General features: G+C 35.4%; 3 protein-coding genes across 31 annotated transcripts; all 3 read left to right on the forward strand.

Annotated features, from left to right (window-relative positions):
• Positions 1-2750: 2750 nt before the first annotated feature.
• LOC131167789 (E3 ubiquitin-protein ligase At4g11680-like) lies at positions 2751-6850 on the forward strand. Of its 24 annotated transcripts, none has more exons than XM_058126878.1 (7): positions 2751-2890; positions 3074-3158; positions 3273-3346; positions 3487-3808; positions 3931-4554; positions 5741-6119; positions 6297-6850. In XM_058126878.1, the coding sequence occupies exons 5-7, from the start codon at positions 4052-4054 to the stop codon at positions 6441-6443; spliced, it is 1029 nt and encodes a 342-aa protein (XP_057982861.1). In that variant the 5' UTR covers positions 2751-2890; positions 3074-3158; positions 3273-3346; positions 3487-3808; positions 3931-4051; the 3' UTR covers positions 6444-6850. The 24 variants fall into 24 exon arrangements, with proteins under 24 accessions (XP_057982861.1, XP_057982802.1, XP_057982725.1 ...); XM_058126887.1 differs by having other exon boundaries at positions 2770-2929; XM_058126819.1 differs by having other exon boundaries at positions 2754-3158; positions 3440-3808.
• A 28288-nt stretch (positions 6851-35138) lies between these two features.
• Positions 35139-38596, forward strand: LOC131167874 (farnesyl pyrophosphate synthase-like). 2 transcript variants are annotated; one of them, XM_058126902.1, is made up of 12 exons: positions 35139-35408; positions 36024-36048; positions 36141-36256; positions 36366-36452; positions 36601-36717; positions 36805-36893; positions 37007-37058; positions 37458-37553; positions 37745-37789; positions 37902-37991; positions 38071-38142; positions 38258-38596. In XM_058126902.1, the coding sequence occupies exons 1-12, from the start codon at positions 35298-35300 to the stop codon at positions 38384-38386; spliced, it is 1029 nt and encodes a 342-aa protein (XP_057982885.1). In that variant the 5' UTR covers positions 35139-35297; the 3' UTR covers positions 38387-38596. The 2 variants fall into 2 exon arrangements, with proteins under 2 accessions (XP_057982885.1, XP_057982892.1); XM_058126909.1 differs by lacking the exon at positions 36024-36048 and having other exon boundaries at positions 36117-36256.
• A 22473-nt stretch (positions 38597-61069) lies between these two features.
• On the forward strand, positions 61070-64980 carry LOC131167883 (protein phosphatase 1 regulatory inhibitor subunit PPP1R8 homolog). 5 transcript variants are annotated; one of them, XM_058126956.1, is made up of 3 exons: positions 61070-61246; positions 62280-62855; positions 63781-64980. In XM_058126956.1, the coding sequence occupies exons 2-3, from the start codon at positions 62422-62424 to the stop codon at positions 64622-64624; spliced, it is 1278 nt and encodes a 425-aa protein (XP_057982939.1). In that variant the 5' UTR covers positions 61070-61246; positions 62280-62421; the 3' UTR covers positions 64625-64980. The 5 variants fall into 5 exon arrangements, with proteins under 5 accessions (XP_057982939.1, XP_057982912.1, XP_057982933.1 ...); XM_058126929.1 differs by having other exon boundaries at positions 61072-61246; positions 62071-62855; XM_058126950.1 differs by having other exon boundaries at positions 61072-61246; positions 62392-62855.
• Positions 64981-69013: the final 4033 nt, after the last annotated feature.

The following is a 69013-nucleotide window of genomic DNA, read 5'->3' on the forward strand; positions in this document are numbered from 1 at the left end:
ACTTTTATTGTTTTCAAAAAATATTCTTTATAATTTATATTTATATTTTTATTTAAAAAATATTAGTTGAAGTTGATGTATTTCTTGTACTAGTGTGTAGCTATTTTATTATTTCACTTAGCTTATTTTATTTTATTAAAAGAAAATAGAATTTATTTGCTTGGAAAAGTAACTTTAGTCTTAAGTGCACAATACATAAAATATGCTATCTCACTTAATGCAAGCTAACAAACTAGTGTACTACTAAAACATATGCTCTCACGTGGTAACCCGGTGCGTAATAAAAAAAAAAAAAAAAACTTATGCTCTCTATCCCATGTGCACTAGGTTCAAGTCAAGCCTCTATCATTATCATTATCTAAATATTTGTTTTTCTTTTCAAAGCAAATGACCAATTTGATCGGGTCAATTTGGGTTCAATGCATTTCTGGTTCTAGTGAGTTGAGAGAATTGACTTGGTGACCGATTTCAATTGAATCAAATTGAACCGACTAGTCTTATCTAAGTTTTCAAACCATGCTCAAAATTATATTTTTTTCTTTCTAAAAGCTCATTTTCACGTTACCACACAATTCACCCATTCCCATTAATGGTTTTTCTTTTTCTAACAAATTATTCCACTCCATGGCATCCTTAGTTTTCACAAGTATTACAAAATTATCTACATATTACTTATATTTTTTTTAAATGACATCTCTATTTTAGTTATTAAGTCACATAATAATAAGAATAATTTGTCATACGTCTAATGTATAAAATACGTGCACAGGAACAAGTAGAGGGAGGAGTCTCTTTTATAAATTCCCCATAATATATGGTTTGTTTCATATTTATTACTTAAAATTTTATTTCTCTCTTTCATCGGCATCTTGAGATATAGTTAGTTATTTTGCTACCTCCAGTTATTAGGTCTCTCACATTCTCATTTTTTCTAATATACCCTTTTGCATAAGAAGGAAATACATTCTTTTTCGTATTTTTTCTCTCGATATTAAATATCATTTAAAATAAAATATATTTCAACATAATTAAAAGTTAAAAATCAAATACTAATTATGCATAAAATTAAAATTTTATTTGTTATTTTCCTATATATTTGATTTTCTTTCCACTTTTGTAATAATTAAACATGAAAAAAAATGTATTTTCATTTTTTAAAAAAATATTTTTTAGATTTCAAACGAGATTGTAACTTCTTGCTATTTTTAACAATCGATAATTCAGCATTTGCATTTTTTTTTTAAAAGGATAAACATAGAGAAAGTATAACATGAGTAAAGATTAGGGGTGATCATTCGGTAAGTACAGTAAATTCGGCTAATTAATCGAATTAACCGAAAAAAATCAGTTAAAAAATTTCATTAACCGAACGGACAGAAATTTCATATTTAATAGAACTCAAAATAGATCGAATCCAAAAATCGAATAAAAAATCAAAAATTAAAATTCAATAAAAGTAAAAATCGAATCAAATTGAATAAATTTTTAATCTAACAGAATCGTTCCATCGATTAATTTGATTTTACTCTTAGGGTATGCAAACTGCAAATGTGCAGAGGCCCAAACCAATGTGAATCATGCCCAAATTCCAGTCCTTCTGCGTGTCCCACCTACCATGCCTCATAGGGCCGACCATATCTCCCCTGTTTCTTCATTAATAAAAATATTTTATTTTGTTTTGACACAAATTATCTTGTCAATGTTCCAGACTTCCTTGTCATGCATCTTTCACCGTATGATTCATCCACGTGGCATGCCACGTAGATCCCAGCCTTACACGTTGTTGCAAATTGCGTGCTAGCTTCCCTAACATTCTTGCCTAGTCACGATTGAGACATCTGGAGGCCCGCCAGAAGTTTATTACTTAGATTTTTCTTTTTTTTCTGGAAGGATGTGCTTTCAAACGTTGAAGGAGAAACATGACTTGGCACCTGTGGGATTGCACCACGTGGCGTTTTCCTTGGTTAGCAAAGTGGCATTCCCAAATTGACTAAAAACTTATTCATTAAGTTCAGCGATTTGACTAAAAAATAAAGTTAAGGATAAATAAAAAATAATATAAGATTTTTCTAGAAGTTTTTCACAAAATATTAATTATTAATTAAAAATATAAGTATACAATAGTAGAAAAAATATATACAAAAATGTGCTACTTTGAAAAGTTAGTTTTCGTTCAAAATATTTGAATCGTTACTGATGAATCAACGAGTTAATGCTATATCGTTTTGAAAATTATAACTATTATAGACAAATCCTAATAAATGCGTAATCAAATAAAATGAAAAAGATGAAACAATAGAAAAATAAAAAATTAAAATCTTTTGAAAGTTTAAATGATGATTTAAAATATACGATAGCTTCATGTGATAAAAAAATATTTTTAAATTTTATAAATGTAATTGACATTAAAACAAAATGTTCAAATTTCATCTACTAATTGAAATTCATTATATTTTGACAAAATAATATATTTAAAATTACTCTTTATAATTTTTATGATATCCAAGAGAATAAAATTCAAGAAAAAAATCATGAGAGAATTTAAAATGAAAATAGATTTTTTTAATAGATAGCAATTAGATGGGTTCACAATAACAATAAAAAATTAAGTCTTAAGTTTTATGAATTAGGTTCATTAATTTTTTTTAAAAAAAAAAGATAAATTTTGAATAAAATTGAATGTGACTTGGTTAGGAAATGGGATGTGACATGTGAGATCAAATTTTTGCACTAGCTCCTAAAATATGGAAGGAAGATGTGGCGAGGATAGAAGGTGAGTAGAGGAGGGGGCCGTGCCTGGTGCTTCCCCAACATAATAGAATTAACAGATGGGTTGGATTAGGTGGCCAATCTCAGAATCTCACAACCACTGTACCCGCCAGCTTTCAAAGTTATATTTTAATTTTTTCATACAACGAAATTGGCAAATGTAAATATCAAAATATCTGCTTGCACACTTCAAAAAACAATAATAAAAAATCAAATCAAAGTGATGACACCTCAACGTTTATCCCAATACTACAAGTACCCGTCTTTGCTTTTTTCTGAATTCTCTCATGTTTCATATTTGCAGTTGAAGCCGCGGTTGCTCTCATTATCTCATCGTTGCTTATTACACAAACAAGAACAGCCAGAGGGGAGTTCAAGTTAGGCCAACGGTTAGTTTCTTTCCCTCCGATTCCCTTGGAACCAAAGCAAAGCCGTTCGATTCTTGGTCACCATCTCAAACCCACCTTCTCTGCTGCTGTTGCCCAATCCCTTTTTATTTGCAGTTGCTGCGACATGGGTTGGATCGTGATCGTATTGGGATCCATCTGAGGCTACCCATTAGAGTTCTCCCCCTCAGGTTCATGCTTTGGTATTTATTTATGTGGTTTGATTTCAAAATTGGTGCCTTTGAGGTTTGATGTTGCTTAACCATTAGAGTTATTTGCCGTAGGTTCATGACTTGGTACCTTTTTCTTTTTGCTATGATTTGATTTGAAGATATTTGAGAATTGGGGCCTTCGAAGTTTATAGTTGTGGGGCTTTGAGGATTTGAAGTTGTTCAGCTGGAGGATCATGCTTAACAACAAACCCATCTCATGGTTTTTGCTGGAAGCTTAAGATTTGGACAAAATGAGCACTGGGTGTTTGAAGATTTGTGTCTGCTAGAAGTTGGTCTTGGTTCAGAATTGGAGAGTCTGGCTTGCTTAATCATATGTGTAGGAACTGGAAGCTTTACATCAGCTGCTGCTGCCTGACCGCTCTGGTATTCTCAAAATCTCTGTTCTTTCATGGGACATGAGGGGAGAATTCTTGAAATATTGTGAGTGAAAAAGGATCTTAATTACAACCCATATGTGTTTGGCTTATGTGATTTCTATTATTATTATCTTTTTGAGTACAAGTTCTATAGAATTCATGCTGATAAGCCAATTTCAATCGAAGCTTAATGCTGAAAATGACGCGTCGCCAGTCTTCTACAACTCAATCTGTGATACGTGCTTCTTCATGATCAACTGAGCTTTGTCTGCTGTATCTAGAATAAGCTCATATTTATTGCTTCCCCATGAATACCCGTTACTTTTTTCCGCCTGAGTCGTTGTGTAGTTCTGCTACTCCTGTTTCATTTTCGTCGATTTCTCCAGCTGGAGAAGATCGTATCGCTGCAGGTGTCCGGAACAGGTCACCTCGCGTCGCCCCCTCCTCGCTCTTGATAAGAATAGCAATGAGGATATCTAGAGCAAGGTGGTTCAGCTTCCTAAGAAGAGTATTCCACTACCAGAATGGGTCAAGATCAAACCTTGGGTCCAATCCTTTCAATTCTGGCACCTGGATGGTGCTGGAGTTCTTAGCTTTAGCTGTTCAAATAAGCATCACATCACTAACTTTGGCAATTTCTAGAGCGGAGAAGCCGGTCTGGCCTATGAGATTATGGATTATTGGGTATGATTTTGGCTGCCTTCTCAGTTTGCTACTGCTTTATTGGCGCTATTGGCATACGTGTATAAATCAAGCAGACGGTGTGAGCCACTCCGACATAGAGCAGCAGAGGGGAGATGAAGAATTCAGGTATCCTTTATACTTTCAAGCCCCTCCTTTTCTTTTCTTTTATTTTTCCTCCTCCTGTGAATTAGTCTCATGGTGTTTAAATCTTCTGTGCAAATTGGGATTAGTATGATAATTATGTTGACAAATATTTGGGGAATAATTCAACTGTGAATCTTGAGTTGTGCAAAGAGGTTTATTAATAGAAAGAGGGTTATCTGCCAACAAGAACTTGGCCTGGTGGTAGCTGGTAGAGTGGGGTGTGGTTAGGTTTTAGGTCTGCAGTTTGAGACTTCTAATGTACCTTTAAAAAAAAATCTGTACGTTGTCAGCATGCCATATTAGAACTTAGAAGTAACCAATAAGTTTAAAAGCACTTTATGAATTATTTGGGAAATTCACCAGAGTAGTTAATGAACTACTATCTTCGCAATTTCAAAATTATTAGTAACACAACAACAAAAAGGTTATGTTGACTTATTAAAGGTACTTGAGTCGAAATTTTTCTCGTATTTGGAGACCCTCAAGAAATCCATCATCTCATCGGTGGTGAAAGGCAGACATTTTAAAAAAACTGTGAATGATGCATCCTGGTCATCATGGTTTAAAAGCAAGCTTAGACAAATATTCTTCGAGTTTATGGGAGCCATACACAAAATCTTGCTTGTTTTTTCATGCTTTTGAACCTCAAGAAATCCATCATCTCATCAGTGGTGAAAGGCAGACATTTTTAAAAAACTGTGAATGATGCATCCTGGTCATCATGATTTAAAAGCAAGCTTAGACAAATATTCTTCGAGTTTATGGGAGCCATACACAAAATCTTGCTTGTTTTTTCATGCTTTTGATTGATATGTGCCACGCATACAGAAGATTTTTTTCTTCAATGGAAATAAAAAGTTATGATAATTTATAAAGGGCGCTTGAGTGTAACTGCACTCATTTGGAGGACCATAAGAAATCCATCATAGCAGACATAATTAAAAACTATGCATTATTGATCCTGGCCCTCATGGTTTAAAGACATGTTTAGGCAAATATTCTTATGGTGTGTATAAACAATTCACCTAATCTTGCTTCTTTTTCATGCCTTTGATTGCGATATGCTTCTTATACAGAAAGTTCTCTCTTCAATTTTTGAAAGTAGTGCACATATGTTTACTTGATATTTGCAGTTTTGTGCTTTTTAACTGATGTATGATACACGCAGGAGCTCGCATTTAATGAACAGGTTTCGGACCTCCATTGAGCTCTTCTTTGCAATATGGTTTGTGATGGGTAATGTTTGGGTCTTCGATTCTCGCTTGGGATCTTTCCATCGTGCTCCGAAGCTTCATGTGCTCTGCATCTCTCTGCTTGCTTGGAACGCTGTCAGCTACTCCTTTCCTTTCCTCCTTTTCTTGTTGCTATGTTGCTGTGTGCCTTTGGTCAGCAACCTACTCGGATACAACATGAACATGGGGTCCATCGATCGTGGGGCATCTGATGATCAAATCTCCAAGATACCCAGTTGGAGATACAAAGCAATCGACTCATTAGAGCTCAGCAACGGCAGTGATTGTGACACGGCCCTCGCAAATGAAAGTCTAGTAAGTTTCACAGGCTTGAAAGTTGGAACCCACAACTATATGCAGCTAAACCCAGTCGGGAAACTGTCCATTAGATTGTTGTTTAGCCTGATTAAACTGGGAAAGTTGTCAAACTTGTCTCTTAATTTGATCCTTGTGGAACCTAATGAGTTTCTTCTATTCTGCTTTGTTAAATAGGAATGCTGCATCTGCCTAGCCAAATATAGAGACAAGGAAGAGGTGAGGCAGCTGCCTTGTTCCCATATGTTTCACCTCAAGTGTGTGGATCAATGGCTCAGAATTATATCTTGCTGTCCTCTTTGTAAACAAGAAATAGTCAGGTGAAAAGGCAAGCTGAAAATGGCCATCTGAACTGAAGGGGGGTTTGTTTTAAAAATTTTTAAAAACAAATTTTTTTTTTTGCATACTTTCTTTTCCTTTCTCTTTCTTGTGTTTTGTTCTATGTGAATCTGCATGGTTACTTGAGTGAGTTTATTCATTGTACAGTGGAGCTCACCAGTGACCGAGACTACATTGAAATTTCTATTTTATCTTGGAGAAGATACTTTTGCAGGAATTGATGATGTTGTAACCCTGCTTCCATTGGGTAGCACATTCCATTGCTCCCAGAGGATACCCCAATACTTGTATATGCATTTTTGTTTTTTGTTTTTTTGAATTATTAATAATGATGAATGGAATACATTTACCTGTACTAAATAATGGTTAATGGAGTGACTATAATTTTATTACATTGTCATCCTCCTTTTATTGCAGTGAAATGAATGAAGGATTTTCGGGTAAATGTAATGAATGTGGTTTCAATAAAAAATAAAAATAAAAATAGAATGAGAGAAAAAATATGTGTTAGGAATATAGTACAAATATAATAAAAAAAAAAAATTAAATACAAATACGATTTAGAAGTTGGCCGAACCCACGAACTAGTACAATAGATTGGGTTTCTTTGGAAGGAAAGGGCCTTTGAGACTAGGAAAACATAAAGAAAAGCAATGAAATGAAAGATACAAGGTAATTGACTTATGTATATATATATTAGATTGTCAAGCAAAATAAGAAGAAATTAAAAATAAATATTTTTTTAAAATAATATTTGGTATACAAAAATATAATTAAAAAGTTTATGTTTTTATTTTTTTATTTTCTTAAATAAAATCTTTAATTTAAACTAATGCTAAGGCCAATTACTTTGTTAGGAATATAGTACAAATATAATAAAAAGAAAATTAAATACAAATTAAATAAAAACACAAGTAGGCCGAACCCACAAACCAGTACAATAGAGTGGGTTCCTTTAGGTTTGTTGGAGATTGGGTTTCTTTGGAAGGAAAGGGCCTTTGAGACTAGGAAAATATAAAGAAACGCAATGAAATGAAAGATACGAGGTAATTGACTTATGTATATATATATATATTAGATTGTCAAGCAAAATAAGAAGAAATTAAAAATGTATTAAATAAATAAAAATTTTAATTTTAAGTATGATTAACATTTGATTTTTTTATAATTTTTAATCATGTAAAAATATTTTTTAAAAATAATATTTGGTATACAAAAATATAATTAAAAAGTTTATGTTTTTATTTTCTTAAATAAAATCCTTAATTTAAACTGATGCTAAGGCCAATTACTCTGTTTAAAATGTTTTTGTGGACACTAAACATCTTGAATCAATTAACGTCTCTATATCTGAGCGAGAATGGAAAATTCATGCCTACGTCGTTCCTACGACAAATCCGCTCTAGTAGGATTGTCGATGGCGGTGATAGGAACCCAATGGTATCTTTGGGTTTCCAATTGGCCGAATATTGGAGACGAGATTGAGGAAAGTGGGAGAGAGGGGACGAGGGGAACGGAGGACCTGCGCCTCTGCTTCTCCTTCCTCAGGAATTCCTTCCTAGAAGGTTATATATATAATATATATTTTATTATAATATTATATTATATTATTTAATTAATAATAATAATTTAAAATTAAAATTTAATTTAATTTAATTTAATTTTTTTATTTTTTATTTTTTTTAAGATCACTACGACCATGGTTTTCCAAAATACTGAAACCAGAACACTATGTTACTATAGTTTATACAACTCATATAATATAATATTTTCAAATCAGTTTCCGGTGTTATGTTTATTTTCCATAACACTATGGTATTACAGTTTACATAGTACATGTAGTGACTCAGAGGAGTTATAATATTTTGATAATAAAAGGAAGGGAGAAAAGGAAATTAAAAAGGGGGTAAACAGAAGCGTTCGTCGACGACGCGACGTATTGGGCTCGTTGATGAGTGTACTCTTCGTCGATGAGAAAATAACGAGAGGGGTTTTGGGTGATTCTAAATTTCGTCAACGAGGGGAGAGTTCATCGACGAGTTGTCTTCATGACCTCGTCGATGACAACTCGTCGATGAGGTGACGTGGCTCATCGACGAAGGCCAGTGTATAAAATAGTGATTAACGCAATTTTTTAGCTTAATTTGGCCGCAGAATCTCTCTCTCTCTCTCTCTCTCTCTCTCTCTCTCTCTCTCTCTCTCTCTCTCTCTCTCTCTCTCTCTCTCACTACACACACACACTCTCTTCGGTTCCCCTCACTTCTCTCTAGCTTTTTGGGTCCGTTCTTCGCCGGTTCGATGATCCGAAGCCACCACGACACTCCTGGGGAAGTTCTCAACATATTTGCTGGAGTGGATCGTTGGTGGGGCTAGTTTGGAATTCATCCCAAATCTAGGATAAGACTTTCTACTCAATATTTTACCTCTTGACATTTGTAGAAAGCGTAGTACGCGTAGAAATACTGAAGTTTAGTTTTGGGAAATGTCGTTTTCAAGGTGTTGAACGGGGAACCCTGCGGGTGTGGGACTGCTTATTTTAGGGGCTTTTTTTAGGAATAAGGTAAGGGGATAAACTAAACTAGTTATTTTATGAAAATGTATGTATGTTATTACAACATTTGATTTCAGTAAAATAAATATATTTATATATGTTTATGTTTGGGAAATACTGCTGTAAAAGATGATATGTTTAAATATGTATGAAACTTATTTCGTGTGGCATGAGTAGAATTTATAATGAAATACTGTTTTTTGAAAATATGATAAAGATATGAATTTTTATAATGGAAAACCGGTGTACAGGTCGAGAATTTTATATGATTTGTCGGCGTACGGGTCGTGCTATGTATATGATTTTTTGGTGTACGGGTCGTGCTATGGATATGATTTGCCGGCGTACGGGCCGATGATTTTCATGATGTATATAAATATGCAAAACAATATGATGATATTGATTTGGTAATTAATGGTATGAAATATCCATGTATCACAATTTCAATATATGTTATATGTTATCAGAATCTGGTTGGTTTGGTTTATGTTAGCACTTGCACAGTATCGATGCTATGTGTTCATGATTCATCATGATATTTGTGTTAACGCTACTGTACGGAGTGGCGTGAGGTTGGATGGTCGATGTGGGTTTAAGAAGTGTAAGCGCCCCTAGTGTACGAACTAGCTCTGGCAGACCGATCGAACTTACAGACTGTACTTTTGACTTGGCAGTGGTCGGCCAACTACTGTCAGGTCCCGCCTTCAGGTCACACAACCCAATTATGTGGGGGTAATACATGACAACAACCAGCTAAATACTCGGCATCTTTTTAGCCGTGGTTGGCTAGCTTCGACATCCTTTCATCTGTGGTCGGCATCTTTTCAGCCGTGGTTGGTTAACTTTGGCATCCTTTCAGCCATGGTCAGCATCTTTTCAGCCGTGATTGGTTAGCTTCGACATCCTTTCAGCCATGGTCAGCATCTTTTCAGCCGTGATTAGTTAGTTTCGGCATCCTTTCAGCCGTGGTCGGCATCTTTTCAGCCGTGATTGGTTAGTTTCGGCATCCTTTCAGCCGTGGTCGACATCTTTTCAGCCGTGGTTGTTTCCATGATTGTATTAACACTCACATGCAGCATATTTCATATATTATTTTCATACTCATTTCATTTCCTGTATATCTCGCATCGCGTATGTATAACATAATTCCACACAAAATTCTATTTTACTCATGCCACACAATTTAGCAGTAAAATTCATACACATATATTTCTTATAAAATAAGCCAACCTACATTTAACATTTATATTCTGAAAATATATATTTCATTTCTTACATAATTATCCTGAAAATATTTTTTCACTTTCATCAGTTCATTTTCACATATACGTATCTAACAAACAGCCCTAAACTCGAAAAAACATAATTTAAACACTTGACATTTTAAACCCATACCGAAACGTATACACGTACTTATAATACAATTTATTTTTCATTAAATTTATAAAAATTCTGATTTAATATATATTTTTTCCCTTACCTGATTTCTTGCACTACGCCAACAGGGACCCCGAAAAGATGCCTGTGGCTCTCATCCGGATCCTGAAATTAAATTCCTAATTCCATTAAATTAACCCTAAATAAAATACTATTTAAATATTCTCTAGGGTCATAATTTTCATATTAACAGTTATACTCGCAAATATAATCAATTTGCTAATTTTCCCAAATCCCACTCTCGCTTTGGAGTGAGACCTAGAAAACCCCAATTAGAAGTTTACCTATGTCAAAATGATGACAGTCACGACTAGGACCACGTGGTGGTACCCAATCGTCGATATAAGCCGTTCTCACGACAAATCTGCTCCAGTAGAAATGTTGGTAAGGCACAGTTAGGAATATAACGGTACCTTCCGTTTTCCAATCCGTCGAGAAATTGAGAGGTAGAGAGAGATGGAGATAGAGACGACTGCAACGCACAGAAGAAATTTCAGGAGGGAGGGGTGCGTGAGTCTTTTCTGCAAATCTTTTTCCTAAAGCTTTTGCTTCAGGAAGTTTACCTTATATATATATATATATGTATATATCTTATTTTAATTAGTTTTTTTTAAATCCAATGCAATAATATTTAATTTAACAATTAGTTATTTAATTATTTAATTTAATTTAATTTAATTTAATTTTTTTAATTTTTAATTTTTTTAAATTTTAATTTTTTTTAAAAATTTTCCCACGTCATTCCTTTATTTATTTATTTGTTATTTTATCTATTTTATATTTTTTGTTTCAATCGTTTTAATTTTTCAGGTATTTACATTCTCCCCTCCTTAAGAAATTTCGTCCCGAAATTTGTTACCCGATCTTTCATTTCCATAATTTTACGATTTATCATATCTCACATCATAATCTCAACCACAATTATATACTTTAAATCCAATACACATCCAAGTTCTCCATATAAGGACCATTCCCACGGTTAAGAAACATCACCATCGATGGATTTACCGTGGTTTTCTGAGATCGTCGACTGAACTAGAAAATCATAGAAGTCCGCCAAGGGATTTCCACCTCCGAGGTATAAGAAAAAATCCTATACTTCCCTACACTAAACCTACTCCTCAACACCTAACCTGACCTATCCATCTAGCATCCTTATCCTAACTTTTCCTATACTCTGGTATAAATCATCTCTAACCTAATACTCTAACATTTCCATATCCAAGCGATGTGAAATTAATCACATTTGCGGCTGAACATTGCTCTGATACCATCTATAATGCCCCGACCCCCTAAGTGGGCCCGGAGTGCTACTAATCAATTCATTTACCTAATAATACACATTCTAATATCATTTATGTAGCGGAAAACATAACTAAAATCTTTTAACAAATACAACACCAGAGTTTTCTACATCCATCTATGTTCTAACATACATCATACATCCACCTGTATTCACATAAATACATATCTCCAAAACATAATCCCCAAATTTCAGTATGTTTCACAAACATCTATCACTAAGAAGACTTAAACATAATACATAAAATATTTACATTCCCAAAAACATCAAAATTATACCCTTTTCCTCAAAGGTGCTATAACAGCTCGAGCTCTCTAAGCTCGATCTCGTGGAGGTCGTGAAAAAGATTAGTTCATATTCGGGTGAGACACATCTCAGTAAGGGAAGAAACAATATATTAAAATAGTGTGTGGCTAACATGAGTTTATAATCAACATAATATTTAACATTTGCAAATCTTTAACATAATTTCTAAAATCATTTTCTGATCATATTCAAACACATGCAGAGATTTAACTCACGAGATTACCCAAGAATAGGGGTGATTACCCGCCCATACAAGTAGTACCCCTCTGCTCTGATACATTTGGAAACCCAAAGGTCACAGCGAAAGCATACCAGGGCACCCACCTTACTCAGTAAGCTCTCAAGTGATAAATTGATTTTGTACTCACATAGTTCATACAAAAGTTTACCGGCGAAGGCTCCCAAGAATAGGGAAATCTACCCGCCCATACAAGTAGTTTCCTTTTGCCCTAACATGTTATGCAGCCTATTGCTACACCTGATACAACCAGTGCACTCGCCTTTCTCAGCAAGCCCTCGGGCAAAGAGTTGGCCTCGCCCAAATGTAACATGTTCTACTAGCATAAATACTGTTAATACCATAATACATTATTTTGTTTGCCATTATTCCGCATCTCTCAACTATTCATGTTCTCATCTTTTACTTTTCATTTCATTTCACTTTACGTGACTCTTTCCCATTTTACATTATTCACATTTCACATTTCATTTCCATTTCATTCATTTTCCATTTCATTTTCATTTCATACTCATTTTTATTTTAATTCATAAATACTCGTCATCATTTCAGCCATGGTTGGTTAGCTTCGGCATCCTTTTAGTCGTGGTCGACATCTTTTCAGCCATGTTTGGTTAGTTTCGGCATTCTTTCAGCCGTGGTCGGCATCCTTTCAGCCGTGGTTAGTTAGCTTCGACATTCTTTCAGCCGTGGTCGGTATCCTTTCAGCCGTGGTCGGTATCTTTTCAATCATGATTGGTTAGCTTCGACATCCTTTCAGCCGTGGTCGGCATCTTTTCAGCCATGGTTGTTTCCATGATTGTATTAACACTCACATGTAGCATATTTCATATATCATTTTCATACTCATTTCATTTTCTGCATATCTTGCATCTCGTATATATAACATAATTTCACACAAAATTCTATTTTACTTATGCCACACAATTTAGCAGTAAAATTCATACACATATATTTCTTATAAAATAAGTTAACCTACATTTAACATTTATATTATGAAAATATACCTTTCATTTTTTACATAATTATCTTGAAAATATTTTTTCACTTTCATCGGTTCATTTTCACATATACGTATCTAATAAACAACCTTAAACTTAAAAAAACATAATTTAAACAGTTGGCATTTTAAACCCATACCGAAACATATACACGTACTTATAACACAATTTATTTTTCATTAAATTTATAAAAAATTTGATTCCCTTATCTGATTTCTTGCACTACGCCAACAGGGACCCCAAAAAGATGCCTGCGGCGCTCACCTGGACCTTGAAATTTAATTCATAATTCCATTAAATTAACCCTAAATAAAATACTATTTAAATATTTTTTGGGGTCATAATTTTCAAATTAACAGTTATACCTGCAAATATAATCAATTTGCTAATTTTCCAAAATTTCACTCTCGCTTTGGAGTGGGGTCTAGAAAACCCCAATTGGAAGTTTACCTACGTTAAAATGACGACAATCGCAACTAGGACCACATGGTAGTACCCGATCGTCGATTTAACAACAAATTTAAAGAGAAATTGAAAAAATGAGGAAAAATTACCTTTCCCAAGAGCAGTGCCTAAGCCGTTCTCATGACAAATTTACTCCAGTAGAAATGTCGGTGGCGGAGTTAGGAATCTAACGATACCTTCCATTTTCCGATCCGCCATGAAATTGAGAGGTAGAGAGAGACGGAGATAGAGACGGTTGTGGCGCATAGAAGAAATCTCAGGGGGGAAGGGTGCGTGAGTCTCTTCTGCAAATCTTCTTCCTGAAGCTTTTGCTTCAGGAAGTTTACCTTATATATATATATATATATATATATATATATATTATATATATATTATTTTAATTAGTTTTTTTTTAAAATCCAATGCAATAATATTTAATTTAACAACTAGTTATTTAATTATTTAATTTATCTTAATTTAATTTAGTTTTTTTAATTTTTAATTTTTTTTCTTTTTCCCACGTCATTCCTTTTTTTTTTTTTTTGTTATTTTATCTATTTTATATATATTTTTTATTTTAATTTTTCGGGTCTTTACACTTTCAACTCCATTAATGTAGCTTTTTCAACTTCTTACATTGGAGTATCTTTCAACCCCTATTACTGGAGTATCTTTCAACTCCATATAGTAGTAAGCTGTGGTTTCATTTATCATATATTCAATTTATAACAAAATATAATAACTTGTGCAATTTTAGAGTATTTTCACAAATTCAGATAATCACATCGGGTTCAAACCGGCCTCTATCCACCCGATTTATCCTTTTTACATATATACAGCTCGATGTATAACCGACCTCTGTTTTCCACATTTCCAGTATAACAAATTAGAACTCCGTTCCCATAATCTTTATCAATAGTATAGAAAATTCATACATTTCCATTTCAACATATATCACATGAGTTTAGTCCTAAAATTCGCTAAATGACAAAAATCCAGTAAACATCATTTAAATGAAAAAGTAAATATAAATGTAAAAAAGTAGTTTTCATAAGGTTTGGAGATCATATGCCAAAATCTTAGTTTTTACCAAAAATCGTAAAATCGACATTTTTACTCGGTAGAATTTAGCAAATAAGCAGTTAAATCATACATATAAATATAAACTAGTTTTTTAGAAGTTTAATTTTCCAAAACTGCAGTTGTAATCAATTTCCCTTTACCTAAACTCGAAACGAAACTTCGTATGAAAATGATCCAAACCGATAACCCGAGATCCTGGAAACCTAAAACCACAGAACATAACCTTACTATATTTTCGACTACTATCCAAATATCCAATCAAAATTGAAATCTGATCCTTACCTCGATTTTTGGGAAAAACCCAAAAATATCTGAAACGACGATTCGATTCACTAAAATTGTAGAGTTTCCTCTTCTGATCCACGCACTACCGTCCGTTTTTGGAAATCGATGACTAACGACGAAGAATCTTAGAGAGAGAGATATTTCGTTGGTAGAGAGAGAGAGAGAGAGAGAGAGAGAGAGAGAGTTTGGAAGCAAACTTAGCTTCTAAGCAACTAAAATGGATATTTATAGGGTCTTTGACCAAGTCCAACTCGTCGACGAGGCGGCATCTTCGTCGACGAATCCACCACACAGCTCATCGACGAGGCCATCCCTTCGTCGCCAAGTCCAAGTTCTAGATATTCTCTGATCCGCTCAGTATTTGCTCGTCAATGAGGCTTTCAATTTCGTCGACGATGCTCTGAAGGTCTTTGTCGACAAACGTGACCCTTCGTTGATGAATCCAGCTTATACAAATTTGGGTCTCTACATATATGTTCATGATTCATCATGATATTTGTGTTAACACTGCTGTATGGAGTGGCGTGAGGTTTGATGGTCGATGTGGTATTAAGAAGTGTGAGGGCCCATGGTGTACAGACCAAGTCTGACAGACCCATTAGACTTACAGACTATACTTTTGACTTGGCAGTGGTTGGCCAACCATTGTCAGGTCCCGCTTTCGAGCCACACAACCCAGCCATGTGGGGGTAATACATGACAACAACCAGCTAACCTACCAGGGTTGTTTTTGGTATTATATTATATGAGATGAATTATGTTAATGAAAATCATGTATGTTCTGTCATGATATGAGAATATATGTTTCCCAGTTATGATACAGACAATTATACTGATATGTTTATGTATAATTATATATAGAACACGAAAATACTTGTGTTGCCATATACTAGTATTAGTTTATTTTCCTTACTGAGATGTGTCTCACCCCAAAATTTTATAAACATTTCAGGAACCCCTGATAGGAAAGCGGGTAAAGCTCCGTTGATTTAGTACTGTTGATCTGCGCTCTCTGAAGGGTAAGTTTTGGTAGAGATAGATGAATTTTGTGGGAAATGTCCCTAGGACTTTCTTTTTGGGATGTATATACCTAAATACAATGAATGTAGTAACTCTGGTATTGAGATAGATGGTTTTGTGTATATGATATTATGATTTTATGTTTCCTACTGCTTAGGCTTCCGTTTATGTTTCTGTTATATCCCTGGTACCCACGGATTCAGGTTGATTATGATATGCTGGATTTATTATACATATTTTGTATTATTTTTAAGGGAAAGGAAAAAATGTAAAAATTAAGCAGGTTGTTACAGTACAGATAGTATAGTATATTTAGGATTAGCCTTCAATGTTATGGTTATTTTGGAATCATGATGAAATAGTAAGATAATTATGTATTTCAGTACTATATAGTATCAGACCCTGATGAATCAGTTCAGTAAATATTCAGTTATCAGAGCACGGTACCATTGCTATTACAGGATCAAAGTGCAACCACACATCTTAGATAGTGTGTGGAAGGTTTCTGCAACCGTGCCTGGAGGGATTGTAGAATCCCCAAAAGACTGGGTTGAGGTGGCCGGTTTGACGAGGTAGTTACCAGTTTCGTGCATAGGAGAGGTTGTAGTTTGGCTGAACTAAGGGTTGGTAGAGTTACAGTTGACTTACTTGGTAGGCCAACCTGGATTAAGTCCCGCCTACGGGCCGCACAATCTTGTCATGAGGGGTTAAATCATGACGTATAATTTTCTAGGGTAAACATCTCAGTTATGTATATGTATACAGATTTACGAAATATCAACAGATATAGTATGATACTAGAAGTATGAAAAAGTAGAAAACTCAGATAATACAGTTATACCTTAAATTACGATAGATGCAAGTTATATTGTATATTCTTTTACCAGCTTTTACAGTTTTAGATATTGTCAGTATAGAATTTATAAAATTTAATTGCCACACACTAGTAATAGCATATTTCCTCTTACTAAGCGTTGTCTCATCCCAGTGATTTAATATTTTTTAGGTGATCCAGTTTGGCGAGCGGATCAGGCGCGTAGATAGAGAAGGCGAGTACACTACCCTTTTTCTGGGTAAGTGTATATAGGAGACAGTATTTTTGAGAAAATGATACTGGGGAATGCGTATATATGCATGTAAGGTTGGGATGAGTTACTAGAATTTTGGTATTGTTTATATGGATGGACAATTTTATGTTTTTCCGCTGCATAGGTATATAATATAATTAGGTTTCCTCAGTGCTCACTTGGGGCCTAAGATGTTATAGCAGATATTATTAGAGTATATGATTTTGTATTTTATTTTATAAAAAAAATGGTATGAAATTTCAGGTCAATATAGTTTGGTATCAGAGCCTAGGTTGTTAGGTTCTGCAGACTCTAGAGTATAGCTGAAAATAATACCAGAATATAGGAATGAAATTTTAAGAGGAATGGAACAGGATATTAGTGAGTTGATGTTGGGGAATTAGGATGAGAATTTAGGGTTCTGTTATGTGGTATGGAGGTAGAATTTCAGGGTGGTTTCTATGATTTTCCTGGGGTGACGATTTTAGGAAAACCATAGTAAACTATCATCGATTTCTATTTTTATATGGTAGGACTAGACCTTAAATTAGTGATAGGAAGTGTGGGGTATTTTAGATAGAACAATATTATAAGGTTTGAATTCTCAGGATAATTTGATGTTATTATAGGATGGATCCCGGAGGTAGTAATGCTCATGATAGTGGCGACGATGGAGCAGGGCTTTTTGGTGTAAGAGGCGGGGACTAATATTTAAAATATTTAAATATGTCGACAAGTTTGATTTTTGCATGATCGATAATGGATATAAATCAAATGACACTGACAAGTGTATGTACTATAAATCTTGGTAAGATTCACATGTTATTATTAGTCTCTATGTGAATGACTTGCTCATTTTTTGTTCAAATTTGCATGTCATAAATAAAACAAAAACAATTCTCAAAAAACATTTTAAGATGAAAGATTTAAATGAGACTAATATTATTTTAGGCATGAAAATTACAAGATTGTGGGATGGTATATTTCTTGATCTGTAACGACCTCAATTTCTTAATATGAAATGTAACATAACAAATGGAAAAGTCGACCCAAACCCGTCGGTAATGGGGACACTTGTCAATCACAGCAGAAACCTAAGCAGCAGTAAACATAAAATCTCAAAAATCTAACCATAAAACATAATACCAGAGTTTATTGTATCATAAAAATACTGTTACTATATACAACCTCCAAAAATTCAAAATAACTCTAGGATCATATAACAAAAACTCTCGATCCTAGTTCAACGCTTACCCTTCTAGTAAGGAAACTCCAATCACTTAACGGCGGCTCTGACCCGCTGGTCTCTCTAAGTTTCCTGAAAATCATTTAATGTTAGGGGGTGAGACACTTCTCGGTAAGGGGAAATAAACTAAATACAGCTGTGTGGCAATATGAATATTTAAGGCACTTATACATATACAGTACATTTCAAACTCTGTAAACATTCATCATATCATACTGGATAAACATATACTTTCATATTTGTTAATTGTAACGCCCCGAACCCTTAAACTCGGGTCCGGTGCGTTATACCTAATAAAATCCCTGATAATTCATAATCCATAATAAATTAATCATCCACTAGTATTCAAATATATACATGTCTCCAAAACATTATCCACTAATACTAGTATGTTTCACAACTATCCTTTCATAACTGACTTAAAACATAAAGACATAAAATATAAAATATACATATCAAAATTAACATAAAAATATACCTTTTTTTTATATCTTCCAAAAATGTTATAAAATCTCGAGCTCTCAAAGCTCGATCCTGGGAAATCCTGAAAAAATAAATAAATTCATATTCGGGTGAGACACATTTCAGTAAGGGAAGAAACAATATATTAAACTCAGCGTGTGGCCATCATGAGATTATACATATCATTTTATAATATTTGCAAATCATTAACATAATTTCCTGAAACCATTTTCTGATCCTAATCAAATGCATACAAATGTTTAACCCATGAGATTACCCAAGGATAGGGGTGATTACCCGCCCATACAAGGAGCACCCCTCTGCTCTGATACTTAGGTCACAATTAAAACATATCAGAGCACTCATCTTACTCAGTAAGCCCTCAAGTGTTAAATTGATCTCGTACTCACGCATTCAACAATAGTTTAATGGCAAAGGCCCTAAGGATAGGGAAATCAACCCGCCCATACAAGTAGGTTCCCTCTGCCCTAGTACATTATGCGGCTACTGCCACATCTGTAGTTACTAGTGCACTCGTCTTATTCAGCAAGCCCTCAGGCGAAAGATATGCCTCGCCCAATCGTAATATGTTCTACGTACATACATACTTTTAATATCATAATACATCATTCTTTCTGTCATTATACATTCATACACATTCATTCATGTTCATAACTTAACTTTGCATTTTGTTTCACTTTAAGTGGCTCTTTCCCATTTACATCATTTACCTTTGTCATTTCATTTCATTACCATTTCATCGTCATTTCATTGCATAACATTTGATTTCATTACTTCGTACTACAGTTGGTCTTTAGCCATCATCAGTTAGTCTACATAGAAACGTACTAGATTTGCTAACACAGTTCCTTTTAACTATCATCAGTTAGTCTACACAGAAGTATGCTAGATCTGCTAACATGACTGTCTTTCAGTTGTCTTACATTTACATGGTTGCATTTAACGTACACAGGCAACATTGTCCATATCATATTTTATTTTCATTGCTTTACTTACTTAGCCTGCATCTCATACATTTAACATATATTTGCACAGATTCTCATGCCACATAATTTAGCAATAAAATTCGTACACTACCTGTAAAATAAGCCAACCAACATTTAATGTTTATATACTGAAAATACCTTTCATTTCTTACTTAATTATCTTGAAAATATTTCCCACTTTCATAAGTTCATTTTCGTATATACATATCTAATAAACAACCCTAAATTCGAAGGAAATATAATTTAAACAGTTGACATTTTACCCATACCGAAACATATACACGTACATATAACATAATTTATTTTTCTATTAAATTTATAAAATTCTGATTTAATATATATTTTTCCCCTTACCTAGTTTCTTTAATTACGCCAATAGGAACTCCAAAAAATACCTGCGGCGCTCATCCGAACCCTGAAATTAAATTCATAATTCCAATAAATTATTCTTGAATAAAATATTATTTAAATATATCCTAGGGTCATAATTCCTAAATAAATAAATATACCCTTAAATTTAGCCAAATTGCCAAATTTCCCAAATCCCACTCTCGCTTTGGAGTAGGGCCTAAAAAACCTCAATTAAAAAATTACCTATACCAAAATGACGACAACGACGATTAGGACCCGATGGTTGTGCCTGATTGTCGATTTAATAGTAGATTTAACCAAAAATTGAGAAATTGGGGAAAAATTACCTTTCCCCAGGAGCAATGCCTAAGCCGTTCCCACGACAAATTCGCTCCAATAGAAATGTCGGTGGTGGAGTTAGGAACCCAATGACACCTTTTGTTTCTCAATCGGTTGAGTATTCATCGAGAAATGAAGGGAGAGAGAGAGGTGGAGACGGAGGAGTGGATGGCGTAGGAAACAGAGACGCAGAGAGGCTGAAGAAGAAGGTAATGCTTCAGGTAACTTTTTAACTTTCTTTATCTTTTTTTTTACTTACATTAACGTAATACTATTATATGTACATTAAACTAACATATTTTATATATATATCTTTATTCCAATTTTTTTTTTAACTATTCTTTTATTTATTTAATTAATTTAATAATATTTAATTAATTCATTAATTATTTAATAATTACTCTTTTTTTTCATACTATTTCTTTTTATTTGTTTATTTAATACATCAATTTAATAATATTTAACTAATTAATTGATTATTAATTTTAATTAATTAATTTTTTAAATTCTTTTTTTTTTTTGGGTTATTACATTAATAAATCATAACATACATAAAACATTTGTTATAACTGCAATACTAAAAATATACCCAGGATGAATAGTTAGCTGGTGTCATGTATTATCCCTCATGACGAGTTGTGCAGTTTGAAGGCGGGACCCAACAATGGCTGGTCGACCACTGCAGAGTAAAAAATGTCTGTAAGTACGATGGGCCCGCCACACCTTGATCCAGACTGCCAAGTGGACGTCTACACTCTACTAAAAGCCACATCAACTATCCATCTCCCACCCCCCCGTGGGGTGGTTAGCACTAATCTAATCATAAACATCTTATCTATAAGCTACGGTACTAAGCCCCTGAACTGAACTAAACTAACATCTGGGTTCTGATAACATATAATACATGATCATATATAACATCATTACGGCCTCGTGCCGAAAATATCGTAATTATGGCCTCGTGCCGAACATAATATAATTACGGCCTCGTGTCGAACATAACATAATTACGGCTTCGTGCCGAACATAACATAATTACGGCCTCGTGCCGACATCATTTCATATTTACACAGCCTCGCGCCGGAATCATTTCAGGTATATATATACATTCTGAAAATAAATTAATCATCACGTATTCGTCAAATCATCATAACATAACATATCTTTTCATAATACCTGAAAACATACTTTGCTCATAAAATCTTTCATATCATAATATACTTCTCGTAAAACAATATTCAAGCCACACATACGCTATATAAAGTCATACTTCTTATTCTAAAATCATAATTTTATGGCATCTCATACATATATATACATTTCAACATGATAGCAGTATTTCCCAAACATACATTTCATCCGTAATATACAAATATAACATATGCTTTTCTGAAAATAAATTTACTCATAATTAATAATAATTTGCATGAAAAATAACTGTTTTAGTTTATTCCCTTACCTGGTTATTAAGAAAGCCCCTAAAATATCCTAGCCTGACCCCCGTAAGATTTCCTAATCAATACCCTGAAACTGAAAATTTCCAGTATTAAACCTCAGTATTTTCATGCATACATCATTTTCTATAACTATTGCAAGACCAAATTCGGCTTTAAAAGTCTTATCTCAACTCAAGGATGATTTCCAACTTGCTTTCACCAACGATCCGCTCCGGCAGATTTGGAGAGAACTTCCCCAGGAGCGTCGTGGTGACTTCGGATTATCGATCCGGCGTAAAACTGGCCCAAAATTGAGGAGAGAGAGAGAAAACCGAAGAGAGGAGAGAGAGGGAGAGAGTAGCTTAATGAAGAAGATAAAATTTCGGATTTTGATACTTATAGAGTAGGGAATTCGTAAACGAATCCTTCATTAATTTCGTCGACGAAATTCAGTCCTCATCGACGAAATTCAGTCGGCTCAAACCTCTCTTGGTATTTCTTCATCGACGAATCCTGTCTTCGTCGACGAATTCTCTAATACCTTGGTCTACGAATTCTCTTATACCTTTGTTAATGAATCCCCTGTATTCATCGACGAAGCCCTGGTAATTTTCTTCTATTATTCCTTCCAAAGTGCAATGTCATCGACGAACGCGAAGTCAACTTCCTCCTTTTGCTACTGTTTCCCATTTCCATTCCTCTTTATTATTTAAATTCCATTTTTATTCGGGTTGTCACATGATCAGTCACATTACATTGAAATATTTTTGAATAAATATGACTATAATAATTGCAAGCATGTTACTACTCCTTTTGATTAACATAATCACTTATTTCATGTTAAGAATGAAAATGAAGTGGTTAATCAAGAGAAATATAATAGCATTGTTGGTAGCCTGAGATATGCAACTGATTTAACTAGACCTGACATTGCATACGCAGTAAGAATACTTAGTAGATTTTCAAGCAGGCCGAGTAGAGAACATTGGATTGCTCATGCTTTTAAGAGTTGAAGCACTGACTGGTTACTGCTCTGGTTTTGACCATTCCTTCTGGGGATGGTGGTTTTGTGATCTATAGCGACGTGTCTCTAAAGGGTTTGGGATGAGTGCTTATGCAACAGGGTAAGGTAATAACTTATGTGACTCACTCGAAAAATGAGTAGCTCGGAAGTTATCCCAAGTATAAGAGTTACGTTGTGTAATATTCAGCCCAAGGGCTAGATCGTCTCCTTAGGGAATGCGTTTTAATCTCAAATTTCATGTTTGTTCAATCGAAAACAAAAATGCACCGAACTTGGTTCAAATTCAAGGTTTTTCAAGATTGTTGAGATTCCTTTCGATAAATTAGACAAACACACGAATTAAAACCCTAGACCTAGCATGCATTAAAGTAAATAATAAAGATAGAAACTCTAATCTACCTAAGGAACATCAAACACGCACTAATTAAAAATGACAACTTTGAACCCGGAATTAAAAATATGTAATGGAAACTCAACCAAACGCACATGCACGCAATAAAAATCGGACCTTTAACCAAAATAAGATCTTGAACCAAAATGCAAACACATTAAAACTCTAACGCTTGAACGAGTACGGAACACAGTAAAAATACGAGCTTTGATAAAACCGACACTAACTAAACCGACCTTTGATAAAAAAAAAAAAAAAATTAAATCTTGGGAAAAACTTCAAACAAAACACTTTCTTTTTCTTTTTTTATTTTATTTTTTTTTCATTTTTATTTTAGAACTAACTCGGACCTAATTTGATTAAACAAATAATTTCAATAACAACTAAGTAAAAACTAAATAACATGTAACAAAACGAAATAACATGCAACTGAATACTAAAAACTAAATACTAAGTCCATCATTAAATAAGCCTCAAGTTCTTCCATAAAACATAATATATATATATAAAACATTAACATGTAACTAATGTAAAAACAGAAGAAAGAAATAAGAAAAGAGAGAGTGAGAGAAGAGAGCTCCCGAATTTGTGCTGCTGTTGCTAGAGTGGCCGAGGGGGTTGCAGCAGAGGAACCCGAGGGAGGCTGTGTTGGAGCTGTGCAGCACTGGTGCGGAGGAGTTGCTGTGCTCGGGTTGGTGTTGGCATGGCTGGCCGGAGCAGCTGGCAGCACTGCTGCTGGGGAGAATGAGAAGGAGAAGATGGTGGTGCTCAGTGCTATGGTGGACCTCACTGGAGCAGCTGTGTGCACGGATCGTAGGCAACAAGGAGAAGTGCAGGGTATTTGGGAGAGATCTGAGAAGCTGAAGGAAAGAGGAGAGTAGGAAAGGGAGGGGAAAAGATGCTGAGAAAAAGAAGGCAGAGAATAAGGGAAAGGGAAACAGAGAGGAAGAGAGAGTGATAACAAAAATAGAGAGAAGGAGAGAGTGAGAAAGGAGAAAAGCTAAGGGAAAGAGAAGGCATGGGCTGGTGCGCAACACAAGAGAAAAGAAGGAGGAAAAAAGGCTTTAAAAGGGAAAGGGAATGCTACCTTAGGACCCGTGTTGCCAACCCAACCATAATTGGATTTGACCCGGCTTGCATGGTCGGGTCACATCACATGTCCTTATATATATATATATTATTTTTTTTATTCTTTGTTCATCGCAAAATTTGACCCTCCTAGAACCCGTTTCTTGCAAAACTTGAAACACTAAAGTTGTAGATAATCCTTTCCTCTTTCTCTAGAAATTTGAATTGTCTCGATTGGAGTTTGGACGGAAAAGTTATGCACGAAATACGAATAGATGTCGATTTTGATTCCCAGAACTTTTCCTGCGACAAAAAATTACCAAAAATTTATAAATGGTGCACTAAAGTTCAAGAATGATAAATGTGACACTTTATTAAAATATTAGACAAATTTGGACATTTAATTAAAAATATACCCCGTAAAGACCGGGTTAAAGTGCCCAATTACGCAGTTTTGGCGCTTAATCACACCCCCCCAACTAACGTTTTGCTAATCTCTAGCAAATGACGCGAATGAATTTCAGGGCAGTGTTTACAACTACAAACTCCAGTGATCATGAAATCGATGCACATGCGACATAACCATACCGTTTCACATACAAGAATATAACTGAATGTCACACAGACTTGTTCATATTCAATATACACAACTCCAAAGCACGTCACTCATGCAAGTTTCATCGTTTATAAGTCATTTAAGAGCAATATACTCACATGAACTTAATCAGTGGCACAATCGGAGTTAATGCAGTAATATAAGTTTGGGTATAAACAGGTAAACTCTCGAGGTGTGTGTGATGTGTGTGACTCAGTACACCTAGGGTACCAGTGGACACCTATAGAACGGTCGCTTTGACTCAGCCTAACTGGAATACCCTAAAAAAAACTCAAAGAAAATGGGTTCGCTTGTGATATGTGAGGAAGAGTGTCGCGATCAAACATCCCACATATTGAAAGGAACAACGGTAAATGTACGGAGTGGACTAGTCTGGAAAGGATCTAGCCTATCTATGAGGTGTCGAGTCCTTCATCCTAGCATCTTATCACCTACTCACCATATCCAACTGAGACCACCCTAGATCAACTTATTCACAAACTTGTCGTGAATACATCTGAGACATTAACCGGTTGAAGAATCTTTATACGTGGAAAATATGTGTAATGTCCTTGTGATATGTATTTGGGTCGGCATTGACATTTCATTTAATGCGCATGTGTATTTCTTGTTCTTTCTTCTACTCATTCTTCATTTTCTGTCTTTTCTTGATCAATTAGGACAATCTTAACACTTCTTTTGTAATCTTCAAACAATCAGTGGTAATTGAGCTCGAATAGTGGATTTTTGGACTAAACTCATGTGATATATGTTGAAATGGAAATGTATGAATTTTCTATACTATTGATATATATTATAGGAACGGAGTTCCAATTTGTTATACTGAGTATATGGAAAACAGAGGTCGGTGATCCACTGAGCTGTATTTGTGAAAATGGGTAAACCGAGTGGATTTGTGGCAGTTTGAACTCGATGTGATCATTTGAATTTGTGAAAATACTAGAATTGCACAGGTTACTATATTTTGTTATAAATTGTATATATGATAAATGGAACCACAACTTGCTACTAAAGGAGTTGACAGATACTCCAGTAATAGGGGTTGAAAGATACTCAAATGTAAGAAGTTGAAAAAGCTTCAATAATAGGGGTTGAAAGATACTCCAAATGGCAGGGAATATTCCTCAGCTGGAAGGGTACAGTGCAACCATTCATGTTTAAAATTAGCTTGGGTACATAGATAGTCGGCTAGCAGGTGTAATGAAACCACTGATAAAATAATAAACCAGATGGAGGCAGTCGAACTATATATAGGTACTTGACATATGCCTGCACGAATAGGGCATTGTTGGAGATATCAGTGTACAACCCGTGCCACGGGGTAGATAGGCAAAACATGCATGACAAGCTGGTAGTTGTTCTAATCTTCATATGCATGATTTAAATACTTGATGCGCAGATAAATGTTATACGATACAGTATTATAAACAAATGTTTCAAACGTATGAGTTTGTATGAAAATGTGCATATATGTAGTCACACACTGTTGTAACACTTTCTTCCTTACTGAGAGGTGTCTCACCCTATCATACAACCTTTGTTTTTATGTCCATTAGTACGTCAGTCCTAGTAGCTAAAGGGACTGGAGAGATTATTTTTTTTTTCGTTAGCTTACATAAGCTTTCGAATCTTGTATTAAACCTAGATGAAAGCCTTTTTTGGAGGGTTGTAATAACAAGATTTATTCTATGTCTAGTTTTATGTAATTGTGGATGTATTATTCAACTCTGGTATAAGACTAATAAAAGTCCCAATGGATGTTTATGTTTTTCTGCGACATTTATATCGAAATTATGTATAATTTATACCTGCATGTCTTTGCTTAGGACGGGGTTGTTTACGTATCTTGAACGGTACAGGTATTATGTATGAATGAGTGACACGTGGGTCCGTATGAAGGACCGAGTCATTACAAATTATGGTATCATGTAAACTAAAATTACATTTCCCTGTCTGTATATTCTGAAAGTATGTTCTTGAAAATATTGTAAAACATGTTTCTGTACTATATTCATATTCTTATACCACACAGTAGTTTTAAACATCTTAAACATAATTTATAATCTATATAAATTCATGCCCTGAATAATCAACTGATAAAAACATATAATTTGTACGGAAATCATACTAAGGTTGCCTAGCATAGCATATTTCCTTTACTTGATTCTAGCTAAAATCCCTTACTGTGACAGGTCCTACACCCACAGGGTTCCCCACTTAACACCCTAAAAATAACAGTTACCAGAACAAAATATCATTATTTCAACATCTACTACATTTCCTACAATTGCTGTGAAACCAAATATTGGATAAAAGACCTTACCCTAAATCTGGGATGAAATTTAACTTCGTCCCACCAACGATCCGCTCCAGCAGACTTGGAGAAAACTTCCCCAGGAGCATCGTGGTGGCCTTTGATCATTGATATGGTGACTAATGGGGCCGAAATCGAAGAGAGAAGAGGGAGGAACCCTAGAGGAGAGAGAAAGGGTTTTTCGGCTAAAAATTTATGCGAAAAATATGAGTTTAACACTATTTATACATTGGCCTTTGTCGATGAGCCACGTTACCTCGTCGGCCAGGTCAAGAAGGCAACTCATCGATGAACTTCCCCCTTTGTCGACAAAATTCAGAGTCACCCAAGTATCCTCTCGGTATCTACTCGTCAACGAAGCATACCCTCGTCGATGAGCCCAAAGTGCAACGTCGCGTTCGTCAACGAAGTCTGCTGCCTCCTTCTGTTATGTTTCCTATTTAACCCTTTTCTTTATTATTTAAATACTATTATTCTTCGGGTCATTACACTTAGAGTTCGGGATTTGGTTTTTGGGGAAAGGTAAGGGGATTCTGTTTATGTCGGTTATTTTTGAAATCAGACTCGGTAGAACTGTGGTTCACGGTCTTGTCTGTATTTTGGTTACTCATTTGGGAAAATCTAACGAGTAAAACTATGGGTTTTTTATGTTACAGTTTTGGGAAAAAGGGGGCATTGGGTTGCATCTCTGGTTTTGTTACTGTGAATATATTGTGATATATATTATGTTATGAGGATGGTCGTGCCTTGACTTGTTTAAACTGTATATTTTTGGAAAATCATGATTTTAGATTTCCATATAGGTGTGGATTGTTTGGTTATATGAACACGCATGGTTGTGTTTTACTGCAATGAAATAAAAAACTGGGTTCCGAATTGTTCCAGGTTGTGAAAGAGTGTCCAACTCTATATCCAAGGGTATGAAATATCACTTGCCATGTTTGGCAAAAGTGTTTAGCTCTATATCCAAGGGTGTGAGCCTTATCGGCTGATCACCAAAGGGTGTGGATCCACCAATTGTACCAATACGATGTCATATGAGCTTGGGGCTATGCCATGTGCCGGGGACGCCGTGTAATGTGGGTAGGCTTCGCGACCAAAGGGTGTGACAACACCGGGTTATTTGATCATGTGTATGTGCGTGTAATGCACTATACTGAAACTATTTTGTGAGAATACTAGAATTGCATTGAACTGTGTATTTTTTATGTCATGATAATGCTCATATGCCACACACCGATATAACCTAGATATGCCTTACTAAGAAGTGTCTCACCCCTATCGTACGTACATATTTTTCAGGTCCTTCGAGTAACCGAAACTAGCACCCTTATGTTGGAAGCGTAGTGGTCGGTGTACCGTAGGAAGTACTTGAGTAAGTACTAGGATTGTATCGAGTTTTCTTTTGGTGGTTTTGGTTGACACCTGGGTTTATGTTTTGTATTATGGAACCTGGATTCCTTTGGTATAGACTCTGGTATGGTACATAATATGTATAGAAAGTCATTTTTTCTGTTGTGTATCTGTAATGTATATGAATGTGTATAGGGTGTACGAAACCCCACAGGGTTGGACCCTTATTCATTGTGTTGTGTCATTGATGATTTGTATGATACGAGGACAAGTTAGATTATTTATTCACTATTGGGTCCCATTACTGGGTTCGGGGCATGACACCTATGCAGCAGGAAACATAAAATCATATACATATCAAACTACCAATCAACACAATACTAAAGTTTACTACAATTGTCATATACATATACGCATCCCAAAATATCCAAAAATGGCCTAGGGTCACCACCCAAAAATCTGTCAGACCCTAGTAAAATAACTTACCCTTTAGACAGGGTAGAACAACTAAACTCTAACGCTGCAGAACTCTTTCCACTCTTTTATCTAGGGCTCCTGAAATATTTATATAGTTGGGGTGAGACACCTCTCAGTAAGGGAAATAAACTAATATCAATGTGTAGCAACATGAGTATTTTCGTGTTATTCATATAACAATACATAAATTATATTTGATAAAACTATCTGTAACATATCCAGGAAAAAAATATTTTATTATAACATGGTATAACATACTGTATTTCTATACATATAAATCATCTCATATAACTGTACATGGAAAACACCCTGAATGGATAGCTGGTTGGTGTCATGTATTACCCCCACATGTTTGGGTTGTGCGGCCCGAAGGCGGGACCTAGTAATGGCTGGCCGACCACGTTAGATCAACATAAGTCTGTAAGTACAATGGGTCTACCCCTCCTGGTTCGGACACCATAGGGACGCTTGTGCTACAATAAACCACATCGACTGCTGATCTCCCACTGCCCCTTACAGTAAGCGGTAGCACTAACATAAACATGATCGTGATCATATAGCTACGGTACCGTGTTTCGTAAAAGCCTAAACCAAGTCAATTAGGTTCTGATAACATATAATATATTTCCAAATGATGATACATGGCTATTTCATAATAATACCTGTCATGTTAATATATTTATAAAACTTTGCATAACATATCATATAAAATTCACAGCCCCTACGCTGACATTTTGTGTCTTGTAAATCACGGCCCTTATGCCGGTATAGCATATCATAAAAACTTTCGGCCCTTACGCCGATATTTCATATAAAACTTTGGCCCTTACACCAGCATATCATATAAAATCCTCGACCCTTATGCCAACATATCATATAAATTCCTTAGTTTAAAAAATACCTGAACATTTAATATTTTCCTGAAAGCAGTAATAACATATTTATTTTGTAAACATAATATTTCATCATCATAATTTATATGATAAATAACACTCATGTCACACAAAAGGAGTAATATTCATATTATAAAACCTGTTCTAAAATCATATTTATGATATTGTACATGAAAACCATATTTCTGATCAACAGCATAATTTCCAACATAATTCTACAATATACATATTTACCTGAAATTAAATGTTGTAAAATAATAAATGCATTTTCATAAGAAACCTGACTTAATTTATCCCCTTACCTGACTTATGAAAAATCCCTAAAATGACCAGTCCTGCACCTGCAGGGTTCCTCGTTCATCACCCTTTAAACAACATCGCCCTGAACAAAACTTTAGTGTTTCTTTGAGTGCTACCTATTCTACAACTGTAGGAAAGCCAAATACTCAACATAAAGCCTGACCCTAAACTTGGGATGGAGTCCAAGTTAGCCCCACCAACGATCTACTTCAGTAGACTTGAAGAGAACTTCCCCAAGAGTAGTGTGGTGGCTTCTGATCGTCGATCCAGCGAAGAATGGACCCAGAATCTTAGAGAGAAGGGAGGAAAACCGAAGAGGAGAGAGAAAATAAGATTTTCTTGAATAATATGTACTGAAATCCGAGTTTAGGGCTATTTATACACATACCCTCGTTGACGAGACACGTCACTTCGTCGACGAGGACATGAAGGGAGTTCGTTGACGAATGCTTATTCCTCGTCGACGAAATTCAGTACTGAAAAATAGCCTTTCGGTAACTTCTTGTTGAAGAGACACGTGTCCCCGTCGACGATCCCAATAAGCCACTTTGTATATGAACGCTTCACGTTCGTTGACGGGGACCTACTGTGACTCCCTTTATAATTTCCTTTTTCTCCCTCTTTTATTTATTTAAATACCATAATTTTTCGGGTCTCTACACATATGATATCTTAAATGGTTCCTCCACGGTCCTTTCAACAGAATTCAAAGCGCATCATCTTATCTAGGAGGAAAAGGAAGCTGAACTTTAAGGCATCTAAAGGTAAAGGGGAGCCACTGTAAAAAATTATATTAAATCTAATTAAAAATTGTTCAAAAGATGCTCTACCGCACAACTTCAATTAAATAGTTTCCACCCATAATTCTTAACTAGAAAATAATATTAATTAGATTTAATATAATTTTTTTCACCTCTCTCATCATCTCCTTCTCTGCGTGTCTCCTTCCATTTGCGTCGTCAAACGACACTCCAAGATCTGGATCTGAAACTCCGGCCAATGGCAGGGATGCTCCAGCACTGCCCAAGCACAGGGTGGTGTTGATCATTGGCATCCCAAGCATCTTTCAGCCATCCCCACGCAAAACACTAATGAACGATGATGGATAAGTTGAAAAAAGAAGAAAAAGAAGGTAAAGCACCCACAGCCCATTCCAGTTCCGGCCTACCACCCATGACACCTCAGGTAAATCTCGTATGACCATCCTGAGAGATTTGCTGCCACGCATCACAAACTGTTTTTCTAGGAAAATTTCGCGGGATCATCTTACAAAATTTATTTAAATGTCGCAACTTTATCCTACGAGATTATGTAATCTTCAAAATAGAAATTTTTTCCCCAAATAAAGTATTATTTTATATTTTATTATAAATTAATAATAAAATGGAAAAAAAAAAAAAAAACTCTTTGGGCGTCTCTAAGAGCAGCCGCCATGGTCTTGACTATATGCACATGTTCAAACTCCATGAGCTCATCTCACCAACCCATATAAAGATGCTTAAAGCAAAAGACTCTTTTGCCCTTTAAATCCCTATAATAATTTTAAATTAAGCAAATCAAATTATAAGAAGCTCTTAAAATATTTTTGTACATTAAATAAGTGAATGATATGTCTGTTATAAGTCATACAAATTAAGATACATACATATTTTTCTGTTTTCTGAGAAAAGAAATATATTTATAAAACTTGGATAAACATAGATTAATTGTCTATTTTATTTAAAAGGTTTTCTAAATTGCTCAATTTAATTTATTTATTTGTTGATAGTCAAAAAAAACATATTTTAGTGATTTATTTAGATACTAATTAGTTAAATTGGATTGAGCAATTTATTAGCTACTAAGATACAATTAATTACAATTCTCCTTTCGGCCGGTTGTGGGCAAGGAGGGATTCGAAACCCAATATCGTGGTTCCTAGTCACGTGCTCTAATCCTCTAAGCTACAGGGTCTCACCTTGTCTCCACTGGATCTGTCATCGAGAGTACCCTAAAAAAAAAAGAACCTTTCCTCTTTCTAGCCATTTCGGGTTAAGAAAATGTGAATTTTTAAAAAAATGAAAAAAGGTAGATTATGTCTAGAATTTATCTTTGTCATGCTTAAATTATATATACTTTATAATACTAAAAAAGTTATAAAATACATATTATTACATAATGATTAAAATATTAAGTAGTTAAATATTTCATACTTTGCACAAATTTCTACTAAAAATAATAATGGACCAAAGGATTATTCAAGTAAAAGATTCATGTTGCATTTAGGAGTATGAATTTTGAATCTTGAATTTTAATTTGAATTTGAATGAATTTAGATAAATTTCAATACAGTTTTGCATGTATATTTTATTTAAATCCAATATAAGTTCAATTCCAATGTCTCTTCAAACATACGATCAAGTTTTTATTAATTAAATGTTAAGATTTAAGTATCGAGAGATGTAACTTTTCAAACTATAATAAATATGAAAGTTGGGTATAACTTCCTTCAACAACCGATAAGTGGCGTTCTTATATTCATTTGCTTGACACGCTATAGATTTGGTGTTTGTTTGAATCACGCATGCAAAATTTCTTATTTGATCAAATTACAAATGTGTTTTTAACTTAAATGAGGCAATGACTTACCAAGGCGATGATCAGTAGTTGGTCCGAGAGTTTTAATGTAAAGTAGGAACAAGTTGAAATTAAATCTTAGTATTTTAGCGGAGACAAGTAAATGAGCGAATTTACTCTTTGATAAAATAATTGAATGCCTGAATGGTTTCGTGTATAATTTTATATAATATAATAAAATAATAATAATAGTAATAAAAACCCTTTTTTATTAATGCATAATTTGTTGATCAGACCATCTTATACCCTTAGGTTCTCTCACATGTGGGATTTTGTTGAATAGTTGCTCCCCTCAATTCAACCATTCAAAATGAGACAAAATTAGGGCATGCAGGTCCCCTTAATTCCTTTGTCATTTGTTGCCAATTGTGTCATGCTTGATTTGATCATTCACTAAGTTAAAGCGACTGTGACTATTATATATTAATTAATTCTAAGCCCCCATAAGGTCTTTTTCGGTGGTCTCATGACTACCCACTTGTCAAATTTGCCGGTGTAAGAAATAAGGGGCTGATCTTGACCTTGATTTTACCTAGCAAAAAAAGATATATATATATTGGATACGTCGGATTTTTTGGGCTTGCACGCCAGAATAATCCTACACCTACGTCAATTGTGCCCTCAAAATATTTGATGAGTCTCCTTATTACCTGAACTTATGCTCGGGAGCAATCAAAAATTAAATATTGATCTTGGGTTTTCTTGCGTCTTACATTTCTCCAATGTTTTACCCTACTTGTGCCCATGGCTCTCCAACTTGTAGTGACGAGTAATAAAAGCTTAAATTATTCAATGGAAAATGTTGCTTATATTTCAAAATTTTAATTTAAACTTACAGTTGATATGTTTGATATGCATAGCAGATCACGACTAATTATGAAGGTCTTTAATATACGATTGTAATTGAGTCGAATAAAAAATTTCTTTTAAATATCTTAAAAAAAAATTTATGAGTCTTTTAATAGTCCTTTTTAAAGCTCAACTTTAAAGGTCTTTTTTTTAAGAAACACAAGATGAATCTGTAAAGGCTAAACTAATTATATGATTAGGAGGTTGAAGTTTGGATTTTCACTTTGAATTTATATAAATTAAAATTAAATATAGTATTACTTATTTTGAGTTCTCTCCAACACCATAAAAACCTAAATCAAAGTGTTAAAATTCATATTTCCAAAAACAGGCTAAAAATAATCACAATGATATGTTTCCTTTAAAAAGCACTAAACGAAACACAAAATTTGTAAATAAAATAATTAGAGTTGTTTATCTCCTATTTTAGATTAGTTGGGTGAGCTTAATAATTTTCTTTGAATAGATTAAGAGAGATTGGATGGATATTGTGTTGTGCGAAAAATCAATGAGTATTTTGATGAACAAGAATATCAATGGCAGGACAATAATCAACCAATCCAATTAAAGATAGAATGGAAATTAAGTCATGATTAAATTATATTCTTTAAAAAACACTTCAATTATAAATTATAACTTTTGGTATAATGACATATTAAATTCAAAAAATAACAAGTGAATGATTATGAAGGTACTATATTGTAACAATATAACAGTCAAGTAATAGCCTCTCGAAATAAGCAAAACGTAACTTTGATTTATGCATAATAAAAATTAAGTTGTGAGCTCCACTTTCACCGTACTAAACAATTTTTAAAGAGAGATTACTGATGAATGTGTGATAGTAATATTTCCATGATAGTTAGTGGTAGAATTTTGATTTTAAAATAAAATTATTAAGGTAAAAAAGACTATCATTTTTTGAAATTTCACAAAAGAACTGAATATTCAGGTTTTAAAAATATCACGAACATCCCTTAAAATTTGATAGAAACACGAATCTTATTTGATGTTTCAAAGATTGTATAAACTTACTTAATATTTAATTTTTAAGACATTTAACTTCTTTTAAGAATTTATGTTTTATCAATTGCAAGACTCGACGTCTTATAACTAAATCTTAAAAGAAATACCTTCAAAATTTTGAAATCTTAAAATTGGGAAGAGGGCTATTTGAAGGTGTTTACATTCTTCACGTGACTCGTATAGTGGAAAAGGCAAAGCGAACTTTGTTGAAGTGACAAATCCAAGCGCAGCCCATTGCGTCTCACCATCTTTCTGAAACGAAGGGCAAGGCGGCGAGTGACTGAACCCCAATAAATATTCCCGTCTCTCGCGCTTTCCCTCTCGCGGACACCCACAATGGACGATCTGAAGTCTAGTTTTGTGGAGCAGTACACTCACATTAAGCATGAGCTTCTATCTGATCCTGCTTTCGATTCCACGGACAGTTCTCGCAAATGGGTGGAGCGGGTAATTTTTATTTCTCAAAGAAACAATCATCTTCTGTTCGTTTCAAATTTTTTCTCATTGTATTCTGGTGATTCGCTCCTTCATTTCGTCCTTTTGAGTGTAAAAACCGGTGTTGACGTTTCTTTGTTAGCGCTAGATGCATGCGTTTAACGGATTGAAACCATTTTTTTTTTTTAATTTTATTTTAGAGTTTTAGCTTTACTAGTTTCCTGATCTGGGTTGTCGTGCGAATTAATTAGGGTGGTTTTAAATTTTTGTTTTTTGTTTTGGGTTGCGGAGTGGGGGGGTGGAGGGGTTTAGATGCATGCGTTTTGGGTGAATTGAATTATTTATTTATTTATATAGAGTTGAACTTGCTAGTGTCTTAATCTGGGTTGTGTTAGAGATTCAATTTCGGTAGGTTCATAATTGTATTTTAATGAATATATCTGTGTTTTAGCTCAAATGAGGCTCAAAGTTCATGTTTTCTCGCCATGGACTGTTTGTTATGAGGGAATTTATTTGCCAGAGAAGAAATATAAATTGCTTTTATTTGGGAAATTCCTGATCATATCTTTCAATTATATGGATCCTTTTACCTTTTCTGATCATGTCTGTGATCCCCTTTTGTTGCAGATGTTGGACTACACTGTGCCGGGAGGTGAGACTAAACGAGATATATAATTTTCAGTTGAGAATCTAGACTTTTTATTTTTAGGTGTTTAACAGCTTTGCTAATTTTATTTTTAACAGGGAAACTGAATAGAGGGCTTTCGGTTGTAGACAGCTACAAGTTGCTCAAAGAAGGAAAAGAACTAACCACTGAAGAAATAACCCTTTCATGTTCACTTGGTTGGTGTATTGAATGGGTATGGTTACGGAATGCCTCTTCTATTTGGCCAAGTATGATCTCACATCCAGATTATTGTTGGGCTAATTTCAACTTTTAACATGTGGGTCTTAATCCAACTCTTGCAGCTTCAAGCATATTTCCTTGTTCTCGATGACATTATGGATAACTCTCAAACACGCCGAAGCCAACCTTGTTGGTACAAATTGCCTGAGGTGTGACACTTTACTGAGAACTACATTTTCTATTTTGTGTTTTGTAGTTTGAGTTTGAGATTATTATGTGTTACAACTAAAATGATTATCACCTCGCCACTGCTAGTCTGCTAGTATAAAAACCAGCCTCTTTAAATTTTCACTGTAGGTTGGTATGATTGCTGTAAATGATGGCATAATGCTACGCAACCACATCCCAAGAATTCTCAAGATGCGTTTCAGGGATAAGCCATATTATGTGGATCTGCTGGATTTATTTAATGAGGTGGAGTTGTCTTTGCCTAGATCAAGATCGCTCAGTTTTTATTTTCATTAAGAACTCGTTTTATTGATTCATATCATGTTTTGTCAGGTGGAATTCCAGACAACCTGTGGACAGATGATAGATTTGATCACCACGCTTGAAGGAGAGAAGGATCTTTCAAAGTACTCACTGCCTATGTAAGGTTCACGAGGGGGGTAGAATAGTTGTGATTCCTTATCTCATTTAACTTTTAGCAAAATTCATGTTCACATTTTGTTTTAATATAGCAGATGGTTTTATTTATATGCAGCCATCGTCGCATCGTTCAGTACAAAACCGCTTATTACTCATTTTACCTTCCGGTAAGTAAAATTTTTATTTTAATAAAGTTTTAGGACAAGTTTCATACTCTTCATAGTTGTGCATACACTTCTTAAAACTGAATCTTCTTTTTTATTGAAAACTAATGCGGATGATCATGTTTCCTAAGTAGGAAAAAATAGTTGATTTTTTTTAAGAAGTAATTCAAATTATACTAGTGTTTGAAAATCCAAACAAACACCTTCACTTACTCATTATGTTAATATTCTATTCATGATGGGAGGGTCCCTTGCCCGATACTGCAATGCACCCTAATTCTATATTAAGACCACTCTTCATTTCTCTTCTCCCTTTTTCCTGAGAAGTGTTTGTGCAAATTCGTGCTTAGTGAATCCATGCCTCCTCTGTAAGTATTAACTGCCACCTCGCTACACTCGCAGGTTGCATGTGCTTTGCTTATGTTTGGTGAGAATTTGGACAATCATGCAGAGGTTAAGAATATTCTTGTTGAAATGGGAATCTACTTCCAAGTACAGGTAATTTTATGTGCATATGGAATCGTCAATGCTCTACTTTATTGTCAACATATCACAGAAAGAACTGAAAACTAAAAAAACATTGCATTTGTCATTACTCATTTGCAATTCCAATCAAATGGATTGCATACATATGGTTATGTTCTGATGATTTTTCGCTTATCTGTTAATATATGTCTAACATATTGTAGGATGATTATCTGGATTGTTTTGGTGATCCTGAAGTGATTGGTAAAGTAAGTTCAAGGAATGCACTTGTTTGGTTGTTGTCAATACATATTTATTAGCAACTCAAATAGAAATTTTAGATATCTTAAAGTGATTTCTAATATCATTTTTGAATGTCAGATTGGGACAGATATTGAAGATTTTAAGTGCTCTTGGTTGGTTGTAAAAGCACTGGAAAGCTGTAACGAGGAGCAAAAGAAATTATTACGTGTAAGCAAAGATCTTTATTCTCCCTCCACTTATTTCTCTTGTATGAAGCATCACATCCAATTGCCATTTTGATTACCAGGAGAACTATGGCAAAGCCGATCAAGCCAATGTTGCAAAAGTGAAGGAACTTTATAAAGAGCTCGATATCGAGGTTATTTCTCTGACATTCTCTTCTGCTTTCCATTTTCAAGGATCTATGACAACCAAAGTTCTTGGAAACAGTGTTCTCTGCAACATTGTTTAATTGTTTCTGTCTACTGTTCTAGGGTGCATTTTTGGAATATGAGAGCAGTAGCTATAAGAAGCTAACCAGCGCGATTGAAGCTCAGCCAAGTAAAGCAGTACAAGCTGTGCTGAAATCATTTTTGGGGAAGATATACAAGCGGCAGAAGTAGAAACGCCAAAAACTGAAGAGGGCTGGATTAAGTTGGAATGATTCTGCTAATTATGTGTACATGCTCTCTTTAGGAATAAAGAGTACCTGTATTTTATTTAGAACGTTTAGTTTCTGGTGGTCTTGCTCTGGCTTCCAAGTTTTCCAAATTTTCTATATGTCCGCTAATTATGCATACGCTCTTAAATTGATTGCCTTAGTTTCAATCTGAGATGCTTCTCTTGGTGCTTGATTATCTATTCCTTGCTGAAGGGGCTTGCTAATTGCATCTTGGATCAAATCAGTGAGATCTTGTTCTCAGGAATTGAATTTGGTGCATGGAATGGAGCTTTGAGCTTTCATTACAGAATGCTTGGTGATTGGATGTTTGAGAGTGGCCGTGGTTGAATCTATTTTTTTTCTCCTCAAGACAGTTTCGATTACTTGTCTCTTATGTTTTGGGTTTTACACGCATTGGGGATCAACACATCAAATGGTTAAATGTATTACTTTGTTTAATTTTTTGAACACCAAATCCCTTACAAGATGGATAGAGAAAAAAAAAGAAAAAAACATCAAAAGTTAAATGGAAAGGAGGTATCCGTTAATTAAAGGGTTACTACATCAATCTTTATTCCCTAGTAATATATCCATGATCAAAATATAACTCCTGTAATACATTGGTAGGAAAATTAGTGAGACATCTCAAATACTTATAAAAAGGACCCTCAAAAGAACATAAGACATCTCACATCATTTCACTCTCGGTCACTTCTTTATTATTGCAATCATATAGTCTTTTCAAATTCTTTGACTTAAACATCAAATTGATCTTCCGAGGTATACCTCAAATCCTTCAAGCCATTTTATCTTTCATTCTTAGTAGGTGATCAAAGTCGCGATTGATTCAAATTCTCCTAGACAAATTTTGACAACAATAGTTGGTGTCGTCTTTAAGAAAGTTGGAAGGATTTCTTTCAAAAACTCTTCATAATTGCATCATGCAATTTTGAGTCTGAACTCGTTGTTGGGGATCAATTGCTCCAATCGGTTCACTCTCCACCACTAGATAGAGGGTGGATGTTTAGCATGATGTTGTAATAGAAAAAAGATTCTATAGAGCACGGCCCACGGGCTGTTCAAGTGTAGTGATTCAAAAAATAATAAAAATAAATTAATTAAGTAATATAATATAATATAATAATATAATAATATAATATTATAATATTAATATATATATATATATATATAGATATATATAGGAAGATTAATTCCTTAAGGCCCCCTTCTCATTCTCTCTCTCTCCTCAACCACTCTTTCTCTCCTTAATTTCTTCCCCGATTTTCGGCCAATTAAAGAACGAAAAATACCACTAGGTTCCATTCTCAACCGCCAACATTTTAACTCGAGTGGATTCATAATTAGGGCGTCGTAGGCACCATTCCTGGGATAAGGTAAGCTCTCTCTCTCTCTTCTCAATTTTTTCTCAAATCTTTAGCCAAATCGATGATGAGACACCACCATATGGTCCTAACTTTGATTCTTGTCATTTTAATCGGAACAAATTTTTAATTTGGATTTCCTAGGCACCACTCCAAGACTAGGATAAGGAAAATAAAATTATATCCATTAATTATTTTTAAAGTTTAATTAGCTATTGAGAGTATGTGGGCTTAGAAAATATTAAAATAATTGTAATTTTAGGGTTGAGTTAATTGAATTGGGGAAATGTGATTTCATGGTTTTGAGCTCCAAAACACCGCGAGCTTAGATTTTAGGATCTTCACAGGAATTCTCTCAATAAGCAGGTAAGAGGAATAAATTATAACACATATTTTTGAAAAATTAATTTATTGATTAAAGTATGTGAAAATGAGAATATGTTATATAGTATTGGAAAATTATGATATGAATATTTTCCTTATGATTATTATATTGTGAATAACCATTTAAAATTGTGTGGCATGAGGAATATGAAATAACAACTTTATATTGGGAATGTGAATGATACTGAAATATATGATTTGTATTGAGAAATGTTGACTTACTGCTATATTTTATGTAGATATGAAAATACGAGAAACCCAGAAATATTTTTATACAGAAATGATGATATGAGAAACCCAGTTATATTTTATATAGAAATGATGAAATACGATATACATATATGTTTTTACTGAGAATTGATGATATATGAAACATACAGATACGTTTTACACAGAATTGATGAAATGATATGAGAATTATACAAAAATAATGAGAATTACAGAAATGATGAAATGAGAAATACACAGATGTGTTTTATACTAAAATGATGATATGTGAAATACTTAAAGATGCTTTGTACAGAAATGTTGAATAGAGAATTATACAGAAATGATGAGATATATATATATATATAGATGTGATGAGAATTATACAGACATAATGAAATATGAATACTGAATTGTGAAAATGAGAATCCTGATGGACCAGAGTTATTCTAAGAGCACGGTACCGTTGCTAGCATTGTTTTAGTGCAACCACACGTTTGGTACAGAGTGTGGCGAGACAGTCGATTGGGCCTGTGAAAGGTTGTGTTACCCCTTGGGGTCTGGACCAGGATTGGATAGGCCAATCGTATTATAGACGCGTTCCCTGTTTTGATCTAACCGGATAGGCCAACCGTGGTTAGGTCCAGCCTTCGGGCTGCACAATCCAGTCATGTGGGGTGAATACAAGACGAAGTGATTATCCTTAGGATGGTTTCTCATTACAAACGCGATAATGAACAACCATGAGCTACATGTGCGTAGTGTATTTTATACTGGTGGATGCTCATGAGATAGAAAATGTTTATGAAAAGTGAAAAAGTAAAATAAACAGTCATGAGTTACAGACACATAGTGTATTTTATACTAGTGGATACTCATGAGCTAGACTATGAAAATAAAAAAAATGATATAAGAAATGAACAGCCATGGGTTACAGACGCGTTGTGCTATATGTTGGTGGATACCCATAGGCTAGAGTATGATTATGAATATGAGAAATGACAGAGTACGTATATGATATAAGAAATGAATGAGCATGTATATGATTATGAAAATGATATGAAAGTTTATGGCACTATGTTTTATATATGATTATGAGTACATATCGATATATTTTCTCAATTGTTATAATTATTTAAATGGATGTGTTAATATATTTAAACTCATGTGCCATACACTGTCAATAATTTATTCTATCTTACTGAGAGGTGTCTCACCCAAAACCTAAACATTTCAGGAAATAAGGATAGACGAGCAGAGAGAGCTCCAAGGTAGAGGAGATCATAATACCCTAGTATTCATGGTAAATGGTTGAGTATGGGATGTATTTTGTGTAACCCCTAGACTATTTTATGGATTTGTGGGGGTGTATATATGTGTGTAGAGGTCTTAGTACTTTGGTATTGTATTATATTTTGGATGGTATTGTATTTTGGACCCAGACACAGTATGTATTTCACTACGTGGATACTATGTTTGGATGGACTAAAGACCTGGTACCCACCTTAGGGTTGGGATATGTGTAATATATGGTATCAAAGTTAGTTGACAAATGATGATTGATTATTATTGTTTATTGTTGAAAAAAAAAAGGTAGAAAAATCAGGTCGTCACATCAAGCATAAATGACACCTAAGGATAAGGCAATGGTACCACATGAAACAACCTTGAAAATTTCAAATCCGATAAAGAGAGTAGAAAGAGCCAATAGTGCTGGCATTAATAAGCAACGGTCCCAAGAATTTGAATAAAAACTCAAAAAAATCGATCAAGTGGAAAAGTTAGTGAAAAAAGTTTGCATCCAGCCCTTAATAGGGAAAACCTTAGTTAGATTTTCTAATCCCCTTTTACCAAGAAAATAATGGAGACCCTTATACCCAGTGTGACAACCCAAATAATAATGGGATTAAAATAAAAAAATGAAGGGAAATAGAAATAGTAACAGAAGGAGGAAGTCGATAGCGTTCGTCGACGACATTGCACTTTGGAAGGAATAATCGAGGGAAATTATCAGGGTCTTGTCGACCAACACAGGGGATTCATCAACGAGGGTATAAGAGGACTTCGTCGACGAAAACAAGATTCGCCAACGAGAAAATACCGAGAGAGGTTTTGGGTAGTCTGAATTTCACCGACGAGGAGTAGATTTCATCGATGAAATTATTAAAGGACTCGTCGACTAGATGACGTGGCTCGTCGAAAAATCCTACAAATATCAAAAACCTGTTTTAAACGTCAAAATTAAGGAAAAATCTCACACACTCTCTCTCTCCCTGTGGTTTCTCTCTTTTCTCTCTTCGATTTCGGCTCTGTCGCTCGCCAGATCGACGATTTGAAGCCACCACGACATTCCTGGAAAAGTTCTCTACATATCTGTCGGAGCGGATCGTTGGTGGAACTCCGTTGAAAATCATTCCTGAGTTGAGGTAAGGTTTTTTAAACCAAATTTGGTCTTACCATAGTTGTAAGAAATGATATTTACGAAAAAATACTGATGTTTAATTCTGGAGGTTGTCGTTTTTAGGGCATTGATCAGGAAACCCTGCAGGTGTTAGACCAGAATATTTTAGGGGCTTTCTCAGTAGCTAGGTAAGGGAATAAACTAAAGTAGTATTTTTCCACACGTATCATTATTATTATCAGCAAAGAAATGTTCAGTGAATATGCATGATATTTGAATATTATTGAGAAAATGTATGTTATTGGGAAAATACTACTATTATACGGAAAATGTGATTTTAGAATGAAATATACGGAATTATTAACTTGTGTGGCATGAATGTTATTTTCATGAAAGGTAATGATACGACAAAGTTTACGAGTAAAGTATGTTTTCAGGTATAATGAAAAGACACAGTATGTTATGATGATTTTGACAAATACATGATAATTGATTATTTTTAGAATGTAATGTATGAAATGATTTCGGCGCGAGGCCGTATTTATGAAATGTTCGGTGCGAGGCCGTATATATGAAATGATTTCGGCACGAGGCCGTATTTATGAAATGTTCGGCGCGAGGCCGTATTTATAAAATGATGAAAAATACTATAATATCATGTATTATATGTTATCAGAATCCGGATGTTAGTTTACTTTAGTTCAGGAGTTCGGTATCGTAGCTTATAGATCATATATCTATGATCAGATTAGTGCTAACCACCCCACGAGGGGGTGGGAGATGGATAGTCGATGTGGTTTTCAATAGAGTGTGGACGTCCACCTGGCAGTCCGGACCAGTGTGTGGCGAGCCCATCGTACTTATAGACATTTTTGACTCTGCAGTGATCGGCCAGCCATTGTTGGGTCTCGCCTTCGGGCTGCACAACCCATCATGGGGGGTAATACATAACATTAGCTAGCTATTCATCCTAGGTATATTTTCAGTATTATTAATTATAACAGATGTTTTATGTACGATATGATTTATTAGAAAATATGAAAGTATGTGATTATTCAGTACAATATGTTAAACGTTTACAGAAATATGAAATGTACTGTATATATATAATTGCCTTAAATGTTCATGTTGCCACACAACTACATTTAGTTTATTTTCCGTTACTGAGATGTGTCTCACCCCCGAACTTAAATTAATTTTTCAAGAGACCCTGAGAGATCGGCGGGTCGTGGCCGCTGTTGACTGAGTTGAGTTTCCTTGCTAGAAGGGTAAGCTTTGATCTAGGATCAGGAGATTTTTTTGTAAGATCCTAGGTCTATTTTGATGTTTTGGAGATTGTATTCAAATACTATATTTTGAAAATGTAGTAGACTCCGGTATTATGTAATTAATGATTTGATGGATGTAATTTATTTTTACTACTGCTTAGGTTTCCGCTGTTTATGTCAAGTTATCCCCGCTACCCACTGGTTCGGGTTGATGTTATTATTATTTATGTTTATTATATGATAAGTTAAGCAGGTCGTTATACCCAGTAAATTCAAAATGCCCATATTATGAGCACCGCTTATGAGACAATAAGAGACGAGTTCTGCTCTACAAAAAATTGACCCATTTGATGAACAAGACTCGTGAGACCTAGAAATGTCTATCTAATGAGCACTACTTAGGAGGCAACAAGAGACGAGCTCTATTTGGAAAAAAATTGGCTTATCTAATGAGTACCACTCATTAGGTCAAAAAATGCCCATCGTTTATGTGGCCCAAAAAAACTCATTTGATGAACGCTATTCATAAGGCAACAAGAAACGGACACTACTCGATCCATTTGATGAGTACCGCCTATGAGGGCCAAAAATGCTTATTTGATAAGCATCGCTCATGAGGCAACAAGAAATGGGCACTGCTCCGCAATGTATTGGTCCATTTGATGAGTACCACTCATGAGACTCAAAAATGCCCATTTGATGAGCATCATTTATGAGAAAATGAGAAATGGGTAGTGTTCAATGAAGTATCGACCCATTTGATGAGCACTACTTATAAGATTAAAAAATGCCTATTTGATAAGCACCGTTCATGAGACAACAAGAAATGGGCATTGTTTGGCAAAATAATAACTCATTTGATGAATAAAGCTCATAAGGCCAAAAAATGTCTATTTGATAAGCATCGCTCATAAGGTAAGAGAAACGGGCACTACTTAGCAAAAAAGTTGCTCCTCTCATGAGCATCATCCATGAGGCCCAAAAATATCCATTTGATGAACACCTCTCTTGAGGCAACCAAAACAGGCACTGCTATGTGACCCATTTGATGAGCACCCCACTCGTAAGGCTCAAAGATATTCATTTGATGACTTAATCCAAACCATGTAATAATAAAAGGACTTATAGTAATACATTATACTTTCAACCCAAAAAAGGTAAGTCTAAGACTCGAGATAGGGGACAACTGATATAATCTAAAAGAGACATTGACATTAAACTCAACATTAACTTATGTAAGACTAAAAAATGAAAAAATATCGAGGGATTAATGACGAGGAGGTAATGCCCATAATTGAAACAAGGGATTACCAAACCAATCTTTACTCCTAATAATATTTCCATAATCAAAATATAACCCTTGTGATCCATTAGTGGGGAAGGAGGTATCTCGAATGCCTATAAAAAGGACCCCAAAGGAAGGAAGACATCTCATATCATCTCATTTCCACTCACTCGTTTACTGTTGCAATCATACAGTCCTTCCAAATTTTCAGACTTACCCATTATAGTGATCTCTTGAGATACACCTCAGATCCTTCAAACTATCTTTCTTTCATTATTAACAAGTGATCAATGTTGTGATTGATCCAAATCTCCCAAACAAATTTTGACAGCAACATATATATATATATATATATATATATAAATTTTATGGCTCTCACCAAATAATTTTCTCCTTAGTGCCTTATGGTCATACATCATAAGAATAGGTTTTTATTTATTTTATGAAGGCTTGATGTGCTTGATGTGGCAGTGATGCGTAGAAGTACATGAACATTATTTATAATGTTAATTTACAAATTAAATTGTTAATCAATAATTTTATTTTCAAATGCAAATTTGTAAAAAAAAAAAGAAGAACATTTTGAATTATACAGGACAATGGGAACTTTTGAAAATTTTATTTCTACTCTCTTTTATTAGTAGTTAAGATGATTTCTTTTTCAAAAAATTATAAATTTTTTTTTTTGTAGTTATTGCTACCAAAAATTTCAATATGACCTGCAGTGAGCTTTCTGATCCCGATCACCTAAAAAGGACGAAAATAAACGCAGCTTGGAGGACCCGGAGTGTACTCCGGGGGATCTCTCCGATGCCTAAGTAAGGGAGTGTGTAGTGACTCAAAAATTATAATAATAAAAGAAAATGGAAAAATGGATTTTTGGCTAAGGTAGGAGAAAACCGACGACAATTTTCTGAAGAAGCCAGAAAATCGGCGACAGTTTTGGGTTTTAACCGCGATCAGGTAAAGGTAAAATGGTAATTTTGGAATTAGTTAATAGAAAACTGGTGACGGTTTTCTAAGAAGAATAGAAAATCGGCGATGATTTTCTAGTCAGTGCTGAAAGTTATAAAGAACTGAGAGCTTCATTTTTTTAAAAAAAATCAAATTACTCTCTCTCTCTCTCTTCAGAAACCCACGAACCCTTCTCTCTACAATTTCTGCTCCAATAAGCCTCATTTCGACGATCAAGAACCACCACGGGTTTCTTGGGAAGATTTTCTACAACGTAGGTGGAGCAGAATTTTAATTTTAGGTTTTGAGGTACCATCCCAAACTGAGGTAAGGGTGTTAATTAGGTGTTTATGGTTAGTTTATTAATTTATTAAAATATAAGTGTGGATGTGAATGTATTTCTAAGGTTAAATTGAGAAATTAGGATTTTATAAAATACAGGGTTTCGTGCGCATACTATAGGCACGCTAGGATTTTCAGTGGGTGTTTTTCCTCAGGAACCTAAGTAGATGATAAATAGTTTATAATTTAGGAAATGTGAGTATGAAACTATTTTAGGAAAATTTAGTTGATTGACAGGGAAATATATGTGTGGATTTTGGTACTATGGACATTGTGGGCGTGAGTTAGAAATTAGCAGATGAGCTTAGTAGTTAGGTATGAGAAATATGCTATGTTAGGAATTTTAAGAATTTTATCAGTAATATATATGTGTTTTAGGGTAAATCCTACAGAGTATAAATTATATTTATCATCAGAAAATATAGATTTCAGTACAGGGGTTTTTATTTATTTAAATGTGTGGCATGAGTTAATATCAAAACAGTTCAGAATTTATACAGTTTTTTTAGAATATTATGATTTATAGTATTTTTACACAGAAATATGTTTTACCAGATTTTATAGAATTATGAATTACAGTGTATATATAGACAGATATTTTACATACAGATATTTTGCAGACAGATATTTTACAGGATTTGTAGAATTCTATAATTTCTAAAATTTCAAAACCATAACACTCAAATATTACAGTTTATTATGTCAGATATAACAGATCAAATATTATAGTTATTTCAGTCAGATTTTATAGTATTATGATTATTTTGGAATCATGATGAAACATTAAGATAATTATATATATTAGTATTATATAGTATCAGACCCTGATGAATTATTTCAGTCAGATTCAATCAGCAGAGCACGGTACCGTTGCTATTTCAGATCAAAGTGTAACCACATATCTTAGATAGTATGTGGATTTCAGTCAACCGTGCCTTGGAGGGATTGCAGGTTCCCTAGTATTCTGGGTTAAGGTGGCCAGTTTGACAGTGAGGAGATCAGTTACAGTGCCCGAAGGGATTGTAGGCTCTCTAGTATTCTGGGTTGAGGAGGTCGATTTGATGATTGATAGAGTTTCAATTGACTTATCCTGGTGGGCCAACTAGTGTTAAGTCCCACCTACGGGCCGCACAACCCTATCATGAGGGGTTAAATCATGACATACAGTTTTCCAGGGTAGTTTTCACAGTTATTTATAAATATACAAATATACGGCAGATATATTATAATACTAGCAGTATGAATAAATAGAAAGCTCAGATAATACAATTGTATTTTAAGCCACATAGATGTGAGTTACACAATATAATATTTTACATGATATCTCAGTTCAGTTATTTATTAGGAAATTATTTATGTAAACTCAGTTGTCACACACTAGTAATAGCATATTTCTTCTTATTGAGAGTTGTCTCATCCCAATGATTTAATATTTTTTCAGGTGATTCAGTTAGACGAGCAGATCAAGCTTGGAAGTAGAGAGGTTATTTGCACTGCCCTGTCTATAGGGTAAGTGTTATAAAAAATATATATTTTTGGTTAGATCTTAGGAGTCTTGATAGATGATACTAGAGAGTTTTGTTTTTGTGTATGTATATTTTGGGGAGATACTGAATTCTAGTATTGTGTATATGGTTGTACAGTTTTATGTTTTCCACTGCATAGGTGTATTTCAGTAGTCATTACAGGGGTATTAGAGTAAGATGAGTATCAGTTTACATACATACATACATACATATATATATATATATATATATATATATATATATATATGGAAAAAAATGGTATGATTTTTCAGGACGTTATAGAGTGCTTTAGTGAGGTTGTAAGCAATAGTGAAATTGAGTTAGAATGAGATACCTTAGCCTCTCCGTAGCACCCCTTTTATACTTGCCAGGTTTGACCCTAGTAGATCTGTCATTTATAGCACTTGGCATGGATCACTTTGATCATTATAGTGTGGGTGTGGATCACTCCATTCAATATATGGCCGGCATCAATGGCTCTGGTCAAGCGATTGACTTTGTAGGTGATTTCCTCCATTAATGTTGGGCACATGCCTTCTCTTTAGGGTAGGTGATATATTTGGGGTATAATAGTTTCCCCCTTATTAGTTTCAAAGTTTTGAACCATGTTCCCAAAGTTTGAAAGTTGTTCCTGTTGGGCATTTGTGGAGCCTAGTAGTGTTTGATCCGGGTGATGAATCGATCCAAAGTAATGATGCGTGGTTTCTTAATGGCAGATTTCTTACTCAGGTTTCGTCCATGGAGCGAAGGCTTGGGCCTATCTGCAGCACTCATGGACTAAGTTGTAATGCTTAGGGAGGAGTCTTTTGGGGGTCCACCAGGAAATTTTTTTTTAACACACTCTTCAACTACTTCTTTATCTACGGCTTGCCGAACCGAATTTGGGGCGTGCTTGGCTTACCCGAGCCGATCTTACGGTGCTCCTGGCTTCGCCGAACCGAACTCGAGGGGTAGTCAACTAGTCCGAGCCGAGGAGGAGGCATACATGGCTTTGCCCAGCCGATTTGCTGAGCCGGGTATTTTGGCTCACCTGAGCCAATGATGCCAAGTAGGTCTTTGGGAGCATTTTCTGTTGAGCAGGTCTCCATAAGGCATTTGTGCCGAGTAGCTTATTTTGGGGCATTCATGCTGGGCAACTCTTCATGGGGCATTCGTGCTGAGCCGTCGAGCTGCTCTTCATGGAGCATTCTTGACGTGTTGCCGAGCTGCTCTTTGTGGGCATTCTTGCCAAGCTGTCGAGCTACTCCTCATGGGATTTCTGCCGAGCTGCCCAGTTGCTCCTGTGACAATCCAAATAAAAATGGAATTTATATAATAAAGAGGGAGGAAAATTGGAACTAGGAACGGAAGGAAAGCTGCCAAGCTTCATCGACGAACACAGGGTTTCGTTGACGAAGGCTTTAAGTATTTCGTCGACGAACACAGGGTTTCGTTAATGAGAAAATACAGAGAGGGGGGTTTTGAGCCGACTGAATTTTGTCGATGAAAATTGAATTTCGTCGACGAAATTTGTGAAGGACTCGTCAACGAATGACGTGGCTCGTCGAGGAATCCTCTGCTCTATAAATATGAAAATCTGATTTTTTAACTTACAAAAGAAGCCAACTCTTCTCCCTCACTCTCCTCTTTGGTGCTCTCTCTCTCTCGCTCTCATCATTTTTGGGCCATATTTACGTCAGATCGACAATCTGAAGTCACCACGATGCTCTTGGCGAAGTTCTCTACGAGTTTGCTGGAGCGGATCGTTGGGAAAACGAAGTTGGAAATCATCCCTAAGTTGAGGTAAGGTTTTTTAAGTCAAATTTGGTCTTTTGATAGTTATAGGAAATGATGTACGTATGAAAATATTGAAGTTTAATACTGAGAATTTTCAGTTTCAGGGTATTCATCAGGAAAATCCTACCAGGGGGGGTCAGGCTAGGATATCTTAGGGGCTTTCTCAGTAGTCATGTAAGGGAATAAACTAAAGCAGTTATTTTCCATGCAAATTATTATTAATTATGAGTAAATCTATTTTCAGAAAAGCATATGTTATATTTGTTTATTATGAATGAAATGTACGATTGGGAAAATACTATTATGATGATTAAACTGTATATGTATGGATGAGATGCAAGAAAATCACGATTTTAGAATATGAAATATGACATTTAACAGCACATGTGTGGCATGAATATTATTTTATGTGAAATATATTATGATATCAAAGATTTTACGAGTAAAGCATGTTTTCAGGTATTATGAAAAAAAATGAGTTATGTGGTGATGATTTTGATGAATATATGATAAATGATTTAATTTCAGAATGTATGTACCTGAAACGATTTTGGCACGAGGCCATGTATTTATGTTATCGGCACGAGGCCGTATTTATGTTTTCGGTACGAGGTTATATTTATGTTTTGGCGCGAGGCCATATTTATGATTTTGGCACGAGGTCGTATTTATGAAAATGATCGGCACGAGGCCACTATTATATCATGTATTATATGTTATCAGAATCCGGATGTTAGTTTAGTTCAGTTCAGGGGCTCGGTACCGTAGCTTATAGATCATATGTTTATGATCAGATTAGTGCTAACCATCTAATGAGGGGATGGGAGATGGATAGTTGATGTGACTTTCAGTAGAGTGTGGACGTCCACCTGGCAGTCCGGACTAGGGTGTGGTGGGCCCAACGTACTTACAGACATATTTGACTCGGAAGTGGTCGGCCAGCCATTGTCGGGTCCCGTCTTCGGGCTACACAACCCGTCATGGGGGGTAATACATGACACCAGCTAGCTATTCATCCTGGGTATATTTTCAGTATTACAATTATAACAGATGTTTTATGTATGTTATGAATTATTAACAAATATGAAAGTATATGTTTATCCAGTATGATATGATGAATGTTTACAGAGTTATGAAATGTACTGTTTATGTTTAAGTGCCTTAAATATTCATGTTACCACACAGCTGTATTTAGCTTATTTTCCTTTACTGAGAAGTGTCTCGCCCCCGAATATTAAATGATTTTCAAGAAACTCAAAGGGACCGGCGAGTCAGGGCCGCCGTTGAGTGGGTTTAGCTTCCCAACTAGAAGGGTAAGCATTGAACTAGGATTAGGAGATTTTTGTTGTACAATCCTAGTGTTATTTTGATTTTTGATTGTAAATAAATACAGTATTTTTGGAATGTAAATAACTCTAGTATTATTCTTTTTGGATAGATGATTGAGATTTTATTTTACTACTGCTTAGGTTTCCCCTGTGAATGACGGATGTCCCTGTTACCCACGGGTACGGGTTGACCATTTTATTTATTATGTTACATATTATGTTAAGAAATTCAGGGTCGTTACAGCTCCTCATGGGCATTCTTGTCGAGCTGCTCTTCATTTGGAATTCTTGCCGAGCTACCAAGCTGCTCTTCGTGGACATTCTTGCCGAGCTACTCTTCATGGGCATTCTTACCAAGCTGCTCTTCATGGGCATTCTTGCCGAGCTGCTCTACATGGTCATTCTTGCCAAGCTGCTCTACAATTGCATTCTTGCCAAGCCGCTCTTCATGTGCATTCTTACCGAGCTGCTCTTCATAGACATTCTTGCCAAGCTGCTCTACAAAGGCATTCTTGCCGAACTGCTCTTCATGGGCATTCTGGCCGAACTACTTTAGATGGGCATTATTACCGAGCAGCTCTACATGGGCATTCTTGCTGAGCTACCGAGCCTCCCTTCTTGGGCATTTTTGCTGAGTCGTCCCTCGTGGGGAATTCTTCTGAGCTGCCAAGCTGCTCTTTTGGTGGCATTTTTGTCGAACCGCCGAGCTGTCAAGCTGCTCTTCTAGTGGCATTCTACCAAGTTGTAAAGCTACTCTTCTGGTGGTATTTTTTCCGAGATGTCCCTCGTGGGGAATTCTTCCAAGCTACAGAGCTGCTCTTCTAGTGGCATTTTTGCTAAGCTGCCCTTAGTGGGGGCATTCTTGCTAACTGCCCTTTGTGGAGAATTCTTGCTAAACAGCTCTTTTGGCCTCACGAGTGTTGCTCGTCAATTGGACCGATTTCGCTTAATGAATTATGCTCAATTGTTGGAAAGTCTTCTAGCCTTACGAGCGTTACTCGTCAGTTGGGCCGATTTTGCCTAATGAGTTGTGCTCATTTGTTGGGCAGTTTTCTGACCTCACAAGCGTTGCTCAACAGTTGGACTAATTTTGCCTAAGAAATTGTACTCATTTGTTGGGCAGTCTTCTAGCTTCACAAGCATTGCTCGTTAGTTGGGCTGATTTTGCCTTATGAGCTGTGCTCATTTGTTGGGTAGTCTTCTGGCCTCACGAGCGTTGTTCGTCAATTGGGCCGATTTTGCCTAATGAGCTGCATTCATTTTTTGGGCAGTCTTCTGGCCTCACGAGCGTTACTCGTCAGTTGGGCCGATTTTGCCTAATGAGTTGTGCTCATTTGTTGGGTAGTCTTCTGGCTTTATGAGCGTTGCTAATCAGTTGGGCCGATTTTTCCTAATGAGCTGTACTTATTTGTTCAAAAATCTTCTAGCCTCATGAGCGTTGCTCGCCAATTAAGCCGATTTTCTTTTACCTAATGAGCGGTGCTAATCTTTTGTGCTGAAATTGAGTAGCGTGATAGAGAATGCACTTATAGATATGTATGCAAAATTTGATAATTTAATAGAGGTACACAAGATGTTCGAAGATATGACTGACAGAGGAGCAATTTTATGAAACAATCTCCTTTCTGGGCATGTAATGACCTCGACCCGCCACGTGGGCCCGGAGTGCTACTTTAGTGACGCCTATGTACCTAGTACCTTGTTCATCATATATAAAACACATATATGCAGCGGAAATAAAATACAAAATCCTCAAATTATAGTACGAGAGTTCTAACTAACTTTATACACAAATATATCGATTTTCACATAATTTCATCCCTAAAAACTAAACAAAAACAAAATTTCTATCTACACACTACCTACATAAAATTTACACCACTAGCCCGGCTCCTCTAGCTTGCTAGACCTGATCTCTAGGATTTCTTGAAAAGATAGTTTATAAAGTAGGGGTGAGACACATCTTAGTAAGGGAAAGACTAAATTAATGTCAGTGTGTGGCTAGCATGCATTTAGTGTACAGAAAATAACCAGTTCATTAAATAGATAAACACATTTATGAAAACATTCTTAATTTACACTCACACACATAATTAGCCAAGGATAGGGAAGATTACCTGCCTATACAAGTATCTTCTGTAGTGACTCGACCCTTTATACGGACCAGTACCATTAACACAAATACAAAATACATGTACCTGTTCAAGATACATAGACAACCCGCCCTAAACAGGGACATATGAGTATAAACCATACATAATTACAATGTAAATGTTGCGGAAAAACATAAACATTCATTAGGATTTCTACTAGACTTATACCAGAGTTTACTACTGTATTCTCAAATACATTTATACATACTTAGAACATATTCTATTATTACAACCCCAAAAAGATACTCCAACTACGTTCAATATACACCTAGTCCACTTACGTATGCTATAACCAAAAACAAATCTCCTAGTCCCTCAAGCAACTAGGACCAACGTCCAGATGGACCTGAAAACAAAGGTTGTATAATGGGATAAGACACTTCTCAGTAAGGTGGAAAGTATTACAACAATGTGTGACTGCATATACGCATATTTCCATAAAAATCCATACATATGGAACATTTCTTTATAATACGATAACATATAAGATTTATCTGCACATTCAAGTATCTAAATCATGCATATGAATATTAGAACGACGACCAGCTTGGTATGACAAGTTTGCCTATTTACCCCCGTGACACGGGTTGTGCACCGATACCTTTGACAATGCCCTGTTCGTTCAAACATTGCCGAGCATCTATATATAGTCCAATTGCCCCCTGGTCTATTATTTCACCAGCAATTACAACTCCACGCAATCCGACTATCTTAAGTACCCACACTGATCCCTCATGTGTGGTTGCACTGTACTGTTAGCATCGGAACCGTGCTTATAATAGTTTAGAGTATTTTTCAACCCTATCACTGAAGTTTTTTTCAACTTTTTTTGGAAGCAAGTTGTGGTTCCATATATCATATATACAATTTATAATGAAAAAATAATAACCTTTGAAATTCCAGTATTTTCACAAACTCAAATAATCATATCGGGTATAAAACGGCACACACTCTCTCGGTTTACTCTTTTCACATATATAGCACAATGTATAACCGGCACCTGTTTTCCACATTTTCAATCTAGTAAAGTGGAATTCCAGTTCCCATATCTCACATACATAGTATAGAAAATTCATACATTTCCATTTCAACATATATCACACGAGTTTAATCCAAAAATCCGCTAAATGATAAAAAGCTCTGTAAACACCTTTTAAAAGAAAAAGTAAAGGATTCAAGCATCTCCTACTATAGTATTAACATAATAAAGTGGTTTTGTAAAGTTTGGAGATCATACGCCAAAATCCTCATTTTTTTCAAAAATTGTAAAATCGTAAAACCGACATTTTTATCTGATGAAACTTAGCAAATAAGCAGTCTAAACATACATATAAGCATAAACTAACTTTTTAGCGGTTTAGTTTTTCGAAAAAATGTTGTTGTAATCAAATTCCCCTTACCTTAAACCCGAAACAAAACTACGTACGAAAACGGTCCAAATTGACAATCCGGGATCCTCAAAACCTAAAAACCACAGAACATAACCTTATTCTAATTTCGACTACCATCCAACTATTCAATCGAAATCGAAATCAGATCCTTACCTCGATTTTTGAGAAAACTCAAAAATCCTCAAAACGACGATCCGATTCACTAAAGTTGTAGAACTTCCTCCTCTGATCCCCGCAGGAACTTCTATTTTTAGAAACGGTCGTCGAATGGTGAAGAATCTTAGAGAGAGAGAGAGGAATTTCGCTGGTTTAGAAAGAGAGAGAGAGAGCTTTGGGAGAAACTTAGCCTTTAAGCAAGCACAATAGATATTTATAGGGCTTTTGACTGAGTCAACCTTCGTCGACGAGGTGGCTCCTTTGTCGACAAATCCACCATACAACTCGTCAACAAAGCCATACATTCGTCGCCGAGCCCAATTCGGATATTTTCTCTAACCCGCTCGGTATTTCCTCGTCAACGAGGCTCTGAATTTTATCGACGAATGTGACACCTTCGTCAACGAACCCAGCTTACTATGGGTTTGGGTCTCTACATCTTCCCTCTGCCCTAATACCATTACTGCTATTAGGACACTCACCTTTCTCAGCAAACCCTCAAAATTATCTTATTAATTACTCATATTTACATAAATTAACAGATATGCATATAAGACACTCCCTGTGACAAACACGCCATTTACTTCCCCCATTGCATGGGTTGTGTGGCCCAAAGGTTGGACTATTGTCCTGGGGGATCCACCGAGACAATAGTCATCGGTACTCTCCGCTAACATACTCCGCGGGTATATGTAGCTCAAACTACTAGTCCGATTGCCCTCACCCAGAGGGGTACTTTCACCTCACGTAAGAAAATTGGACAAGGCCACCCTACACCTCTCAGCATAGGTGTGGGCGCACACAGCCACGTAACAAATCCCTAGTAACGGTATCGTGCTCACAATACACTGGTCTCCAGGTTCTTAAAACATATAATGCAATTTAGATAATAGAAAACACCATTTAAAACATCAATTCGCATATATTTCCAATTATTCCAAAAACCTGGCCCCCGACCACAAAATACAACCCTGCGTATAGCCATCAATTAAAACTCGGCCCTCGGCTGTCATACCAAATTCCCGCATTATTCACAAACAGTTCCAGTATTTTTTGTGACAATTCCGATATTTCACAAACAGTTCCAGTATTTCACAAAAAATCTCAAATCCAGTTAAACAATAAATCCTACCAAATAATCATCGGCCACATGATTTTAACATTTAAACATAACCATATAAACAACCAAGCTTTCCACCATTCGTTCCCATTCAAAATACCATACCATATATCCTAGGTTTGTAAAATCCATTTCGAATGGTTGGTTTTCGAAATAACCTTCAAATTCTTAAATAAATAAATATTAATTTAATCAGTTCAAATTAAATAAAATTCCTAACTTAACTTAACTTAATCCCCTTACCTGATTCTTGAAAAACCCGATAACACCCCAGCCTACGCTTCAAAAACCCCTGAAACCCTAAAATTCAAACTTAACCACATTATTCATCACAATCCTCAGAATAACTTTCCCTAAAATTTCCCTAAGTTCTGAATGCCTTAAATAGCCTAATAAAGTCTAAATTATTAAACTTACCCCGATTTAAGGTTGGTGCCCCGGAGCTCCAATTCAAAAACCCGCTCCGGCTAGATTGTATAGAATCTCCCCACGAGTCTCTTAGCAATTTTCGTTCGATAATTGGGCTTATGGTTTAAGAAAAACTGGGGTAAGAGTAAAAATTGGCCTTATCTCAAGAGATATGCTTACACCGCTCCTACGACAAATCTGCTTTAGTAGGATTATCGGTGGCGGTGATAGTAAACCAATGGTATCTTCGGATTTCCGATCGACCGACTATTGGAGACTAGATTGAGAAGAGTAGGAGAGAGGAGACGAGGAGACGGAGAGGCTCTTGTGCGCTACCTCTATTTTCTATTTCAGGTAAGTTAAATCCTTCTTGAAGCCAAAGAAGGTTTTATATATATATATATATATATATATATATATATATATATATATATATATATATATATGTATATAATTTTATTATAAAATTATATTATTTTTATATTATATTATTTCATTAATAATTATTATTATTTAAAATTAAAAATTAGTTAATTTTTAATTTTTTTAATTTTTTAATTTTTAATTTTTAGGATCACTACAGGGCATGCTAGATTGGGTCACAGCCCCCTAGGGCATTGGTTCACGAGACGTTTATGGGAGTGTAGGATTAGAACTTACTTGTATATCCTAACCCCCTAGGGCTACTCTGTAGCTTGCTACTCTCTTACTTCTTCCCTATTTTGGAGGCCTCCACCGTATCCCTCGAGCTCTTTCTTTTCAAATCAACTCGGTCTCTCCTTGTTTTCATTACTTCTTCCAAATTGATATACTTCTGTGATCATGCCATTAGTTCCCCCATGTCGACCGGAGGCCTTTTCCCTAGGGAGTACAAGAAGTCTCTAGGTTGGAGAGTCGTGGTTAGGGCTACCAATATTACCCCATGATCCAAGTTGCGAATCTCTAAGGTAGCAGCAACAAAGTGATGTATGAATTTTTTTAACATTTCCCTTTCTCCTTGGACCAGGTTCAACAGATGAGCTGAGGTCTTTGCCATCCTGCGGTTTCTAATGAAGTTTCCGGCAAATTGTTGTTCCATCTCAGAGAAGGATTTAATGGATCTAGGTTTTAGGGTTCGGTACCATGCCTTGGCATTCCCTTTAAGGGTGGCGGAAAACGCACGACACATGATAGCATCTGGTGTGCCTTACAGTTGCATTAACACCTTAAAGGTATCCAGGTGATCAACTGGGTTGATTGAGTCTTCATACCTTTCGAAGGTAGACATTTTGAACTTACTTGGCAACAGGACCTCCATCACTTCTTTGATGAAGGGTGGATCTGAAGACTTCAATGAGGTCTCCCTGCAGGACGGGTTGAAATGAGCCTCCTTAATCATCTTTTCTATTTGGTTAATCTTATTGATCCTCTCCTCCATTTCATTCGATCTTTGTTCATTGACTGCACGTTGTTCGCGTCCTCCACCTTCTTTGTGGGGTTGGTTTTTTCCATTACTCTCATTCAGGTCTTCCGCTTTCTTCTGTGAATTAGGATCAACCATCTGCTGGCGGGGGGCAAGTTCTCTATGACTCATTTGCTGTAAGAACATGTTAAACATGTCCTCCATCTTCTTCTGGGAGGCTTCCATTCTCCTTTGGAAGATAAAAAATTCCTCCCTTGTCACTTCCGAATGGTCTCCGGGTGCAAAATGAACGGACTGGGGTGATTGATCACCCGCAATATGGTTGGACTTGGAATTGGTGGTTGTTGTCATGATGCAGGGATCAAGGATTGAAAATTTAAAACCTCTAAGAAGCATTCCCACAGACGGCACCAACTGTTGCTGCCAAAAATTTCAATCTGACCTCCGACGAGCTTTCGGATCCCAATCACTTGAAAAGGACGAAAACAAACGCAGCTTGGAGGACCCGGGGTGTACTTCGGGAGATCTCTCTAATTCCTAAGTAAGTGAGTGCTTTTAGGGAGGTTGTAAGTAACAGTGAAATTAGGTTAGAATGAGATACCTTAGTCTCTTCGTAGTACCCCTTTTATACTGGCCAAGTTTGACCTTGATAGATCTGTCATTTATAACGCTTGACATGGATTACTCTGATCATTATAGCACGGGCTTGGATCACTCCAGTCAATATATGGTCATCGTCAATGGCTCTGGTCGAGCGATTGACTTTGTAAATGATTTCCTCCATTAATGCTGGGCACATGCCTTCTATTTAGGATAGGTGATATATTTGGGGTATATCAGTAGTTAGGCTTAATACCTATTTTGTAATAACCTGAAGAATAATGGTATTTAAATAATAATTAAGAGAGTGGAAAATGGAAACAGAAAAGAAAATGGGGCACTGCAGGCTTTGCGTTCGTCGATGACTTGGACTTGTCGACGAGGGTGCGTCTCGTCGACGAGAAAATACTAAAAGGATATTTGGGCAACTCTGAATTTCGTCGACGAAAGGGAGAGTTCGTCAACGAGGTGACGTGACTCGTCAACAAAGCCCCTAGTATAAATAACCTAAAACTTAGTTTTAACGTACAAAAAAAATCAAAAAATCACTCACACACACACTCTCTCTCTCTCTCTCTCTCTCTCCTCCCTATGGTTTTTCTCTCCTCTCTCTTCGATTTCAGCTCCGTCATTCGCCGAATCGACAATCTGAGGCCACCATGACGCTCCTAGGGAAGTTCTCTCCAAATATGCCGGAGCGGATCGTTGGTGGAAGCGAGTTGAAATTTGTCCTTGAGTTGAGGTAAAGCATTTTATACAAAATTTGGTCTTACTGTAGTTATAGAAAATGATATTCACGTGAAAATACTGAAGTTTAGTTTTGAGAGTTGTCGTTTTCAAGGTGTTGAACGGGAAACCCTGCGGGTGCAAGATGAGCCTTTTTAGGGGGTTTTTCTTAATATCAGGTAAGGGAATAAACTAAAACAGATATTTTCTATGCAAATTATTATTATTTATCAGCAAATTAAATTTCAGGAAAGCATGTATTATATTTGAATATTGTTAAGAAAATGCATATTTGGGAAAATACTGTTATTATACAGGAAATATGATTTTAGAATAAAATATATGATTTTACTCAGCATTGTGTGACATGAATATGATTTTATATGATAAGTATTATGTTATGACAAATTTTACGAGTAAAACATGTTTTCAGGAATTATGAAATAATACAGTACATTATGATTTTGAAATACATGATAATTGATTTATTTATTCAAAATGATATGTATGAGATATTCGGCGCAATGCCGTGATTGATAGCTGGCGCAAGGCCGTGTTTTATGTATGATTTCAGCGCAAGGCCATATTTATGAAATGTTCAGCGTAAGGTCGTATTTATGAAATTATAGAAAATGCTATCAATCTATTTATGTTACATACTATATTATCATGTATTATATGTTATCAGAACTCGAATGTTAGTTTAGTTCAGTTTCAAGAGTACGATACCGTAGCTATATAGATAAGATATCTATGTTTAGACTTATGCTAAACACCTCACAAGGAGGTGGGAGATGGATAGTTGATGTGACTTTCAGTGTAGAGTTGTAGATGTCCACCTGACAGTCTGGACTAGGGTGTGGCAGGCCCATCATACTTACAGGCATTTTTGACTCGGCAGTGGTCGGTCAGCCATTGTCGGGTCCCGCCTTCGGGCTGCATAACCCGTCATAAGGGATAATACATGACATCAACTAGTTATTCATCCTAGGTAGATTTTCGGTATTATCAGTTATAACAGACATTTCATGATCAGTATAAACTATTATAAATTATGAAAGTTATGTTTATTCAAATATGTTATGATGAATGTTTTTAGGTATATGAAATATACTGTATATGTATAATTGCATTAAATATTCATATTATCATACAACTGTATTTAGTTTATTTTCCCTTACTGAAAAGTGTCTCACTCCCGAACTTAAATAACTTTTCAGGAAACCCAAAAAGATCGGCGGATCGAGGCCGCCATTGAGCCTGTTGAGTTACCTCGCTAGGAGGGTAAGTTTGGATTAGGATCAGAAGTTTTTGGGTGTGGGGTCCTAGAGATATTTTGTATAATTTTTGAGAGTTGTATATAAAAACAGTCTTTTGGTTTATAGTCAACTATGGTATTATATATATTTTATGGTTATCTGAATGATGATTTATATTTATTGCTACCTAAGTTCCACTGTGTATGACAGGTGTTCCCGTTACGCATGAGTTCGGGTTGACTGTTTTATTTAAATATGTTTTATCTTATGATAAGTTAAGCAGGTCGTTACATATTTGATCTTTCCAAAGTCTTGTCAATCATAAGAGACTGTTATCGTGATTCCTAAGTTCATAAATCTAACATTTCTAACAGTTAATTAACATATTACCTTGTTAATCATTGAGAATAAAAATGTATAAATTTCCTCTATAGGATAAGAAATATGTATTACAAATTTTAATATGTCAATTTGATTTTCTTATACAGGGATTTAGATTTATATAATTTTAACAAAATATAATTCTATTTTGCCTAATTCGTATTCAAATTTAAAACTGAAATAGGTACTTTCAAACACAACGTTAGCAATCTAAATTACATTTTAAACACATTTGGAACAGGTGATTTCCCTATGCTGGAAAAGAGGAGCATCTAGAAAAATCTCACTATAGCCGGAGTACGGCGATGCGACTGAGCTTCTCTCTCTCTCTCCCAGAGAAAATGTTGAATCAGAGATCCTATGATTTTTCGTGGTAAATATTTTTCTCTGCGACTCCGTTTTGATTCGTCTTCTTATATCTGTAATCGTATAGCATAAGACGGGTCAAATTTGTTGTTTTTCGCTGATTGTATGAATAATTTGACCGGCTGATGGTTTCCTTTTTTTTTTTTGGCCTCATCATTTTTCGTTTGGATACTTGAATATTGAAATTTTCATTTTTAGGGCAAAGGAGTCTAGCGAGCTTAACCTAGCGCATCTGTTTTGTCTCTTAAGGTGGATGAAGCTGAAAAATATCATAAAATCTAAGGATTGGGATTTGTTTTTTCCTTAAGTTTCAGTGCTGTGCGAATAGTAAAATTCACGGTTCTCCTTTGCTATTTTGCCTCGTAATTTTCCGTTTAGTCGCTAAGGAACTAGGGAAAAATAAATTTTGAATGTCAAGATCTTCATTTCAAGGGACCCAAGATAATCAAAAACCTCTAGTCAGTTGAACCTAATGCATCTATTTTGTATCTTGAGGCCAGTGAAGCTGAAAACATTATGAAAAAAGAAAAATCTAAGAATTGGAATTCTTTTTTCCTGAAGATACTGTTTGGGAGGATGAAATTCGGTCCTTGGATTTTGATTTGGATAGATTTGGACACATTTCAATACAATTTTATATTATATCTCCTCCAAATTCAATACAAATCCAAATCTAAGGCCTCTTCAAATATAGGGTCAGGGTAAAATAGATGTGTAAACAGTTGAATTTTACCTGTTGTAAAGAGTTTTAGTTTTCCTTTTTACGATGAATTGATTAGCACATTTTACTTTTGAGTTGGACTGAACGTGTTGGTTTATAGATATATGTAGTGAGGAGGTTTGGTGGCTAGTCGGTTTAATTAGAGATTCACAAGGGTAGGTTGAAGATTACTCGTTTTTGTTTTTCTATTACCTTCAGATTGGCTACTGAAAAAAAATTGGGAAGGAAAGAAATCTAATTTGAGCTTTAGATTTATCATTGTTTGGGGACGCATGTCCAATTGGAAATTCGCCTTGAATGACAATGCTGTGTAACTTAGGGGAATCTATGCAGAGTTGCATATGCAGTTTTAAGTTCCTCAAGTTCGGAGTAAATGGTACATTTTGGTGCTTTTCAATCTGAATATGTATGAAGTTTTTATTTGTTTGAAGAGCTTATGAAAGGGAGGAAGGAAAGAGAGGATGTATGGAAGAATAGGTCTTGAAAGATTTAAGAAAGCGCAGTCATTGGAGCCATTCTCTGTTAATTTGAACTCGTCATCAAAAGTTGCATCTCTTGACCCTCAGACTTCCAATCTACAAATCCAATCCCCGCATCAGCATCATGTCCTACGAAATTCTGTGGGACAAGAAGTTGCACCTCCAGTGGGGTTGGGTCCACAGGTAACTCAGGTAGGAGGGGGTCAGTCTACTTGGCGGCCTCCTGATTGGGCAATAGAGCCTCGGCTTGCTGTTTATTATCTTGAGGTGTTGAAGGATGGGGAAATCCTTGGTAGGATTAATCTGGACAAGCGAAGACATGTTTTTGGAAGGCAGTTTTCGACGTGTGACTTTGTGCTTGATCATCAATCCATTTCACGCCAGCATGCTGCGGTTGTTCCTCACAAGAATGGAAGGTCAGATAAATGAATTATCTTTCATTTTCATTTTCCTTAATTTAATTTTGTGTGATGCATTTCTCAATTTCCTTCATATTGTTCCTTGTTTGAAAAGAACAAGTTGTTGCCTCTCTAAAGAAAAGACACATGGTTCTGTACTACAACAACTGAGTCTTTAGTATTTACTGTCTAGCTTTAGCAGACAGCTAGGACACCACACAAGATTTTCAATGCACCACTGTCATTGTGCCATTTGAGTTTTTTTTCCTGCAAGTTGGACTCGTGGGGATCCACATTCTACTGCAAGTGGGTCCTGCGTGCATCAGAAACTCTGACAAGGTGCAAGGGTATTGATGCATTATAAATACTACATGGTGCCCCCTGCTATGAGCAAATTTTCTTCTTCATAATTTTTTATATACATTATCTATAGACCCTTTTTCTGTAGTTCTCTTTTGTTTAATTCCATCTTTAACTCGGCAAAAGCTAAGCAAATGGGAGATGTGTTCTGTTTTCAAGTATAATGGACTGTTGTACCTTTTACCACATTCCCTTGGACTGTAGTGCCAAATGGTTGCATGGTCATTGCTTTATTGGAATGATGTGATCAGATATTCTCTTCAACCAAATTAATTGTATAATGATCACTCCTTATTTTAGGGTCAGTTTCAGTTTATTAATGAGTTTGACTAGTCAACTGCTGTAACTGAGCTCATTCTACTGTTTCATCAATGGCCATTACCACTGGCACATTCTCATTGACAGTATCACAAATAACAACATGGTTCATAAATCTTTGCTGTCATGTTCATGTGCACATTACATCTGCAAAACAGTTTTCATATCCTGTATTCTCTTTAGGCTTTCACTTTACCCTTTCAAAATTGGGATGGTTCTGTTTCAAGCTTGCAGGCATTTACAGGATTTTATATCTTGACTACAGCATATATGTGATTGATTTGGGGTCTGTTCATGGCACGTTTGTGGCAAATGAACGTCTTGCTAGAGACAATCCAGTTGAGCTTGAAGTTGGACAATCTTTGAGGTTTGCAGCATCGACAAGGAGTTATATACTGAGAAAGAATATTGAAGCTCTTTTCCCTCATGGTCGAACATCGACAGTAATGAATTTACCTCCTCATCTGGATCCTTCTGATGAAGATGGTGTTTTGGCATATAACACATTGCTCAATCGATACGGTATGAGCAAATCAGAATCACTGTCTAAATCTTTCAATGAATTAGAAAGCTCAGTAGATGGGAGTAATATTGACAGCCGCCGGTCAGAGAGTGCTGCCAAGAGAATCAGGAAAACAAGGGTTGCTTTCAGAGATCAAGTTGGGGGAGATTTGTCTGAAGTGGTTGGCATTTCAGATGGTGTAGATGTGGAAACTGAACCTGGTCCGGTTGGTGTGAAAGAAGGCAGCCTTGTCGGGAAGTATGAATCCCTTGTGCAGATCACTGTTATCCCGAAGGGGAAGGAACAAAGCTCCTCAAAAGAGGACAGTGTTGCCCAGAAAGGTGTTACCGACAAATTAAAAGAAGTCTTGAACAAAGTCAAATCTGTTTCTAAAAGTAATGATCCTAATGGAATTTATGATGACCTATATGGGGAAGCATTTTTGGGCAAAGTGGGTTCTTCCTGGGCTTTTTCTTCTGCTGGTTCTGGCGATGGGGAAACTGCTCAGAAAAAAGATACTGAAGGAGACCTGCCTTATGACATAACCGGAAAGCCTGATCCTAACAATGAAGGTAATGATGACAAGGATGACCTATTTGGTGTCTAATATTCGTTTTCAGAAGGCTCATCTTTTTTGCGCACCCGGTCACAGATACTAATGAAAACCAACTATTTTTAGGCATATATTCTTCAGATGGAATCTTTTTTGCTGCTAGCTGATGGTTAGACCACATTTGCCATGAAGAGAAAGGGCAACTTGCAGAAGGATGCATCTTTTGTTAGATTGTAAAATTCTTCTTGAATTTCTTTGCTTTTGATGCATAGATGCGCTATGGTGCACACAACCTTGTTGGCCTTTACCCAATGTATGTGTTTCAGGAAGGAAGAAGCAGAAGTAACTGAACTGGCTCCTATTATTGCCATTGTATATCAATATCTAATGCTCAAAATCTTTTGCCTGAAGTGTTGACCCAAATGTACCCAACCAAATGGAATTTTATTTTATTTTTTGTTCTTTTGTTTTTTTTTTGTTTTTTTTTCTTTTTTTTTTTTTTTTTTTTGAGGAACCCTGCTTGCTGAATGTGCTGGTCGAAAAATCCTACTGATGCAGGACAGCATCATGGAAAAAAAATCACGTGCGCTTTCAATTCAAATTCATCGAAGTACCTCTTAAATGATTTTCACATACTGTTTATAAGAAAACCTACAATACCAAAAAAACAAAAACAAAAAAAGCACATGTATTTAAAGATATGAAATTATAAATACACATCTACAAATATTACAATCAAGCTTTAATGACACATAATTCTATTACAAGCAAACTAAGTATACATAATAAATTATTAATTAAGTACATATGGGCCAGGTATGGCAATATCAACCCAAATCCATTTATCCACCCATACTCATCTTTATTAAAGGGGTATGGGTGAACTCTTTTATTTAAATGGGTAATAAATGGTTCAACCCATTTAAGTATAAGGGTTAAAAGGGTTTACCCACTTGACCACTCAACCCACGAAGACAGACTCAACAAAGATATGAGATCTGTTAATTGAAAGAATCCCATGAAATTTGAGTTTGTCAACTTAGATGAATTGACTGAAAGTATTGTCCAGAAAGGGGTGAAGATGACAAAGAGAATGTAGAATCACAGGTAGATTAAAGTACACCTGTAGCTGAAGTCCTTAGATCTTCGAAGACCATTAAACCTCTACAGCATTATTCACCTGCTCCAAATTTATCTTCTGTTGACTGATAGTGGTAAGGCAGAGTGTTATGATGAAGCCTTGCAGGATGAAAATTCAATCAAGTGGGAGTTAGCTATGAAGAATGAGATAGATTCCTTGTTGGGGCATTAGATATGGGAACTGACTGAATTGCCAGTAGGGAAAAAGGATTTGCACAACAAGTGGGTATATAGAATAAAGAATGAGCATGATGGTAGCAAGCGTTACAAGGTCAGATTAGCTGTCAAAGGGTTCCAGCAGAAGAAGGACATTGACTACTCAAAAATATTTTCTCCAATTGTGAAGATGTCAACAATTAGATTGGTACTGGGAATGGTGGCTGCAGAAAACCTACATCTTGAGCAGTTAGATGTGAAGACGGCATTTCTTCATAGTAATTTGGATGAAGACATTTACATGGTTTAGGCAGAAGGGTTCATTGTTCGGGAACAAGAGAATCTAGTCTGCAAACTGAAAAAAAAAAAAAAAATAGCTTGTATGGCCTAAAACAAGCTCCAAAACAGTGGTACAAGAAATTTGACAGTTTTATGCTTAAAATTGGGTTCAAGAGATGTGAAGTTGATCAATTGTATATAGATGATATACTATTTGCAAGCTTTAGCATTGAGGAGATTAATAATCTAAAGAAACAATTGTCATAACAGTTTTTAATAAAGGATTTGGGAGTTGCAAAGCAAATCCTTGGTATGAGAATCAATAGAGACAAGGCTAATGATATATTGAAGCTTTCACAGTCAAAATATATAAATAAAATTCTCAGTAGGTTCAACATGAATGAAGCTAAACTAGTGATCACACCCTTGGGTAGTCATTTCAAACTAAGCAAAAAATAGTCACCGAAGATAGAAGAAGAAAGGGACCATATAAGTTAGGTGCCCTACGCCTCATTTATTGGCTGCTTGATGTATGCTATGGTTTGTACAAGGCCAAACATTACACATGCAGTGGGAGTTGTAAGCAAATTCATGAGTAGGTCAGGAAAGCGGCACTAGGAGGCAATCAAGTGGATTCTGAGATATCTGAGGGGTTCATCAGATACATATCTTTACTTCACATGTGCAAATTTGAAACTGCAGGGTTATGTAAATGCTGATTTTGCTGGTGATATTGATAGTAGAAAGAGTACTACTAGGTTTGTATTTACTCTGGGTGGTACAACTATATATTGGACTTCAAATCTACAAAAGATTGTTACTTTGTCTACTAAAGGAGCTGAGTATATTACAGCAATTGAAACTGGAAAAGAGATGATTTGACTACATGACTTCTTAGATGAATTGAGTAAAAAGGAGGAAATGAGCATTCTACACAGTGATAGTCATAGTACAATTTTTCTTGCTAAAAATTCAAATTTTAATTCAAAGTCTAAGCATATACAGACAAAATACCACTTTATCTGTTACCTTGTTGAAGATAAACTAGTAATACTTGAGAAGATCTGTGGATCTAAGAACTCAGCAGACATGTTAACTAAAGGTGTCACTATTGAGAAGTTGAAGCTGTGTGTAGCTTCAGTTGGCCTTCTAACTTGAGGAAAGAGAATGAATTGCAGGGATGAGGGATTGTTCTTTTGGAGGATTGCGATTGATGTTGGTGATTGAACTAGTCTCCAAGTGGGATATTTGTTGGGCTTTGTGGAGTCTAACTGTGTTTGATTTGGATGATGACCTAACTCGAAATAATGTTGCGTGGTTTTTTTTTAATGGGAGATTTGTTGGCTCGTTTTGTAGCCCATTGTGAATCCTGTGCGAAGGATATGGAAATCGTTGTTTTGGTGATTAAGGTTTTGCTGATGCAGTTTTTAAGATAAAGAGGAAAAAACTGTACTGCCGCACTCTGTATTTTTTTCTTGATAATAGTGAAATCCCTACAACTTTGTGGACGTAGGCAAAATTCCCTAACCACGTAAATACTGTCTTGTGCATGTCATTAATTTTTTTTTGGCGTGTGTTTTTCTATATTTTATTTCTCACAAGTTTTTGGAAATTTTGTATTAATTTCCCTACAACATGTGAAACAATCATCCAACTATGACCACATCCCTATGAAGCAGTATGTTTCCAAAACAATACACAAATCGACATGTCCACCACCATCTGAGTTCCAATTATTTTACAAGGTATACATGTTTTAGCTTATAGCCTATATTCACCAGCGAAAGATGTTAGGAGAACTTCATTATTAAAAAGAGATAAATTATATGGACATCTAATTAAGATGTTGTCCTTTCATACTCCAAAAAAATCCATAAATACACACTGTAATAATCCAAAAAAAATTTAATTCATTAAATAATATAATATCATATAATATATATATATATATATATATATATATATATCATGAAGGATTAGGAACTTCCAAATCCTTCACGAAGTTTAATTCCCCCCCCCCCCTCTCTGCAATCTCACCCCCTCCTTTCCGTTCTCTCTCTCCCACTTTCGTACCGTTCTCTCTCTCTCTCTCTCTCTCTCTCTCTCTCTCAATTCCTCTTTCCTTCTTTGTAAAAATTTAAGGAACGAGGACTTCATCTCTTGCGCGCCGTAGGCATCACTTCAGAATTAGGGTAAGTAGACTAGATTGTGTCAGGTTTATTTTATATATATTCCTAATTTAAATTGATTATGTGAATTCAATTATTTCCATATGCATGGGCTAAATTATATTGCGGGAATTTGATTATATCGGTTTTTTTTTTAATATATTAGAATTAAATTATACTACGGGGATTTGATCATATCGGGTTTTGGGAATATATTGGAATTAAATTAAACTACGGGGATTTGATCATATTGGGTTTTTGAGAATATATTGGAATTACATTAAATAGGTGAAATTGATCATGCTCATGTTTTTTATTTAAATTTATTGCGTATACATTTATAAGAATTTCTCAGGTAATTTATGAAATTTATTATACAAATCGTGTGGCATGAATTTACTTTATTTTATTGCATAACTGAGCAAATTTGGGGTTTTTGCGGTGTTATATCTATTACGTGTTTGATTGGGAATAATGATGAGATTTATCACAAATTTTACGTTGAAAAAATGATGAGATTATTATATTGTTGTATTGCGTAAATTGCAATTATATGTTTTAAGAATCCTGATGGGCCGGATGTGGTGAATGCTCAATACCGTAGCTATGGATGAATATTAGTGCAGTCACATTATTATGGAAGTGTTGGCGGTAGATAGTGGATTTGGCCTGAGTAGGGGAGTACACACCTGTTTTCGAT

Source organism: Malania oleifera, chromosome 1 (assembly GCF_029873635.1).
Source record: "Malania oleifera isolate guangnan ecotype guangnan chromosome 1, ASM2987363v1, whole genome shotgun sequence".
NCBI classification, from domain to species: Eukaryota; Viridiplantae; Streptophyta; class Magnoliopsida; order Santalales; family Ximeniaceae; genus Malania; species Malania oleifera.

Excerpts from the sequence above, each read along its gene's own strand:
- LOC131167789 (XM_058126742.1), top strand. The coding sequence starts at position 4,052 with ATGAATACCCGTTACTTTTTTCCGCCTGAGTCGTTGTGTAGTTCTGCT. Across the intron at positions 4,555-5,740 it reads AGGGGAGATGAAGAATTCAG|GAGCTCGCATTTAATGAACA; the intron begins GTATCCTTTATA and ends TGATACACGCAG.
- LOC131167874 (XM_058126902.1), top strand. The coding sequence starts at position 35,298 with ATGGACGATCTGAAGTCTAGTTTTGTGGAGCAGTACACTCACATTAAG. Across the intron at positions 37,554-37,744 it reads GAATCTACTTCCAAGTACAG|GATGATTATCTGGATTGTTT; the intron begins GTAATTTTATGT and ends AACATATTGTAG. Across the intron at positions 37,790-37,901 it reads ATCCTGAAGTGATTGGTAAA|ATTGGGACAGATATTGAAGA; the intron begins GTAAGTTCAAGG and ends TTTGAATGTCAG.
- LOC131167883 (XM_058126956.1), top strand. The coding sequence starts at position 62,422 with ATGTATGGAAGAATAGGTCTTGAAAGATTTAAGAAAGCGCAGTCATTG. Across the intron at positions 62,856-63,780 it reads GTTCCTCACAAGAATGGAAG|CATATATGTGATTGATTTGG; the intron begins GTCAGATAAATG and ends TCTTGACTACAG.